Here is a 72,089-nt window from a genome sequence, read left to right on the forward strand (position 1 = left end):
GCCGAGAAGTATCGCTCAGAGAATACCTCCTTGAAAAGGCTCCACGTCATCTCTGATGGCCTGATCCTCTACTCCTCCGGTAGACTCATAACCATCCACCGTCTCTTAGCTTCACCTACTAGTTGAAATGTAGCATAGAGAACCCTCAGTTCGTATGTGCAGTGCAGAACTTTCAATATCTTCTCCATCTTCTACACCCAATTCTCAGCCATTATTGGGTTAGATCCTCCAGTGAAAGTCAGAGGATGCATGCGGGTAAATTTCTTGATAGTGCAACTCACAGCAGTAGGTGAATGTTCCCATTCCCTAACACTCCGCCCAATCTCCCGCAATACCTGCTCAGTCAAGCCTTGAGGCATGATAGGAGACCCATCACTCAAAGTCCCATCCGAGCTACCATCCAAGTTGTTATCCTTGGGCTCTATTATGAAAACATGATAAGAATTGTAGTGATCCAAAATGATAATAAAATAAATAAATAAATAAATCAATCAATCAATAAAAAATAAAATAAAATTTAAAATTTAATTAAATTGAATTAAATAATTAATTAAATTAAGTAATGTTAATCATTAATTAAATTATATAACATAACATATTAATATATATTAATATAATATAATACATTATTATAATATATAATATATATAAAAAAAAAAGTAACCCTCTTGAAGCTTCTAAGTTTCTAGAGATGAAATTGATTTTAAAGACAGAGAGACTCACGCACCCCTCCCCCTAAAATTCCTTCTGCGCGCCCCAGCTCACGTCCGTCTCTGCCTCTCTCTCTCTCTCTCTCTCTCTCTCAATTTCTCGATGGATTTGCTGTAGATCGGGAAATGGAAGGTGTCGTTGGATTCCTGGTTCCGCTGCTGACATTTCTACTAGAGCAGATTTGTCGTGGGAGTGGCGTAGGCACCATTCCTAAGGTAAGACAATTTTTTCCTAATTTCTCAATTTCTCTTTAAATATGTTGTTAAATCGACTATCGGGTACCACCACGTGGTCCTAGTCGCGATTGTCGTCATTTTGACATGGGTAAATTTTCAATTGGGGTTTTCTAAGCCCCACTCTAAAGCGAGAGTGAGATTTGGAAAATTTGGTGAATTGGTTATATTTGCAGGTATAACTATTAATTTGGAAATTATGGTCTTAGGAAATATTTAAATAGTATTTTATTTAGGAATAATTTAAAGGAACTAGGATTTTTGAATCAGGGTCCAGGTGAGCGCCGCGGGCATCTGTGTGGGATTTCTATCGGTGTAGTTCGAGAATTCAGGTAAGGGAAAAATTTATGTATTAAATCGGGTTTTCATGAATTAAAATGGATTATATATTATTTATGTATATATGTTTTTAAATAAGTATAAAATGCTAACCATGTAAAAACATGATTTCTAAGCCTATGATTGTTTGTATAGTTATGTATATGTGAAAGTAAATGGATGAAAGTGAAAAGTGGTTTCTGAGGAATTATGTAAGAAATGAAATGTATTTTCAGCATATAAATGTTAAATGTGGGTTGACCTATTTTACAGGAATATGTACGAATTTTATTGTTAAATTGTATGGCATGAGATTCTGTGCAAATATATATATTGTAACAACCCGAAGAATAATGGTACATAAATAATAAAAAGAAAGGGAAATGAAAACTAGAAATAAAAGGAGGCAGTCGACGACATTGCATTTTGGAAAGAATAAATTCCGAGGAATTTCTCAGCTCTTCGTCGATAAATACAGGGGACTCGTCGACGAGGGTATAACAAGAGCTCGTCAACGAGGGTTGGAGTTCATCGACGAATTTTCTACAGGACTCGTCGATGAGGTGACGTGGCTCGTCAATGAGAATATACCAAGGGGATGATTTTGGGGTTTTTGAATTTCATCGACAAAGGGGAGAGTTCGTCAACGAATTTTGTATTGACCTCGTCGACAAGGTGACATGGCTCGTCGAAAAAGGTCACAGTTTAAATAGGCCTAAAGTTCATTTTTGGACGAAATTTTTAGCGCAGAGCTTCTCTCTCTCCTACCCTTCGGTCCCTCCCCCTTCTCTCTTCGATTCCGGGCCGGATCTTCGCAGGATCGACGATCTGAAGCCACCGCGACGCTCTTGGGAAAGTTCACTGCAAGTCTGCTGGAACAGATTGTTGGTGGGGCTGAGGTGGAAACCATCCCAAATCCAGGGTAAGACTTTCTACTCAATATTTGGATTTTTGATAGTTGAGGAAAGTGTTATACATGTAGAAATACTGAACTTTAGTACTGAGAGTTTTAATTTTCAGGGTGTTGAGTTGGGAACCCTGCGGGTGCGGGACAGATTTTCTAAGGGGTTTTTCAAGAATCAGGTAAGGGGATAAACTAAACTAGTATTTTATGAAAAATATGTATATTGTTATAGCATTTGATTTCAGGAAAATAAATATATTTATATATGATTTATATTTGGTAAATACTGTTGAAAATAATGGTATGTTGAATATGTGAAAAACCTATTAGTGTGGCATGAGTAGAAATTAATATGAAATACTGTTTTCTGGGAATGTGAATGATACGAATTTTTATAATGAAAAACCGGCGTATGAGCCGAGATTTTGATATATTTGCCGGCATACAGGCTGAGCTATATGTATGATCTACCAGCGTACGGGTTGTGCTATGATTTCCCTGCGTACGGGCCGAGCTATGTGTATGATTTGCCAGCGTACGGGCTAAGCTATGGATATGTTTACCGGCGTTTGGGCCGAGCTATGGAAATGATTTGCCAGCGTACGAACTGTGCTATGATTTGCCGGCGTACGGGCCGAGCTATGGTAAAATGTGTAATACCGGCATACGGGCCGATGATTTTCATGATATACATATATATGCAAAATGATATGATTAATCTAATAATTAATGAAATGAGATATCCATGTATCACAGTTTCAGTATATGTTATATGATATCAGAACCTGGTTGGCTTGGTCTAGGCTAGCACTTGCACGGTACCGTTGCTATGTGTCCATGGTCTTCGTGATCATGATATTTGTGTTAACGCCACTGTACGGAGTGGTGTGAGATTTGATGGTCGATGTGGTTTTAAAGAAGTGTGTGAGCGCCCCTGGTGTACAGACCAGGTCTAGTAGACCCATCAGACTTACAGACTGTACTTTTGACTTGGCAGTGGTCAACCAACCATTGTTAGGTCCCGCCTTCGGGCCATACAACCTAGTCATGTGGGGGTAATACATGACAACATCCAGCTAACCTACCGGGAATGTTTTTGTATTATTATTATATGAGATGATATATGTTTATGAAAATGCAGTATGTTCTGTCATGTTTTGATAATCTATATGTTTTCCCAGATCTGACAAAATAGTTACTGAATATGTTTTGTATGGTATATGTATAACACGGAATACTCATGTTATCACACACTAGTATTAGTTTATTTCCCTTACTGAGAGGTGTCTCACCCCAAAATTTTATAAACTTTTTAGGAGCCCCTGATAGGAGAGCAAATAAAGCCCCACTGATCTAGTACGGTAGATCTGCTCTTCCAGAAGGGTAAGTATTTTGATAGGGTTGGTTGTATTATGTCGAAATGGCCCTAAGACATCTTTTTGGGTTGAGTGTTGTATATATATATACAGTGATTGTAGTAACTCTGGTATTGTGATGTATGGTATAATGAGATATATATGATTGTATGTTTCCTGTTGCTTAGACTTCTGCTATATGTTCTGATATATCCCTGGTACCCACAGGTCCACGTGGATTGTGATATGTTGAGACTTGTGATATTGTATATATATATAAATAGTGGAAATTAAGCAAGTCGTCACATATATTAAATGTATAAGATGCAGGCTAAGCAAGTGAAGTATTGAGAATAAAATATGATATGGACAATGTTGCCTGTATATGTTAAATGCAACCATGTAAATGTAAGATAGCTGAAAGACAACCATGTTAGCATATTCTAGCGCATTTCTATGTAGACTAACTGTTAGCAGATTTTAGCGCATTTCTATGTGGACTAACTGATGATGGCTAAAGACCAAATGTAGTACAAATGAATGAAATGAAAATGTTATGCAATGAAATGACAATGTAATGACTATGGAATGAAATGACAAATGTGAACGATGTAAATGGGAAAGAGTCACTTAAAGTGAAATGACATGTAATTTTTAAGCTATGAACATGGACAGATGTGTATGAATGGATAATGACAGAAAGGAATAAAATATTATGATAATAGAAGTATTTATGTATGTAGAACATGTTTCAATTGGGCGAGGCATACTCTTCGCCTGAGGGCTTGCTGAGAAAGGCGAGTGCACTAGTAGCTTTAGATGTGGCAATAGCCGCATAATGTACTAGGGCAGAGGGAAACTACTTGTATGGGCGGGTAGATTTCCCTATCCTTAGGGCCTTTGCCGATAAACTATTGTTGAATTATGTGAGTACGAGATCAATTTAATACTCGAGGGCTTACTGAGCAAGGTGAGTGCTGTGGTATGCTTTAATTGTGACCTTCGGGTTACCAAGTATCAAAGTAGAGGGGTGCTACTTGTATGGGCGGGTAATCACCCCTATCCTTGGGTAATCTCGTGGGCTAAATCTCTGCATGTGTTTGATTAAGTTTAGAAAATGATTTCAAAGTTATGTTAATGATTTGAAAAATGTTATTAAAATGATATCTTTATTGAGATGTGTCTCACGCTATTTTAATATATATGTTTCTTCCCTTACCAAGATGTTTCTCACCCGAATATGAACTAATCTTTTTTAGGACCTCCACGAGATCGAGCTTAGAGAGCTTGTGTTGTGATAGCAATTTTGAGGATAAGGGTATAATTTTGATAATATTTTGGGATGTAGATATTTTATGTTTTATGTCTTTATGTTTTAAGTCTGCTGAGAAAGGAATGATTGTGAATACTGAAATGTTTTGGAGATATGTGTATATATGGAAATGCAGGTGATGGATGATTTATTATGGATTATAGTTAGAATTAGTAAACTCTGGTATTATATTATATGGAGATTATGGTTATGTTTTTCGCTGCGTATATTATGGATTATGGATTATCAGGATTTTATCAGGTATAACGCATCGGACCCGGGTTTAAGGGTTCAGGGTGTTACAAGAATAGATTAGTATTCCTATGTCATAGCACAATTAACACAATCCTTGTAAAATAATAATGTGAGCATCTACATTCTTGGGTCCAAGTCTGCCTTACCGCACTGACAAGAAACCATTTATGGTTTGCCATGGTTTTACTGAAATTGTCATTCCAAGAAAAAAACATAACACTGTCAATGAATCCCTATCTACCTGCAAGACAACCCTCGACCTACTATACCCATATCTCAATCTACTCATTCCTTACATTCCTATACTCTGGTATGTTCACCTAATCAAGTCTACAAGACCTAACAACCTAGTTAGCATTGATACCAAGTTGTCACGCCTCGAACCTCGAAAGTGGGCCCCAAGGTGTGATCTGAGAACCTAACCTGTATCTGTATCATATAAAAATCCATGATATCAATAAATATGAGGGTCCAACCCAATAGGTCTTGCGGATACCCTACTCACAACCACTATTCACATGAATAATGCAATGGAACATATTTCAACCTATTACATTCATTCATACCAGAGTACTAAGTTTGTCATAATACAAAACATCAACCCAAGGTATCCAACATAATCCAAAATGACATCCGGGCTTCAGTTCAGTACTCACAACAGTACTTACAAAAACTAACAGAATACTACGCTCCAGAACCCTCTAAAACGCTAGGTCCGCTATCTGAAGGACTTGAAACATATTTGAATGATTGGGGTGAGACAGTTCTCAGTAAGGGAGAATTAGGTTATATCAGTGTGTGGGCACATGAGTGTTATTCCAATAAGAAACAAAGCATTTTGCATTTCTAGTATATTTCAAAATTACCGGTATAATCCGGTAAACCGGCATGTCATTATTGACTCACGACATTGAACCGACATTCCACAACCCTCAATATTCTCCCGCAAATCGACATGTCATTATTGAACCCACGATATTGAACCGGCGTTTTAGTAACCATAATTCGGCAAATCGACATGTCATTATTGACCCACGATATTGAACCAGCATTCCACGACCCTTGATATTATCCAGCAAACCGACATGTCATTATTGACTCCACGGTATTGAACCAGAATTTTAGTAACCATAATCCGGCAAACTGGCATGTCATTATTGACCCCATGATATTGAACCAGCACAAATCTAGTGTTTTCACACTTTTTGGCATAAACCGGCAATTTACAACCATTGGTATTAACCTGGCATGTCTTACGACCCCACGGTATTAATTCGGAATGTTTCCACCCCATGGAATCAAACCAGCATGTCATTATTGACCCCATGGTAATGAAACCAACATGTCAGTAACCACCATTCCTGAAAACAATTTGGGACTCCAGTTCCTATATTTTCATTTCAAACACATCACAACTCAATCATCACAAAATATCCTCTCCTGCCACACCTATTTGGATAATTAAACAATCATATGATAATTGATTCGAAAATACAATTTAACATAGAATAAAGGTACGATCATCTATATACTTTATTTTATTCAAATGAATGATTTTCCAAAAGAAACGAAGACGATACCTGAAACCCTAATTTTCCTGAAAACTGCACACTCGAAAAATCGGCAATCTCACCTGGTGAAATTTTCCAAACAAGTAACCAAAACATCCATATAAATATAACCTACAGTTCTACTGTATTAGATTTTAAAAATAACTGATATAAACAAATCCCCTTACCTATTCCCGAATACCGAAACATGACTCGAAACAGCCACATGGATTCCCAAATCCTAAAACCGAAAGACCATACGTCAGTATCACCCTATTTAGTACAAATTTACGAGTCACTATGTTTGTTTCGACCTTTACCTCAACTTTGGGGTAAAAATCCTCAAATCAAGATTCTACTACGTATAACTTGTAGAGATTCACCCACTGATCCACGTAGTAATGTTGGATTGTTAATTTGGGCAACGAGCCGCCCAAGATCTTAGAGAGAGAGAGAGAGAGTTATATAATAAACATAACTTAGCCCTTAAGTAATTTAAAAATATCTCCTCCAAGATATTTATATATAAATATCTAAAAATATCTCCTCCAATATATATATTTTTTCAGGTTACTACATGAGCACTAGAGGCCAGTAGGATAGTTGCAACCACTCCCCATCCCTGAGTGGAAGTGGGATCACATATCCACGGATTTCGTCACTGGGTTACCGTCGGCACTACACGGTCAGAATGCTGTCTGGGTGATTGTTGAACGATTGACAAAAACAACCCACTTTTTACCTATTAAAGTTAGCTACCCTATGTACAGACTGACAGAGATCTACATTCAGGAGATAGTTTCACCCCATGAAGTGCCAGTATCCATCGTTTCAGACCGTGACCCATGTTTTACATCACGAATTTGGAGGAACTTGCAGGAGGCTTTGGGGTCTCAGTTATAGTTCAGCATGACATGTCATCCTCAGACTAATGGGCATACAGAGAGAACGACCAAGATACTTAAGGATATGCTACGAGCATGCGTGCTAGATTTTATGGGTAGTTGGATCCAGTATGTGCCACTGATTGAGTTTGCCTATAACAACAGCTATTAAGCCAGCATCGACATGACACCTTATGAGGCATTGTATGGTAGGAGGTGTCGCTCACCTTTGTATTGGGATGAAATGGGTAAGAGGCGAGTTCTGAGACCAGAGTTGGTGCAACAAGCGTACGATAAAGTACGACTAATTAAAGATAGAATCAGTGCAGCTCAAAGTCGGTAGAAAAGTTACGTTGATATGCGCCACAGGGAATTGGAGTTTGATGTTAAAGATCAGGTATTTTTGAAAGTAGCACCATTAAAGGGAGCTGTGAGATTTGGGAGGAAGGGTAAGCTGAGCCCTAGGTTTATTGGCCCATTCGAGATATTAGAGAGAGTGGATCCAATAGCCTACAGGCTAGCTTTACCACCAGGATTATCCAGAATACATGACGTATTTCATGTTTCCATGTTAAGGAAATACATCCCAGACCCTTCCCATGTAATCGGTTATGTAGAGATAGAGCTCAGAGATTCATTGACATATGAAGAGACACCAGTGCAGATCCTAGATAGGAAAGAACAAGTATTACGCGCTAAGATAATTCCATTAGTAAAAGTTTTGTGGAGAAATCACGCATTAGAGGAGGAGATACGACAGAGGTACCCACAGCTGTTTGGTGGGAATCAATAGTAATCAGGGGTGATAGTTTAGAGAAAATCAGTATTATTTATTTCAATGTCGAATAGTTAAGGTATGAATTGAATATTAGATTATAGGATAGGTAGTGTTTCTGGTTTTGGAGGAATTTTTTTCTTCTTTTATATATATGTATGTAATCTCCTAGAAACCTAATTGTAACCACGCTATTCATCTGCCATGAGTGCGAGTAAGTAATAAAATAGGTAGCCAATTTGTCCTTAGAGGATGGTGCGTAGTACAAATAGCAAATTTTGAGAACGAAATTTTATAAGAATGGGAGGATGTAGAGACCTGAAGAATTATTACAATTAAATAATAAAAGGAAGGAGAAAAAAGAAAATTTCAAAGGGGGGACTCAGCAGGGTCTCGTCGACAAGCGTAGAGTGTTTGTTAATAAGCAGTCTTCTTGGGTACGTCAACGGGGACACGTGTCTCGTCAATGAGAACTTCCCGAGAGGGCTGATTTCAGGGTCTGAGATTCGTCGAAGAGGATTATGTGTTCATCGATGAACGTCCTTCTTGGTCTCGTTGACAAGGTGATGTAGCTCATCGACGAGGTCACGTGGCCAGCCATTTATATATAGCCAAAAATTCACTTTTCAGCCAAAATTTTTTCTTCTTCCCCTTTCTCTCACTAGAATTTAGTGCTCTCTCCTTCTCTATAGATTTCTAGCTCCATTTCTCCCGGGTTTGATGATTAAAAGCTACCACAATGATCTTGGGAGATTCTCTACAACCTAACTGGAGCAAAATATTGATTTGAGAAGTTTTAGCACCATCCCAATTTCAGGGTAAGTACATTACTTTGGTATTTCTAGTATTACCAGGTTTATTTGAACCCATATTTTGTGTTGTGTGAGAATATACTAGTATTTTGTGGAGTAAAATTAAGGTATTATGATTTTAGGGTTAGGGTGTTTTTGGGACCCTGCAGGCATGGGTTGAGGACCTCAACTGTAACAACCTAAAGAATAATGGTATTTAAATAATAAAGAGGGAGGAAAATGGAAATAGAAATGGAAGGAGGCAGCAGGTTTCGTCGACGAACACGCACTTTGAATATAATAACTCGGAAGATTTTTACACCGGGCTTCGTCGACGAATACAGGGAGTTCGTCGACGAGCGTATAAGTAGGCCTCGTGGACGAAGCCACGCCTCATCGACGAGAAGATACCGAGAGGGGTTTTTGGGCAGTCTGAATTTCATCGACGAGGAGGTAGGGTTCGTCAACGAAATTACTTAAGAACTCGTCGACAAGGTGACGTGTCTCGTCGACGAATTTGACTCTATAAATAGTGAAAACTTGGATTTTTGGATGAATTTTCAGCGCAAACTCTCCTTTTTTCTCTTTAAAATGCACCTCACTCCTTCTCTCTTCGATCCTGACTTCGTTTCTCATCAGATTGAAGATCTGAGACTACCATGACGCTCCTAGAAAAGTTTTCTGCAAGTCTATTGGAGTTGATCGTTGGGGAAGTTGGTTTGAAATTCATCCCAATATCAAGGTAAGGTGTTTTATTCAGAATATGCTTTCCCTGCAATTATAAGAAATGTTGTATGCAAAAAAATATTGATCTTTTGTTATGGGGGATGTCATTTTCAGGGTGTTGAGTGGAGAACCCTAAGGGTGTAGGACAAGAGTTCAGTGAGGGCTTTTCAGAAACCAGGTAGGGAAATATGCTATACTAGGAGATTCATTTATGTTATCAGAAATTTTATACATTTATATATATATGCATCTATACCAGTTATATTACAGAATATGAATTTTTAAAGTATGTGTGGTCGGAGTAGATATTACCTGATATGAAGTTTTGTACAGTTTTCAGTATAGCAAGCTATACAGATATAGTTAGATATTTTACAAATTTTTATATAGATATAATATGTATACATATACAATTTTACTCATATGATTACACAGACAGATATTTAACAGTATACAGATAAAACAATATATATGATGTATATAGAAAACTATGTTTTCCTAAATGTCATAACACTCAGAGAATGCAGACAGATTATATAAATAGAAAGTACAGACAGATTATACAAATAGAAAGTACAGACAGAGTATACAGTTATAGCATCAAGATACTACAGATATTACAGAATTTACAGTAAAGAGTTATGGTGTTATGGTTATTTTGGAAACATAATGAAAACATTATAAAGAGTATAGTTTGTATATATATGATATCAGATCCCCGTGAAAAGATTACAGACAGATACAGTATAGATACAGAATACAGAGCACGGTACCGTTGCTATATACAGATAGAGTGCAACCACATATCTTAGATAGTGTGTGGGTACTGTCAACCGTGCTCAGAGAGTATGCAGCTCCCCAGTTCGCTGGGTTAAGGGGGCCGGTTTGACGAGGTAGCATCCAGTCTCGCGCCTTGGAGAGTATGCAGTTTGGCCAGGCTGAGGTAGTGTAGAGTATAGTGACTTAACTAGAGGGCCGACTAGGTTAAGTCCCGCCTAAGGGCCGCACAATCCTGTCATGAGGGGTCAAATTATGACATACAGAGTTCCATGGATAAAGCACAGTTATGTATATGTATACAGTTTTACAACTTTTGTTGTACATAGTATAATATTAGTAGTATGAATGATAGAAAGTTCAGATGATACATAAATTTTAAGCTACTATACATGTGATAGATGTGTTTTACAGATTTTTCAGATCATGCAGTTTTAAATACTACGGATCAGGCTCGCAGATAGAGTGATTTCTTGATAGCCCTAGTATTAGGGCGAGTTTGTGACTGAATTTTGTATTTTTGAGATAGGTGATACTGGATGGAGTTGTTTTTTTTTTTATATGACTATGGTCTGAATGTATTGAACTCTAGTATTGTATAGTATGTATAGATGTATGGTTTATGTTTCCGCTACGTAAGTATGAATATTATACACAAGATTACCCCGGTGCCTGCTAAGGCCCGAGTTTCATAGCAGAGGGTATCAGAACAATTAATATATATATAATATGAAGAAAAAAAATGATATAAATTTTGAGGTTGTTACATCAACAATTATTTTTCTAGGAACCTAGGTAAATAATAATTTAGGAAATTACGAATAGGCAGATTCAGGAAATGTGAGTATGATGATTTTCTAGGAAATTCGGTATTTTACTGGGAAATTTGTATATATGTAATTACATGATTTTGAGGTTGGTACGTCGAGGGCGTGAGGGTTGAATTGGAGGCAAGCCTCCTAGTCAGATAGGTAAGAGAAATATGCTATACTATGAATTTTGAAATGTTTATCAGTAAATTATATATTTTTCTAGATTATTATCTAATATGCAAATTATTTGTATATTAGAAGATACAATTTTCAGAATATGGAATATTTATTTATTTAGTTGTGTGGCATAAGACATTATCAGATCAGTACAGAAATCCTATAGTTTTCAGATTACTATGATTTACAGTATTTATGCAGAAATATGTTTTATCAGATTTTACAGAATTATAAATTACAGTGTATATACAGAAAAATATTTTATAGCATTTATAGATTACCATGATTCCCAAAATTTTAAAGCCATAATACTATGGTATTACAGTTTATACAGTTCAGATATTACAGATCAGTTATTACAGCTATTACAGTTCAGATATTACTATATTTTCATAACATTTTACCGTGTTATGGTTATTTTGGAATCATGATGAAACAGTAAGATGTATATATAGAAAATAGTATTACGCAGTATCAGACCCTGATAAATCAGTTCAGATATTAGCAGAGCACGGTGCCGTTGCTATTACAGATCAGAGTGCAACCACACATCTCAGATAATGTGTGGAGGATTTCGTCAACCGTGCCTGTAGAGATTGCAAGCTCCCCAGAAGACTGGGTTGAAGTGGCCGGTTTGACGAGGTAAATACTAGTACCATACCTTGGAGGGATTGCTGATGGTCGGGTTGAGGATTGATAGAGTTACAGTTGATTTATCCTAGTAGGCCAACCAGAGTTAAGTCCCGCCTACGAGCCGCACAACCCTATCATGAGGGGTTAAATCATGACGTACAATTTTTTAGGGTAAATATCATAGTTATGTATATGTATGCAGATTTACTGAATATCAGCATATATATTGTGATACTAGAAGTATAAAAAAGTAGAAAACTCATATATTACATTTGTATTTTAAACTATAATAGATGCAAGTTATACTGTATATTGTTCTACCAACTTTTACAGTTTCAGATATTTATCAATATAGTATTTGTGGAACTCAATCGCCACACGCTAGTAATACCATATTTCCTCTTATTGAGCGTTTTCTCATTCCAGTGATTTAACATTTTTTAGGTGATCCAGTTAGACGAATAGATCAGATTCCCCGATAAAGGGATTGTTGCACTGCCTTGGTTGTGGGGTAAGTGTTTTCAGGGAGATGTATTTTTAGGTAGTTTTCAAGGGGTTTTGGTGGATGTTACTGGGAGATGTGTTTTTGTGTATTTATATTTTGGAGAATTATTGAATTATGGTATTGTAAATATGGATGTACAATTTTATGTTTTCTGCTGCATAGGTATGCAAAATGAACAGGGTTTCCTCAGTTCTCATTTGGGGCCTGAGATGTTATAGTAGATAATCCAAAGGTATTAGGGTAAATTAAGTTTCAATATATAGTAAAATTTAATTGAAGAAAAAAAATGGTATAGATTTTCGGGTCGTTACAATAAAAGTACAACTTTTAACTTTCATATATCAAAAATTTAGTTCAAATGGTTAATATTCTAATTTTAGCTATGAATGCATTATTCCTTGAAATTTTGGTCTCTCTTATAAATCTTAATTCATTTGTCCATGAATTGCTGATCAATTAATCGAAAGGCCCGATAAATTAACAAAAGTATGCCATTTTTCTTCTTAGCATGTTAAATTGTTAAATATCAACCCAAAGGAGAAAAAAAGTTAATAGACTCAAAAGAATGAAATTAAAAAGTTTTGCACCTCTCTTAGTCCACTTTTTTTTTTTATTACATAGGAACTCTAGCCACCAATGAGCCCTTTTATAACGACCCGAATTTAGAATGGTATTTAAATAATAAAGAGAGGGAAATGGAGATCGAAAACAGAAGGAGATCGTCGATGACATTGAACTTTGGGAGGAAAAACAGAAAAAGGGGATCAGTAGGACTTCGTCGACAAATATAGGGGATTCGTCGACGAAGGATTAAGAGAATTCGTCGAAGAACATAGGAGGCTCGTCGACGAGAAAATATCGAGAGGGGTTCTGAGGCAGCTTGAATTTCATTGACAAATATAAGGTCTCGTCAACGAAAATTGTGAAGGACTCGTCGACAAATGACGTGGCTCATCGACGAAATCCCCCGTTCTATAAATATGGAAATCCGAATTTAAGCTTCTCTAAGAAGCTAACTTTCTCCCTCTCTCTCCTCTTCGGTTTTCTCTCTCACTCTCTTTCTCTCTCTCTCTTCAATTTTGGGCTCGTTTCTCGTCGGATTGAAGATTTGAAGCTACCACGACGCTCCTAGTGAAGTTCTCTACAGGTTTGTCAGTGCGGATGGTTGGGAAAACGAAGTTGGGAATCATCCCAGAGTTGAGGTAAGGCTTTTTAAGTCAAATTTGACTTCGTGGTAGTTATAGAAAATGTTGTACGTACAAAAATACTGAACTTTAATACTGAGGGTTTTCATTTTCAGGGTGTTGAGTCGGGAACCCTATGGGTGTGGGAAAGATTTTCTTAGGGGCTTTTCAGGAATCAGGTAAGGGCATAAACTAAGCTAGTTTGCTTTGAGAAAATGTATGTATATATATACTTAGCATCTTATTTGCGGAAAATGTATATATATTTATATATATATATTTTATATTTGCAAAATACTGTGAAAATGATCGTATGATTGAATATGTGAAAATCCGTTTGTGTGGCATGAGTATAAATGTTGTGAAATACTGTTTTCTAAGAATGTGGATGATATGAGTTTTTATGATGGGAAAACCGGCGTACGGGCCGAGATATTTTTATATATGTATGTGATTTGCCGGCGTATGGGCCGTGCTATATGGATATGATTGCCGGCGTACGGGCCGTGCTATGTGGATGAGATTTGTCAGTGTATGGGCTGAGCTATGTGATTTGCCGGCGTACGGGCCGAGCTATGTGATTTGCCGGCGTACGGGCCGAACTATGTGATTTGCCAGCGTACAAACTGTGTTATGTGATTTACCGGCGTACGGGTTGAGCTATGTGATTTGCCAGCGTACCGGCTGTACTATGTGATTTGCCGGTGTGCGGATCGAGCTGTGATAAAATGTGTAATACCGGAGTATGGGCCGATGATTTTCATGATACACGTATATATATATATATATATATATATATATATATATATATATATATATATGCAAATGATATGATTGATGTGAAAATGAATGATATGAGATATCTATGTATCACGGTTTTAGTATATGTATATGATATCAGAACCTGGTTGGCTTGGTCTAGGCTAGCACTTGTACGGTACTGTTGCTATGTGTCCATGGTACTCGTGATCATGATATTCGTGTTAACGCCACTGTATGAAGTGGTGTGAGATTGGATGGTCGATGTGGTTATTTCAAGAAGTGTGCTGTTATCGCCCCTAGTGTACGGACCAGTCTGGGTAGACCCATCGGACCTACAGACTAGACTATTAACTTGACAGTGGTAGGCCAACCATCGTCAGGTTCCGCTTTCGGGCCACACAACCCAGTTATGTGGGGGTAATACATGACAACATCCAGTTAACCTACCAGGATTATTTTATGTTATTATTATTATGATATGAGATGAGATATGCTTATGAAATGCAGTATGTTTTGTCATGTTTTGATATACATATGTTTTCCTAAATTTGATAAACAATTATTGAATATGTTATGTATGATATATGTAAAACATGGAATACTTATGTTGCCACACACTGGTATTATTTTATTTCCCTTACTGAGAGGTGTCTCACCCCTAAACTTTATAAATTTTTTAGGAGCCCCAGATAGGAGAGTGGGAAAAGCCCCACTGACATAGTGTGGTTCATTTGCCCTTTTTGAAGGGTAAATTTTGGTAGGGATAGCATGGTTTTGTTGGAATTGTCCCTAGATTTCATTTTTGGGATGTATGCATGGAAGTACAGTGATTGTAGTAACTCTGGTACATTGTGATGTATAGTATGATGGTATGAATATGATTGTACATTTTCTGTTGCGTAGGCTTCTGCTGTATGTTCTGATGTATCCCTGGTACCCACGGGTTCAGATGAATTGTGACCTGCTGAGCGGGAATATGAGATGTGTAGTATTGATTTTATGAAGATATTATTATTAAAAAAAAATGTGAAAAAATGAGCAGGTCGTGACACCTTTGGATCCCCTAGTGCAGTACCAAACCTATGTATAATTATTTTGTCATTGGCAAAAAATATGTAAAAAAATAAAAATATATATAAGAATTTCTATCTATAAATTTTTAAATTTACTAATCTACTGATTAATTTATATAAAAAATTATGAATTTATGAGAAAATAATTTCTTAGATTAACAAAATGAGATTAAAAAAAAAAAACCTCAAATTTTACAAGAAAACCCTTTTTTTAAAAGAGTGCACAAAAAAGTACTCTTCTTGTAACTATACATTTTTGAATTTTTTTAAATGATAAAAAATCACCAATCCTCCGCATCAAGTTGGACCATGTCCACGAATTTAGTTAAAATAATATTTTGCGTCCTTCAAAGTTAAAGTGTATCCACTATTCACACAAAAAGATTTATTTTCTATAATAATAACATAATTAATAATACTCGAGCTTAACATGTGAACCCAAAAAAGCACAACACTAAAATTGGGCCCAAGTTTGTAAAGTTGATTGAATGCTGATAACATCATTAATAAAATATGTTTCTATCACATTAACAACTAATAGAGTTTATCTTAGAATACAAAAGTAAAATGACCTATTTAAAATATTTTTAAATAAGATATGCAATTAATCTTAATATTTATCCATACATTTAATGACTATGTGTGTGTCTATCTTTTTTCTTTAATAAAAAAAGAGAGGTGTTATTGACATTCCCAAAAAGCATAGGCAAAATAAGAGAGATGGAGAGAGAGATAGAAAGGGTACAAATTGATTTTTTCATTTGAAAATTAAGGGTAGGATTATCATTATATATAAGGTGGAGTGCCAATTGGTTTTTTTAAACCATCACTAGTCTTTTGCCATGCAACTTTTCACTTTGTAAGTGAAAAAAGAAAGAAAAAAAGAGAGGATAAATTGGTCATTTTATTCTCATACAATGATCACTTGAGTCTGCAATACCCAAAATAACTTCATGTCAAATTTGGGATGCACATTTGTAAAATTGTTAGAATGCTAGCAACGCCATTATTAAAATATGTTGTTATTGTATTTCATATTTAATGAATGCATGTGTATGTGTATTTTAATTTTTTTAATATTTTTTAAAGAGATTTTATTTTTTTTATTACATAGGAATTTTAGCCACCAACGAGTCATTCGGACCCCCTGGTACGGCACCAAACCTACGGATCAGCGTCCTTCGCCCCCATGTCTCGCTGATCAGGGTAAAGTTCGGATGCAGACACGATTTTTGTGCATCAGTTGGACGTTCAGCCAACCCGACTCTTGGGACATATCTCCATTATCATCCACGGTCTCCACTTGTTCACAGAAAACTCTCACCATCCATGGTCCCCGTTGGCGCTCATAGAGCGAACTCTCACCATTCATGGTTCTCGTTGGCTCACAGAGTAAACTCTCATTATCCAAAGGTACCGTTGCCTCCGTGAGTGTATTTTCCTAAAATTGAATCCCCGATACTTCTTTTTACTTGCTGATGTCTTTCCACACTCTAAAAAATATCACTAACAAAGTATAAAAGGAGATGACAAAATGGTCATTTTATTTATTTTTTAAAGTCTTAATTCATTCGTCCTATGAAGTGTTGATTAATTCACCTTATACTCCAATAAATCAATAAAAGTACATCATTTTCTTCTTAACAATTTAATCGTTAAATATCAACCTAAAGAAGGAGAAAAAAGTTAAATAGATACGAGACGAAAATTTAAGAAGGCTTGCACTTCTCTTAGTCAACTTCACTTGATTCCATGTTAGCATGTATTTCACTGATAAATTTATATAATTAATTATTTCAAGATATTAATATTTTTTAAAATATATTAATGCACCAAATATTTCGTAGTTTTTAATGGTCATAGATAGTTATTTCGAGGCAAAAAAATGTAAAAAGAGTAAAAAATATATACGAATAACTATCTATAACTTTGTTAATTTAGTAATATACCGATTGAATTTTTTTAAAAAATTACGAATTTATGAGAAAATGATTTCCTAGATGAGCAAAAATAGAAAGAAAAGTTCAAATTTTATGAGAAAAACCCTTTTGAAAGAGTGCAAAAAAAAAAACCCTCCACAATTATCCAAAATTTATTAATTTACCAAGTCATCTATTATTTTTTTCAAAAAATAACTATAATTTTTTGAATTTTCAAAAATAATAAAAAATCACCAATCCTCTCTATCAAGTTGGAATATGTTTATAATTTAGTTAAAATAATATTTTGCGTCGTTCAAAATTAAAGTGTATGCACTATTCACACAAAAAAAGCTTTATTTAATAATAATAATAATAATAATGTAATTAATAAATTATAAAAAAGCACATTTTTTAAATACGAAAAATGGGAACAAAAAAAGGCCACCGTACAAACTAATAATAGATTCCGTAGAAAAATTTTCACCACTCTTCTCCTTCCCTTTCCTCCCGAGTGGTGTTTGGAGGACGGCGTCGCTTTCTGGTCTCGGAGTTTTTACCTCTCTCTCTCAAGCATGAGCAGCGCCATGAGAGCAGCAGCTTTGATCAACTCTCAACAAAACTGTATACGTTTGAGAGCTGCCTTTTTCCATTCAACCCCCGTTTTGGATCGTCGAAGACGCACCCATTGGGATTCTGTAAGTCTCTGCCCCGTTTTTAATTCATCATGTTATGGCCGCCAATGATCTTGGTTTTTTGCATTTGGCAAAATTTTTCTAACGGCGTAGGCGTAGAATGCTTCATATTAGTTGCTTTTTAGGTTAATTAGACGAAATGAGAGAGGGCAAAAGCACGCAAGCGTGCTCACACTTATCCGTCATTGTTCACGGTCTTTTAGATTAACCTGTTTTCTGGGGAAGATTTAAACTTGCAGCAATGAAAATAGAGCAAACCCGATTTAAACTTGCAGCAATGAAAATAGAGCAAACCTTTGGATGATTCTCAGGCTGCATTTTGGAGTTGAATTTGAGATTTGGACTTGGATTTGGATTTGCATGATATTCAAACCAAACTTAGTACAATGACTCTAGAAGAAGTAAGCTTCACCATAGCTAAGGGGATTATGAAATTTATTATGTTTTGGTGTTTGTATTCTTCATGCAAGAGGAACTAAGGGTTTTTAGTTTTTATAGACATTTAATCCATGGGAAAAAAAACTTCTTATTGCTCAACTTCTTGTTTATGCATATCATACTTGGAATATCAACATTTTTTTTAATGTTAACTACACAACAAACATTTTTTGTGATAATCTAATGCATAAGGAAGGACTATGCTACCACCAACAACAAAGCCTTTATCCCAATTATTTTTGGTCCGCTCCCATATATCTATTCAACTTGATTTAGGATTATTCAATGGTGCATCTTAGAAGGACCATGATTTAGCTGTTTGATGCAAAACATAATTGTAGGGTTCAAGGTATTGACAACAAGGCAGTTAATCTTGTCCTAGATCAAATCCTGAATTTCTTGCAAGCAGGGATAAAGTTTGGCCGTACAAGGTTACTTATAGTCCTCAAAACCCTAAAATTAAGGATAAAATTACACCTTAATTAAGCCTTCTCAGTTGACACTTGCAATTTCCTGACAATGTCCCTGGACTCAATATTCTTGTTGCTTCTGCTTTGACAATGATATCATAGATATTCTGCTTGATTTTACATTTGAGTCCAAAAAAATGTTGTGGCATTTTGGTCCTCAGTCTCCTCAAAGTTTGGGCTTCACCAATGTCAATCTCCTAACCACGTAAGAGTAAGATTTTCCTTCCTCAGTTTGCACATCTTTCAGATTGATATACAATTTTGACTGTTCAACTTCACAATCAGGATCATCCTTTAGGTCGGGTTGTTTATGTTCCTTGACATTGACCTACCTATGATCTATTCCCCTATCTCTTTTTGGGAACTTATCATACCAATGCTCGAGTAGTACTCTTTCTAATGGAAGCACTTATTGAGGTCTGGCTTGGCACAAGGCTTTCTAGATGCTTCTTTCCATTTGGTTGGGGCCCTAGACCTGTTATTTCTCCCTCTCTTCAATATTGAGTGGTTTAAGTTGGGCTTCTCCCTTCTGCAACTTGCTTTTCTCTACTGGCAGCATTTGCTACACCATGGGTTGACTCAAGAATTGATGAACTGAATTTATTAGTGTTTTAAAAAGGCTTAATCGAGGCTCGCCTTAAGGCTCACCTCAAGGCACCTCATGCCTAAAATGCCTCGAGGCTCAATCTAAAATACCAAATTCCATAAAGGCTAACGCATTATATGCTGAGGCTAACACATTTTTAGAAAATACATACCTTTTGAGCCTTTCTAGTTGAGGTTTACGCATTTTGGGTGTGTGATTCTCAAGTAAAAAATTGGTTAAAAAATTTTAACTACATGTTTGTATAAAAGGAATATCATAATATGAGTTGATTTCTATAACTCTTGAACCTCAATCTTTCCAATATAACAGAGAGTTGTATCTTAGATCATGAAAATAATTTGAACTTTGTAATAGTATAATAGCTATCTCTTGTCACAATTAATGCCATGTATTCAAGTTAGCAATTTTTGAATGGCTGCCATGTAGTTTGCAAAGTATATATAATTTTTCTTTCTTACATTATATTTGTGATTTTCTTAATTTTTTTTTTTTTTAAATATATAAAATTTATTTACATTTTTTTAATCTTAAAAATAAATTCTTAAAAGGCTTGTGCCCCAACGCCTTGCCTTACGCCTTTGCCTTTAAAACATTGGAATTTGTGATGCAACCCTCTCTAATTGTATCTTTACTTGCAAAGCCAAGACTCATCTAATTTCTAAAGGGTATATAAGGAAGCTTGATCTTCCACTAGAAGGAGACCATCCTTGCAATTTGTTAAGCCCCATTTTCTGCTAAGTTTTTCAGAGATGTTAAATTGCTAAACTGGTCCATATATTGCTAAATGGAATTGAAAATCCTGATAGCAATTCTACAGTTTTTAAAATAGATAGATATTGTTCATAGTATGGCAGTAGGAATATGGCAGAGAGCAACCACCTCATCCGTTGCTATGATGCCACAAGATGCATCTCATGTTGCCTTTGGTTGAATAGCATTTGATCCTACCATGCCGAAACTCGTTTGAGTTGTTACTCCATGTCCTTATCTTCTGGAATGCTTGCATAGTTAAAAAATGTCTTAGCTTTATAGATCAATCCAGGCATTCTTTTATTTCCAAAGTCCTGTTGATGCTAGGTAGATTTAGTTTGATCCCTTAGTCAGTATTTGTATCTTGCTGGTTGTCGATTGGATCAGCTATGGGATTATTGTTTTTGAGTCCTTGTCAACCACACCCTTTTCTCGTGGAGATTGATGTTGGGGAAGGGAGGATAGAGGTGATGGCTAAAATAATTGCCCGTGATAAACCTTCCCCTAGTCCAAAGACTCCAAATCAACACTAAGCAGAATAATCAATGACCAAAAATCAGAAGTAGTTAGCAATCAACAACACAAATAAGCCAGACAAATACAAAGTGAGCACCAAAATTTACATGGAAAACCCTTTAGTGAAGAGAAATACCGTAGGACCTAAGTCCACTTCCTATCTTCCACTATATCAAAATGACAATGGGTCTTCCCTTGTTGAGATAGAGGCATGCATCAACTACAATCATCAAGAATAGCAAATTCTTGCAGCCAAAGTAAAATGAATAGTCACCAGCAGGATGGAAACAAATTAGAATGAGATATGGAGAGGACCCACCCAAAAACAGAGGCTGCTGTCCTAGACATGAAATGAGGTCTACATAGCTCCAAATGACAATCAAACCATCCATAATGAAGAAGGACGAGTAACAAGCTGTCAAATTTTCAGAACAATTTAACAATAAATCTCCATCTGACTGTCAAGATGAAGCTGATTGCGCATGCACTTCTAACCCTGAATTTCAGCAAAATTTTCTTCTCTCCACTCTCTTCTTGGCAGTCCCCAAGAATGCATGAAGCTCACCTACGCTTCCTTCTGTGTTAGTTCTAGGCTTTCCTAGAGTTAAAATTTATTAATCAAGTAGTCTTGATGGCCAGCGGTCTTCTGACCCTAAAAGTAAGCATCAAATTATAGAAACGAAGCCTAGAAAATTATGACTAAAGCCTAAAATTAAGAGGTTCGTTTGTCTACAGAATGGCTGCTTTCTCCTACAGTGCTCGCCACTAGTCAGGGTAAGTCTGCTCTGACACAAAAGGAAGCATTTGGTTTAGGTATTAATGCTGGAGCAGTTAATCGGGCCCTATATCAGTTCTAGGGTTTCCAAGTGATAGAATGAAAACTAAATTTTATTAATCAAGTAGTCTTGATGATCAGTGGTCTTATAACCCTTGAATTAAGCATAAAATTACAGAAAAAAAATTAAGCCTTGGCTTAAGTGTAAAATTAAGCCTTGTAAACAACTCATGAAATACAAAAATCAAGCCTTCTGGACAACTCATAAAATATTAAAAAAATTAACAAATAAAAATAGAGCCTAAAATTACGAATAAAGTTCAGCCTCTGAAAAATATCAATCCTATTCTACATCACTTTTCAATGATTTTGAGGAGTCCAAAATTTTGTTGCTATCAGAGCAAGACTTTAGTAGGAAAATGGAGGCAGCTTAGCTGAAAAGCTGGAGAAATTGGCTATGGAAGTGAAATTCCCTTCTTTGATGTAATCAGCGATCGTATTTGGGGGTCTAGTGTGAGAATGGATGGAAGAAGAGAGCAGCTTTTGTTCAAAATAATGCATAAAGCCTTCTCTTGGTATGCAGGTATCAGGAATTGGGCATATTGTTCTGCAGAATTCCAGCTTGGAAGCATGAAGTGAGCTTCTATTGCTCTGGTTTCTGAGGTGGGTTTATAATTCTTTTCTTTTTAGTATAGAATTATTTGTAGCTTGTTTGTCTGGATAGTTTGATGTTGTGTTGCTTTAGCATGGGGTTTGAATGATCTCGATTGGAGAAATGCTTTGTGGGACTTGGGGAGTTGTTGGCATTTCTTGCACGTTGGGGTGGGTGTGGGTGTGGGGAGGATTAGGAACTTTATGTAGACTTGTGGGATGTGCCCTGGATCTTAAAGATATTTTCATGTGACCGTATTCATATCTATGGATGAGAATTCAAGAAGAAACCGTATCCTGATTGGCACAAAGGGTTTCAGATGGAGTTGCATAAGTTGACTGATATTTCTACTTAGGCTGAAGTCTTTTTTGGTAGGATTTGTTTGGATTGGTTCTTTTGAAGTCCTATAGGAGCAAGAGAAATTTTTGGAAAATCATTTGTCCAAAGAGTGAAGGGGAGCTTCGGCGCAATGGTAAGGTTGTTGCCGTGTGACCTGGAGGTCATGGGTTCGAGGCGTGGAAACAGCCTCTTGCAAAAAAATGTAAGGTAAGACTGCGTACTATAGACCCATTGTGGTCTGCCCCTTCCTCGGACCCTGCATACGCGGGAGCTTTGTGCACTGGGCTGCCCTTTTTTTTTGTATTTTAATTTGTCCAAAGAGGAAATGTTGATGGCTCTTTCAAAGCTTGTTGGGGTCAGTCTTAACTCTTAAGTAATAAGTACTGGCTTGTTGTGCCAGAAAGTAATTGCTGATTTTCTGACTCAAATCAGAATAAATAAATGCAATTGTCAGAAAAGGCAGCATATATGTATAAATAATTATATATAGATAAATAGATTATCTATTTGTCTTGTTTGTATAATATTATTACTAAAGTTTTAGCTAATAGGTTGAGTGCGGTGCTTGATGATACCATCTCTAGTGCCCAAAGGGCGTTCATTGGGGGAGGCAGATTGTGGATGTGCGATTGGGTTTAGGGTTTTCCACTCACAGCGTATTTTGTAGCTAGCGCCGGCGAAAATGGTGAATTAACGCCAAGGAGAGCGAGTCAGGCTCTACGTGAGGGGAACGATTCTCGGCTACTAGAGGTCGAAGTCGAACCAGTATCTGAACACTTCATTGATTCAGATCAAAGGCGTGAACACAAAGGAGGATGTCGCGAGGTACTGCGGCAAGTGCATGGCGTACATCTACAAGGCGAAGGTGAAGAAGAACGGATCGCACTATTGTTGCATTTGGGGGAAGGTCACGAGGCCTCATGGTAACAGTGGTATTGTTCGAGCCAAGTTCAAATCCAATCTGCCTCCCAAGTCTATGGGAGATAGGGTTAGGGTTTTTATGTACCCAAGCAATATATGAGCTTGTTAGATGGGTGCAGATGCTAGACCCCGGAGCTCATCAGGATATGAAATGATACGCCTTCTAAGTCATTAATGAACTGTGTTATTATATTGTGTTTTGTAGCTAGACTAGCCTTTTTTAGTGGCGTCATTTTTTGTTTTGTTTAATTATTTTAGTGTTAAGCAGTTATTTTGTGATGATATTTTACCCATTTACTCTCCTCTTTTGAGGACATATGCTTTTTGAATTGGAAGTTGGCTTGAATGAGATAATATTATTATGGACAAAAAAAAAAAAAGAAGGGCAGATTGTGGATGCTATTTTAGTTGCCAATGAAGTGGTGGAGGATATTCATAGGAATAGGAAGAGGGGGTTTGTCTTTAAACTAGATTTTGAAAAAGCCTATGATAGAGTGAGCTGGAGTTTTTTGGATAGAGTTCTTATGAGAAAGGGTTTTGGAGTGCGTTGGCATCGTTGGATTAGGGGTCGTTTGTCTAATGTGTGGTTTTCAGTCATTGTGAATGGTGAGCCTAAATCTTGGTTTGGTGCTTTGAGGGGTTTTAGACAAGGAGACCCTTTATCCCTTTTTTTGTTTGTTCTTGTAGTAGATGTTTTGAGTAGGATGGTGGATAAGGTGGTGGGAAGGATTTGGTTATAGGGCTGGTAGTGGGGAGGGAGGGGATAGTGGTTTCACACTCCTGTTCGCTGATGACAACATTTTCTTTGTAGATGATCATAGTCTCTCTTTTAGGTGTATTTTGGGTATTCTTCATATCATCGAGAGGGTGTCCGGGCTTAAAATCAATATAGGGGGGAGAGGGGTTTAGCGGCTATGAATGCGCCAATCGAGCATGTTAGGGAGTGGGTGAACAAAGTGGGGTGTGGTATTTTGGATTGGCCTTTGACACACTTAGGTGTCTCTTTGGGGTAACCCTGCTGTTACCCTGGAGCTGCAAATTTTTGGAATTTGGTAGTGGAAGGGGTGACGGAGAGATTGGATGGTTGGAAGGGAGTCCTTTTTCTCTTGGGGGTAGAATTACTTTGATTTAGGTTTGTCTTACTAGCACCTCGTTATATTTCTTGTCTGCCTTCAAGATTCTGGCGGGGATTGCAAATTGCTAGCAAGCTCAAGAGGATCGTGAAAAAGTTTTTGTGGTCCTGCAGGGGGAGTCATAGTGACCATTTAGTGAGTTGGAATGAGGTTTGTAGATCTATAAAGGAGGTGGTTTGGGTATTGGCTAGTAGGTGTCTAAAATCCCACTCTTCTAGCTAAATGGCTATGGCATTTCCCTCTAGAAGAATCGTCCCTCTGGCATAAAGTAATAAGAAGTAAGTTTGGGTTGGATGAGAATTGGTGGGATACTAATGCTAATTTAAGATGCTTTTTGGGGAGTCCGTGGAGATCCATTTCTTAGATTTGTCCTTCTTTCATCCTTCACACTAAACTTGAGGTGGGGAGGGAGGGATGTCATAATTATAATTGGGGTTTTGAGTAAGACGACCTTTTCATTTTTTTTTTCTTTTTTATATTGAAAAAAGGTTCTCATATTCGTTTTTGGAAAGACCCTTGGGTGCGAAATGCACTATTTTCTACTTCTTTCCCTTATCTATTTCATCTTAGTTCTGAACAAAATAAAGCCATTTCTTTCTTTGTTGGCAAATTGGGTAGTCCTTTGGTGTTTTGGAATCTTCATTTTTGGACACCTCTAAACGATAGGAAGATTGTGGAATTCTCATATTTGTTATCTTTGTTGAGTGGGAGTAATCTGTCTTTGGGGAGGGACACTCGTTCTTGGTCTGGACTAGTTAGGTGTGTTTTCTCGAAAATCTTTTTTTTGGATTTTTGGTTCGTTCCAACTCTTCTTTCTTGTTATACTCCACTATTTGGAAGGCTAAGGTTCTCCATAAAATAAAGGCTTTTCTTGGTTGCTTGTGCTTAATACGATAAATACCAATAACTTGTTGCAAATTAGGAGACCTATGAAGGCTTTCTCTCCTGATTTATGAGTGCTTTGTTACAAGAACTCTTAAGACAACTTCTCACCTTCTTTTGCAATGTGAATTTTCTTGGAGTATTTGGAATATGCTTTTTGGCATTTTGGGATAAAGCTGGGTTTGTCCTCCCTTGGTGGAACACCTTTTAGAAATATCCTTTGTAGGTTTTGGCAGAAGAAAGGACATAGCAACTTTATGGAAGTGTGGCTTATTCTCAGTACTATGGGATTCATCGATGGAACTCTGATATTTTATGGGAAAAAATTAAATCAGATGTTGGTTTAGGAAAAAATAAAATATATGGCCTCTTTGTGGTGTGTTAGGTATGGCCTTTTTAAAGTGGCAAGCTTTGAAGAGCTGCAAAGAAATTGGAGGAATATGTTGATTTGATGATTTTTTGTTGGGCATTTTTTATGTTTTTGTTTAGTCTTGGAGAGTCTTAGTTTGTTGTGGGGGATTTCTTATTCTCCCTCTTGTAAATTCTCTTTCTATTAATGATGCCTTCTTTTGATATCAAAACAAAAAAAATGTAGATAAATGGATATATGTATAGCATATATAATTATATATAGACAAAGAGATATTAGTAAACAATGAAGGAGATAGAATGACCCCCAACAAACTATTCTCCCCATGCATAAATATCATATATAGTCAGAGAAATAATAACCAAAAAAAATTTTGGTTATTGTTTTTGTTGGTGTTGTGTGTGTGCATGTGTGTGTTTCCTAATCTCCAATGTGTGTGTGTGTTTTTTTTTTTCCCCCTTTTTTGGACGACCCAAAACTTCAACTTGGGCAAGCCTTTTAGACCCACTTAGGCGGCACCAAAACTGGGGGGATGAAAACATTGCCACCCACCCATGACGCATTCCTAGTAATTCACTAGGCAAACCTCAAGTGGGGAATCGAACCTCGGACCTTGGGGTCACCAAAGCCTTATTTCGCCCTTACCACTTGAGCAAATCTAGCTGAGCCCCAATCTTCAATGTTTTCATCAAAACATCAAAAAAATATTCCATTCCAAGACCATCGAAAGGAAAATTTTATAGAACAACTATATGACTAGCTATGTTATGGATCATAATTTTGAAAGATAAAAAATGTAGAAATTGTTGAAATAGGAATGCTTAGGTGTATGAGTGGTATACTGTTTTAAGAGATAAATTAAAGAATGAACATATTCATTGTAACTTAGCATAGCACCCGTAGAAGGTAAGATAAAGGGAGGAGCGACTCAGATGGTTTGGACATTTGTAGTTTGACCAAATAGTGCACCAATGAGGAGTGAGCTAGTAAATATTAGTAATAATAGAAAGGGAGGGCTGGAGGGTAGACCTAAAAAACTTAGAATGAGATAGTAAGGTTTTAATAGCCTTGAAGTTGTATTAGGAAATTGCCTATGATCATGCAAATTGGTGGAGAAGGATTCATGTATTTGACCCCACCTTTTGAGACTTAAGGTTTTGTTTTTTGTTGTTCTTGTTGTAGCTAATGGCTATAAAATCATTAGAAAAAATTGCAAAGCCATTGATTTCTCCATGATGATGCAAATAAAAAAAAAATCCAAGAGGGAAGATAGAGATTGGAAGTTCGTGGAAGTTGTAAATGAGCCTAAAAACTGTTTATTTAGCCACAAGATTTCTTTTTGCCTTCAAGGAGAAGTTTCTACACCAAAGATCGGTTCATCATCTGGAATCCCAGTAGTTGACTTTCAAACCATTGGCCTCCTCAACATCTGTGGGCTGTTTGCCTGGCCAGAGAAATTCCTCTTGTGGTCACTGAACTTTTAATTGTTGCAATTAAGTTACTAAACTTCACCGAGTGTTGCAATGTCCCTTATGCTGTTCAAGGGAAACGCCTTCCCATTAAAAATTGCTTATGTGGCAGCTCTGATACCCATGCATGCTTCCCCCTCCACCTTTTTTTTTTATAAATTTTATCTATAATAATAATAATAACAATATTTTGAAAACACAAGGGGTTCATCTCCTTACATGGGTTCTTGCAATGGCTACGATGGCAGGTGCTTTGCGGCTGCCTCCAAGACAATCTTTATAATAATAATAATAATTTGAAAACACAAGGGGTTCATCTCCTTAAATGGGTTCTCGCAACGGCAGCGGTGGCGGTTGCTTTGCAGCTGCCTCCAGGACAATCTTCATGATGTGGCAACCCCTGCAACAGCAATTGGAGCCACCACTAAAGTGCCCTCGATATGATTCTACCAACCCAAAATTCTATTACTACAACAATTATAACAAGTCACAGCCTCGCTGCTTCTGCAAATCTGCAAGAGGCATTGTACTAAAGGCAGAACTCTCTGCAATGTCCCCATCAGCGGTAGCCGCAAGAATAAGTAGTTCCAAACATCAATAACCAGTACTTCGGCCGCCGTCGCAGCGCCACAAATAGTGGGATTGGTGGGACTACCACCCCCATGGCATATCATAGAAGACTTGGTGATCCGGAAATCGATATTTCTGAAATTGTCCCTCTGTCCTTGATTTCTTGTTCAGCATCGTCTCTACAACCCGATCATTTCTTCAATTGCAACAGCAAAAATGTTGGTAATGATGGCATCTTCGATGGGTCAATTCCATCTCTGCGTCAAAATCATCAGAACCTGTGCAATATTCCCTTTCCAGGCCTCATAGGCTCTTTCAGGATCACCCATATTCAATTTCACCTTAATTTGAATTCTTTGAATATTTATAGCTGTGCACTGGAGAACCTGAAACCATGGACTCAACAATCACTATCGCGAGTATGGCCACTGTGAGGTACTGCAGAGCAGCCACTGATCAGCCATGGTAGGTGCCTAGTTTAAGCATCACAGCCTGTGGCTTACTCTTGGGGTATAGTTAGATATGATGAGAAAGATATGGTAGAAGAGTACCCATACAGAGATGGGCTTGCTGCCGTTGGTGCCTCTGCGCTCTGAGGGACCCCTGCATCTTCCTCCATTTTTTCTGGCGGGAAGCTCTTCCACCTGACACGCCACCTGCTGCGCTCTCTGGATCATTGCTTGGCCCAACTTCGCTGCCGCCAGGAATGCTCCTTGCCATGGTTGTGGGTATTTGAAGGAGGAGATGATCCCCTCACTGTTTTCAAATTATTATTGTCATTGTTAGATTAAAATTCATTAAAAAAAAAAGAAGCATGCGTGGGTCTTGGAGCTGCCACGTAAGCAATTTTAACAAAGGGGCTTTTTCCTTGAATGGAATAATGGACATTGCAACACTCTGTGAAGTTCAGTGACCTAACTGCAACAAATTGGTGACCTCAATGAATTAAGTCACCACTCGAGGTACTTACTTCCACCTGGTCCTCTGATTCATAGTTTGAGAAGAATTAAGTATTTTGTTTGAAGTGATGAGAAGTCTTTCCTAAGTAGCTGATTCATAAATTCACAATGCATGCGCTGGTTGTTGCTGGAGTATAGAATGGCAAGCTCAACAGAGAGAAGAGATAAGAGACGACTCTGATCAGCAGCCATGGAAGTTCGAATGACTGTTTGGGCTCCTTCCCTTATTTCTCTTTTTAAATATCATGTAGCAAAAGTGACCACTTATGAGTGGGTGCTGTTTTCCTCTTAAAAGTTCCAAAAGCAATTCGATGCTACTTACACAAAAAATGTTTCTTAAATAAGAATTTTGAAGAAATTTTTTACAAGTACTTAATTATATAATTGCTTAAGGCTTCATCCAAACACTATTTTATTTTATTTTTATATAAAAAGAAATTCATTAAGTGAAAGGAGAGAAAATTACAGTGAGTGGAGGATAAGTAATCCTCTTTAAAACAAAAAACAGAAAAAGAGAAACTGAAACAATTAAATGAGAGCCCCTTTCCAATCATGCTGGATGTTTAATGACAAGACTCCTTGAAAAAACCCCGAAGAGTGAGCCTAAAAAGAAGCAAAAAAAAAAAAACTCTATTGCATAGAACAGGAAGGGGCATGTTTTGTCTTTAAAAATCCTTGAGTTCCTTTCAATCCATACAGTCCAAAACAGAGCAAAAACTGCACATCTCCAAAATTCAATTCCTTTCTTACTCCTAACAAAGTCCATATATCTTACCAACAAAAAGCCTTCAACAGTGGGCAGCACCACCAAATTTTCCTCAAAAACTGGAAATAGGTAAAATGGTTTAGGGGAAAATAAGAAGGATTTGGATTTTTCAACTGGGAAAGAAAGGGTTTTGTGAAGAAAGAAGCAGAAGAATCCTCAAATCAAATCCTCGAGTTGCTCCCATTCAAGGCACAAAGGATTCAAACACTCCCAACAAAACAGTTAAATCATAACCAAACACTATTTTTAACACACAAGTACCCACTAGTGATATGGTAACTGCAACATGTGCATTTTCATAAGTGGTATGACACTGCATGATTTGTATTGATAAAATCTTTGAAAGTATGAACAGGGAGTTTTGTTTGTATTTGGTGGGTAAGATGGTTGAGATTGATTGGAGGCTTTGCATTTGTTGGTGCACCTGTTTCTGTTTATCGTTGAGTTCATTGCCTTTCTTGTGTGGTTGTCTGGTTGTTACAGCTTCAAGCAAATTGATTGTTACAATCTAAAGTTGTAGGTTGGTGACTTTTTTCCTTTTAATTTAGCACCCTTGTAGGTTGTTAACTGGTTTTACTAGGAATTCTTGTTATCAATATTGATGGGAAGTAAATTTTTTAGGCCTGTTATTCTATGATTTCTGATGAGACTTTGATGTTATTGGAAGGCCAAAATGCTGTGTGTATGTGAAAGTAGAGAGACCTTTTGGCTTTCTGGCACAGAGCAACCAACATGCAATAAAAATTCTGTAAATCAGATTCTGTAAAGGGTTTTAGTGGTTTTTTAAGGCTGGGAAACAGGATTGCTGTTGAAAAAAACACTTGATAGCCAGAGGCTCAGGTTTTGATGTGTGAATTTTGGGGTAGAATTTGGAGCACAAGGAAGTTGCTGGTATGCTGAAAATTAAGGCTGTGAATGAAATGGGTAACATTAATAAGGGCTTAGTTTGTAGGATTTTGAGGCTGTGGATATGGATGTGAGAGATATGGTTTCAAACCCTTTTATAGACTCCATGCTTGCTGTTGTACTGGGACTCAATTTGCTTGGAGCGTAAGGAACTTCTAGACCAACCTGTAATTTATCTTTCAAGGTTATAATTTGAGAATTAAACTCATTAAAGACTCTTCAAATTACCCTATGTACAAAATAACTCGGTCTCTAAAATGAAAAATCTATGACCATGGCCTCAAGATCTATGGCTCTAGTTACAGTAAACTGCAACTAACTTTTTAATGCTCTAATAAATGGCTTAAGGGATGCTATACCATCCAAAAGATCTGTCAATATTCTGATTGCACGAAGCATTGATTTTAATCTTTTAAGCATGCCATTCTATGTACTTTAGCTTCGGCTTTTTAAAATTTTATCCTTATGCTAACCCAAAACACAACTAATCAAGTTTTCATTTTCAACATAAAATTTTATTTTTCTTTTTTTCTTTAAGTTTGGTTTGTCTTGCATTTCCTGCTTTCCTGATGTTGATTTGCAACCTTTTGTGTCTGAATTGACTTCTGTGCAGAGATCTAGCCATTATTCCAGGAGGTCCAGAAAGCTGCAATCAAAACAAACATTATTACGTAATGTCAGTGCTTATGCTGACTATCTATTCCAGGTTTCAATTCATGATGCTGTTAGCTTACTATTAATGTGATAATTGTTAAGTTGTCATAATTTTCAAATGTTTAATTGCTTCCTGCAGTTCGAAGAACGATTCCTTTTTTTTTTTTTTCACATTATCATTGTCATCATCTTCTTCTTTGTCTACTTCTTTCTCCTGTTGGGGTGGAATTAGGAGGGACTGGAAATTTTGGGGTAGTAGCTCCATTGTTTTAACTTTAAGGAGAAAAATTCGAAAATAGTATTAGTAGTTGTAATGATAAGAATTTTTTGTTGTCTCATTCTTGATTTGGTAATTATTGTTGTACTGCTGGCTATTGAACAAGAGAATAAAAAGAAGAGAAATAGCAGTCATAAAGAATGGAAGCAAAAGATTACCTTGCAGTTATGCGGAATGATCACCAATTGATCACCAATGAGTGATCGATATATCACTTACTGGTTACCTAGCTTCATCTTCAACATCTGATAATCAAAACACTACTTTTATGGAAAAGTTATTAATTTCCTTTGTAATTTTTTTTAATTTTAAAAATTAAATTTACCTTTTATTTAAACTAGCAGATGTGTCACATGTTGCACGTGATTACAAGTGGATAATATTGAGTAAATAAGTTTAAAATATTTAATTTTAGATCATTAATTTTTAAAAGATATATATTTATTTATCAAATGGTAGGACTAAGTGTCATATTTAAGTAATTTCATTTATATTCTTTATAATGTTAAAATAGAATGACGGTACATTGTTCTATTTAAGCTTATTAAAGTACAATACTCAACATTATTTTGTTATATAATGTATCTTGCCTCATATATTTTTTGATAGAAAAAGAAGAAAAATTTATTAATCCTGAGAAATGAAGTACATGATTGGAGGACAAGGAGTCCACTCAATTAACTAGAACAGCTGCAAAAACCAAAAGACAGCTGAAAATACCAAAGAAAGAGAAAAAAAAAAATACAATAAAAAACTCCATTACAAGAGGGCCGCCTTCCAATATTTTGTGAGGTCGGATGGTGGAAGACCCTTAAAGAATCTCAAAGAGCACACCCACCAGTAGGCAAGGAAAATTGCCTTATCCCACAAAGGTTGTGAGCATGTAGATCGACTTATGAAAATCCTAGGTTCCTTTCAATCCACATGGTCCAAAGGATAGAAAAAACAGCTGCACACCAAAGAGCACGGCGATAAAAATCTTCATATTATATTTCTTACAATAAACAAAAAAATATTCTTATTAGAATATAATGCTAATATATTCCATTTTTAAATTAAAAATTTAAAATAAGTTTTAACATGTGTGCCTAATTCTAGAAAGAAAAAAAATAATAAATTCCATTATACAATTATTGAATTATCTGTTATGAAAAATATGAATAGGACCTCATCTTCCACCCCAATAAATGCTTAGCTATCCTTATTGCTCTATAAAAGGGCACCCTCCCCTTTGTATTTGAAGACACACATTGCATGCTTGAAGATACATTGCATGCTTGAAGGAAGTAAATATATAGTAAGGATAAGAGTAGAGGAGAGATAAAAGAAAAGAGATATTTTGTACAAGGGATAAGAGAAGAGAGATATTTTGTACAAGGCCGGTTCCAAATCATCTTGTAATTCTTCTCGATATAGTGAAGTTTTTGATCTCATCTGCCCGTGGAGTAGGTATAGCCGAACCATGTAAAATTTCTGTCTCTTCTCTTTTATTTTCTGCATATTTGATAACACGTTATCAGCACGAGACTCTAACTATCTGAGATATTTCTTTAAATCCTATTTAATTTATTTCTTGTAACTTTTACTTCACAAAAGTATAATATTCTCCTTAAGAGAATATGTCTTTTAAAGTTTAAAGAATACCAATCTCCAGAAGAGATGGTAAATCGTCCTCCTGAAGAGGCTATATATTTAAATATCTTGTCTATATATTTAATCTCCCGAAGAGATAAACTTCCTGAAGAGGCTATGTATCTAATCTCCACAAGAGATGGTAAATATTTACCTCCTGAAGATGGTATATTTTTAACCTCTTGAAGAGGTGAAACGTTTATTCTAAAAATGAGGTAGTATATTTAACCTCCGGAAAAGGTAATAAATTATTACCCAATTTAATATTTTAAATTGGAATCAGACTCCTGAAGAGTACAAATTGAGGAAAATAATATAATGTTCCTGAAGAAACATATTTAAGTGCACCGGAAAGGTGGAAATAATATTTTATTATTATCTCAATTTTATTTCAGTTTTTACATTTTGTTTTCTAAATGTCTTATTATTGTTAATTTATTCAGATGTCGAACTTAAGCAAAATTGAATTTGTTCCCCTTGATATCAAAGACAACAATTATTTATCATGGATTCTTGATGTTGATATCTATCTAAATGCATACTTGGACATCACTATTATATGGAATTCATCCTGTAGGATCGCGCAAAAACTATGATCTTCCTCCATCATCATTTAGATGAAGAATTAAAGACTGAATACCTGACTGTTAAAGACCCACTTATTCTATGGAAAAATGTAAATGATAGATTTGACCACCAAAAAACTGTGATTTTACCAAAAATTCGATATGAATGGTTGCACCTGAGGTTGTAAGACTTTAAAACAGTTAGCGAATATAACTCAGCTCTGCATAAGATTAGCTCGAAATGAAAATTATGTGGTGATAATATTACTGATGAAGAAATGCTAGAAAAAACTTTTACTACTTTCCATCCCACTAATGTGCTATTGCAGCAACAATATAGGGAGGTGAAATTTACTAAATTTTCTGAACTTATATCATGTATTCTTGTCGCTGAGCAAAATAATGAGCTTTTGATGAAAAATCATCAAACTCGTCTAACTAGTTTAACCCCATTCCCTGAAGTGAATATGAGTACATCTTGTGGTCGAGGACGAGGCCATACGCATGGTCGTGGGTATGATCATGGCCGTGGTTGAAATAATCACTGGCATCGACGTGAGGTTACAATCCCTCAGAAGAGGGATGACCCCCAGAAGCGGGTAAATGATCAAAATCTGCGACTCAGGCATCATGAAATTGAATGTTACAGATGCGGAGGAAAAAATCATTGGTCGCGAACTTGTCGTACGCTCAAGCACTTGGTAGATCTATACCAAGCCTCTATAAAAGAAAAGGAAAAGAGTAAAGAAGTTGAAACAAATTTTGCTAATAATGTTGTTGATTTCCTTGTAATACTAGGCCATCCAACTCTGTTTATCTTGATGTTGTTGATTTCCTTGTAAATCAAGATGAAAATAATGATGTAATATTTTAAGATATAAAGTAAGTAATATTGTATTTTGATTTTAATAAATAAATTGTCGTGAAGGGGAGCTTAGGTACAACGGTAAGGTTGTCGCCATATGACCTGGAGGTCACGGGTTCGAGGCGTGGAAACAGCCTCTTGCAAAAATGTAAGGTAAGACTGCGTACTATAAACCCATTGTGGTCCGCCCTTTCCCCGGACCTCGCATACACGGGAGTTTTGTGCACTGGGCTGCCCCCCCCCTTTTTATAAATAAATTATCTTATTTATTGTTGTTATGATCAATTATAATAATGAATTTTTAAAATATGTATTGTAGTGTGAATTGTCTTAAAGTTTTGATCGATTCTAAGATGTCTTTGGAAGAAGTTTGTTTAGTTGACAGTGCTACAACACACAATTCTTCGAGATAGGAAATATTTCCATTACTTGAATATAATCTTCAACAAACGTTATACAATATCTGGTTCTACAAATTTGATTGAAGGTTTCTGAAGAGCCAATATAAAGTTACCTAGTGGTACTTTATTACATATTGATGAAGCTTTATATTCCAGGTGATCCAAAAGAAATCTGTTAAGTTTTAAAGATTTAAGATTCGATGGATATTATATTGAAACTACAAATGAAGGTAGTAAATAATTCCTTTATATTACTTCTATTATTTCTGGGAAGAAACAAATTTTAAAAAAACTACCAACTTTATCTTCTAGATTGTATTATACAAAGATTAAAGCAATTGAATCATATAATGTCTTGTACCAAAAGTGCAATGACCCATAGTTATTTACACTTTGGCATGATCGTCTTGGACATCCTGGAGATGTAATGATGCGAAGAATCATTGAGAATTCACATGGTCATTCACTAAAGAACTAGAAGATTCTTTTATTAAATGATTTCATGTGGTTCTCAAGGGAAATTAATTGTCAAACCGTATGTTTCAAAAGTAAGTCTTGAATCTCCCAATTTCTTATAGAGAATTCAAGGTGATATATGCGGACCAAAACATCCACCATCTGGGCCATCTAGATATTTTATAGATATTTTATGGTTTTAATTAATGCATTTACTGGATGGTCACATGTTTCTCTACTTTCTACTCGTAATATTGCATTTGCTAGACTTCTTTCTCAACTGATTAGATTACGAGCTCATTTTTCCGATTATTAAATTAAATCAATTTGTTTGGATAATGCTTGTAAATTTACATTCCAAACTTTTGATAACTATTGCATGTCACTTGGAATAGATGTTGAACATCCCATTGCTCATACCTATACATAAAATGGTTTATCTGAATCTTTTATTACGAGACTTCAACTCATTGCTAGACTTATGATTATGAGAACCAAATTGCCTTTATCTATTTGGGGACCTCCTATTCTTCATGCTGCATATTTAGTTCGTATAAGATCAACTGCTTACAATAATCTTTCACCCATGCAATTAGTTTTTGGGCAACAACCCGATGTTTCTTATTTAAGAGCTTTTGGTTGTGTAGTATATGTTCCTATTGCCCCTCCTAAAAGAACTAAAATGGGTCCTCAACGTAGTTTGGTATCTATGTTGGTTTTGATTCCCCTTCTATTATTAGATATCTTGAACCTTTAACAAGTGATTTGTTTAAAGCACGATTTCAAGATTGTCATTTTGATGAAGCATTATTCCCTACATTATGGGGTGCAAAATCAGTGCATTAAGCACAACAGAAATCACATAGAATGTCATGAGTTTATCTTATTTAGATTCTCGTACAAATCAAAGTGAACTTGAAGTTTAGAAGATTATACATTTGCAAGGGGTTGCAAATCAATTACTAGATTCTTTTGCAGATACCAATGCCATATTAAAATCTCGTATACTTGCTGCAAATATTCTAGCACGTATTGATGTCCCTGAAGAACAACAACCGACTAATGAACCTAAACCTCAAGTTAAGCATGGAAGGCTTGTTGGTGCAAAAGATCGAACTCCCAGAAGGAGAAAATTGAAATCTGTAAACACTCAAGAAGAGATTACAGAGGTGGATAATCCATTCGACATTCACAAACCTGTTTCTCCTGAAAATGAAATCCCTATTATGAAACCTCCTGAAGAGGAATCTCCTGAAGAGAAAACTTTTGAAGAGACATCCCTTGAAAAGGGACAGGTACTTGGAGATAATAATGAGATCTCAATTCATTACACAGGAGAAATGTAAGATAGAAATAAAGTTGTTGTCAACAACACATTCGCATATGCAGTAGCTACTGACATTACCCGAAGTAATGAGGATCCTGAACCTAAATCTGTTAATGAATCTCGATATAGAAGTGATTGACCAAAATGGAAAGAGGCTATCACATCAGAATTAAACTCTCTGTCAAAAAGAGAAGTTTTTAGACCTATAGTCTAGACACCAGAAGATGTCCAACTCGTTGGATACAAATGGGCAATTGTGCGCAAGTGAAATGAAAATAATGAAATTACTCAATATAAAGCAAAGTTTGTGGCACAAGATTTCTCGCAGAAATCCGGAATTGATTACGAGGAGACATGTTCTTCCGTAATTGATGGAATCACTTTCAGATTCTTAATTGGGTTAGCAATCGCTGAACGACTGAGCATGCGCCTTATGAATATAGTAATAACATACCTATATGGATCGTTGGATAATGAAATTAATATGAAAATCCCTGAAGGATTTAAATTGTCTGAAGCAAAACCCAGAAATTTATATTCAATTAAACTCCAACGTTCTTTATATGGGTTAAAGCAATCTGGACGCATGTGATACAATCGATTAAGTGAGTACCTTGTGAAAGAAGGATTCATAAATGATCCAATTTGTCCATGCGTTTTTATTAAAAATCAGAATCCAGATTTGCTATAATTTCTATTTATGTTAATGATTTGAATTTAGTTTGGACTCCTGAAGAGTTTACTAAAGCTGCTAATTATTTAATGGCAGAATTTGAGATGAAATATTTAGGAAAGACAAAATATTGTCTTGGCCTATAGATTGAACATATAAATGATGGAATTCTCGTTCATCAATTTAAATATACCGAAAAGGTATTAAGACAATTCTATATGGACAAAGTTCATCCTTTGTGATCGCTAATGATGGTGCGATCACTTGATGTTAAGAAGGATTCATTTCGACCTCATGATGAGGGGGAGGAATTACTTGGTCTTGAAGTGAGGAACTACTATCGGCTCTCTAATGTATTTGACCAATTGCACAAGACCCGACATTGCATTTGCTGTTATTTTACTAGTAAGATGTAACTCTGCTCCTACTCGGCGTTACTGGAATGAAATTAAGCACATTCTATGCTATTTGAGAGGTACATCTGATTTTGATCTATTCTACTCATTTGATTCCAAATTTCAACTAGTAGGATATGCAGATTTCGAATATCTATCTGATTCTCACAATACTAAATCTCAAACTGGATATGTATTTCTTTACGAAAAAACTGCTATAGCTTGGAAATCCGTAAAGCAGATAATTACAGCAACTTCCTCCAATCATTCTGAAATACTAGCTATCCATGAAATTAGTAGAGAATATGTGTGGTTTAGATAAATGATTTCTCATATCTAAGCAAATTGTGGTCTTCAATCAATCAAAGATATTTCAACATTTTTATATGAAGACAATGCTGCATGTATAGTTCAACTAAGAGAAGGATACATAAATGGTGATAGAACAAAACATATCTCTCCAAAATTCTTCTATACACATGAACTCCAGAAGAATGGTGACATAGATGTTTGGCAAATCTGATCAAGTGATAATCTAGCAAATTTGTTCACCAAAGCTTTGCCTACTACAACATTCAAGAAATTGGTTCATCTCATCGGAATGAGACATCTTAAAGATCTTAGCAGAAGGAGTTGATATATGGGTGACATTCAAGGGGAAATGTTATGAAAAATATGAATGTCACCTCATCTTCCACCCCTTTGTTTTTCACCCCAATAAATGCTTAGTTATCCTTATTGCCCTATAAAGGGGCATTCTCCCCTTCTCATTTGAAGACACACATTGCATGCTTGAAGGAAGTAGATATATAGTAATGATAAAAGTAAAGGAGAGATAAAAGAAGAGAGATATTTTGACAAGGGATAAGAGAAGAGAGATATTTTGTATAAGGCCGGTTCCAAATCATCTTGTAATTCCTCCTGAAATAGTGAAGTTTTTGATCTCATCTACCCGTGGAGTAGGCATAGCTGAATGTCACGAGCTAAGCTTGTTCAGGCCATTATGCTTGCCTGTGACCGCTTATCTCGTGTGTTTGGGATGGGTTTCCATCATGTAAATACTAGTGTAGGGTTATTTTTCAGTATTTACTTCATTGTAAGCCAAATAAGGCAGTATGACTCCTCGGTCACATTGATGTTTCCTAGTGCCAGAGTGAGAATGGCCCAGAAAGCTCTTTAGGGGAGGGTGAGTGTTCATCAATCATTGTAAAACTCACTTGCAATTGTCAACGTGCTTAGCCTACTTGCCTCCCTCGCTAAGTACAACATGTCAACGGAGGATTTGTTAATGAATTACGTTTGCTTCAATATTTACTACTTGGTTGCCACGGCTTTCATGAATTGATTATTATTTCCGCTGCTATCTGATTGAATGTTAATGAAAGTGTTCCGTGGATGAATGTTGGTAAACAAAAGGCTGGCTAGTTAAGCAAGAGTGCTTTAGCTAGCGCCGCACGGCCCTTCACAACGGTGTGAAAAAGGCGGACCGTGACATTTGGTATCAGAGCCCAAGTCGGTGACACTTGGTGAGAGCCCAAGGTTGAGTTGCTACGTGAATTCGATTGCCTTCGTTATTGGATTTGGGAAGCTTTGGTAGTTGACCATGGCACCAAACACTGCTGAGAGACTTGGTGCACTGGAAGCACAGGTTGAAGAGACAACCAACAATATGGCCAACGAGATGGCCCAACTGAGGGGACTTGTTGATGAGGTGATGGGATCACAGCAACATCAAGCAAGTTTGACAAGTGAAATGTCAGAGGACTTTCACCACACTGTGGAAACTTTGCAGGCCCGGATGGCTGATCTGGATGCAAAGGTGAATCTGATGGTTCTTGCTATGGGGAACTCCAACACTCCGGGAGTCAGCAAGACCAAGGTGCCAGAACCGAGGACGTATGGGGGTGCCCGTGATGCTAAGGAGTTAGAGAACTTCTTGTTTGATATGGAACAGTATTTTCGCGCTGTGAGGATGCCCTCGGAACAGGTGAAAGTGGATACTGCAACCATGTACTTGGTGGGTGACGCCAAACTGTGGTGGCGTGCTAAGTACTATGACATTGAAAATGGAAACTGTGTAATCGATAGTTGGGCAGACTTGAAGAGAGAGCTCAAGGCCCAATTTTTTCCTGAAAATGTTGAGTATAATGCAAGGAGAAAACTGAGAGATCTCAAGCATACGGGGTCGATCAGCGAATATGTGAAACAATTCTCGGCTTTAATGTTGGATATTCGAGATATGTCGGAGAAGGACAAGTTGTTCTATTTTCTTGAGGGGATGAAACCGTGGGCAAGGACCGAACTTCATAGACAAAGAGTTCAAGACTTGCCTACCGCACAAGCTGCTGCCGAACGCTTGACTGACTATGCTGGGGAGAAAACCACTTCGTCCAAAGGATTTGGCGGAGAGGGAAACAATGGAAAGTCTTTCAAGAAAGGCAAACCCAAGAATGGGGGAGCCGACTATAAAGCATCAACCTCAAAGGAAGCTTCGTCGTCTCGAGGGTTCAACACACCCAAGGGAAAGGGTAAACTTGAGTGTTTCTTGTGTCGTGGTCCTCATAGAGTCTTTGAGTGCCCTCACAAGGCATCACTTAATGCTTTACAGGCTTCCATTGCCGAACAGGTAGGGGAAGACGATGGGGAAGAAGATGAGACCCCGAGGATGGGTGCAATGCGGCAGGTGAGCGCATTGGAAAAGCAGGCGAAAGTACCAAAGGTTACACGAGCCAGAGGGCTAATGTTTGTGGACTTGAGAATCAATGGGAAGAGCACCCGCGCTATGGTGGATACCGGGGCTACCCATAACTTTGTTTCGCAACCAGAAGCTTGGAGACTCAACTTATCCTTAGAGAAGGATACAGGACGCATGAAAGCAGTTAATTCTGTAGCCCAGCCTACTCTGGGAGTAGCCAAGCAAGTTACTGTGAAGCTTGGGCAGTGGGAAGGTCATGTGAATTTTACAGCAGTGCCATTGGATGACTTTCCAGTCATTTTGGGAATGGAGTTCCTAAGGGGAACGAAGGCAGTGATGATGCCTTCGGCTGGTTCCCTATGCCTGATGGGAGATCACCCGTGCATGGTGCAAGCTATTGCAACGAAAGGAGATGATGGGAAGTTCCTTTCAGCCATGCAACTCAAGAAAGGTCTGAGGAAGGGAGAGCAGACATATCTAGCCACGATGGTGGTAGATAACGAAGTAGGCAAAGAGCTGGTGCCTACAACTATCCAAGCGGTGTTGGATGAGTACAAGGAGGTGATGCCAGATAAGTTACCTCACGAACTACCTCCACTACGGGGTGTGGAGCATGAGATCGAGTTGTTTCCAGGGGTGAAACCACCTGCAAAAGGGCCATATCGGATGGCGCCTCCAGAGTTGGCAGAATTGAGGAAGCAACTTGATGAATTATTGGAAGCGGGATATGTTCGCCCTTCCAAAGCACCATTTGGAGCACCGGTGCTATTTCAGAAGAAACACGATGGGAGCCTGCGGATGTGTGTAGACTACCGCGCGCTCAACAAGGTGACAGTGCGCAACAAGTATCCTATTCCGTTGATTGCTGATTTATTGGATCAGTTGAGTCATGCCAAGTACTTCACTAAACTTGACTTGAGGTCAGGTTACTATCAGGTGAGAATTGCTGATGGGGATGAGCCGAAGACTACTTGTGTGACACGGTATGGGGCATATGAATTTTTGGTGATGCCGTTTGGGTTAACGAATGCACCTGCAACATTCTGCACCTTGATGAACCAGGTTTTCCGTGAATACCTTGACAAGTTTGTCGTGGTGTACCTGGATGATATCGTTGTCTACAGTTCCACTCTGGAGGAACATAAAGAGCATCTGCGGAAGGTGTTCGATAGGCTGAAGGGAAACAGTCTATATGTGAAGAAGGAGAAGTGCTCTTTCGCTCAGAAAAGCATAAAATTCCTTGGTTATGTGATTGACCAAGGTCATATCAGAATGGATATGGAGAAGGTAAGGGCAATTCAAGAATGGAAGATCCCAACAACAGTGAAAGAGTTGCGTTCCTTTCTTGGCCTTGCCAACTACTACAGGAAGTTCGTAGAGGGGTATTCACGAAGAACGGCCCCTATGACAGAACTACTAAAGAAGGGTCATGGGTGGAACTGGACAGAGGAGTGCCAGGGAGCCTTTGATGACTTGAAGGATGCCATGATGAGAGATCCGGTTCTGGCTCTTCTGGATGTCATGAAACCCTTCGAGGTACAGACAGATGCATCAGACTTCGCCCTTGGAGGAGTCTTGGTACAGGAGGGACACCCTGTTGCGTATGAAAGCCGTAAGCTTAATGAAGCGGAGCGGAAGTACACAGCTCAAAAGAAGGAGATGTTAGCGGTGATACATTGTCTCCGTGTGTGGAGGCATTACTTACTTGGGGCAAGGTTTGTGGTGAAAACTGATAATTCAGGTGTTAGCCATTTCTTCACACAGCCAAAGTTGACACCCAAGCAAGGCCGATGGCAAGAATTCTTGGCAGAATTTGATTTCTCATTTGAGCACAAGGCGGGGCGATTGAACCAAGTCGCGGATGCACTGAGTAGGAAGGCCGAACTGGCGGCCTTACAAATGGTAACGCATCTGACTTCAAGCACTGTTACCACAACGATGCGGGAGCGCATCAAAGAGAACTTAGCCAAAGATCCAGTTGCGCAGAACTTAATGAAACTTACCGAAGAAGGGAAGGCACGACAGTTTTGGATGGAAGATGGATTGCTGATAACCCATGGTAACCGGCTCTTTGTGCCACGAGCAGGTGATCTGAGAAAGACATTGCTGAAGGAATGTCATGATACCATGTGGGCCGGACATCCAGGATGGCAGCGCACTTTGGCCTTACTAAAGCGGGGGTACTATTGGCCGCACATGCTTGATGATGTGGTTGATTATACCCGAACTTGTCTCACTTGCCAATAAGACAAGGTTGAGCGGAGGAAAACGGCTGGGCTGTTGGAGCCCTTACCAGTACCATCCAAACCGTGGGAAAGTGTCTCATTGGACTTCATCACCAACCTGTCCAGAGTGGGAGACGCAGGGTCTATACTTGTTATTATAGACAGGTTTTCGAAGTATGGTACATTCATAGCCGCACCGAAGTACTGTTCGGCCGAGGAGACAGCACAGTTATTTTTTAAGAACATTGTGAAATATTGGGGTGTTCCCCCCGACATTGTTAGTGACCGAGACTCAAGATTCACTGGCAACTTCTGGACAGAACTTTTCAGAATCCTCGGTTCACAACTAGAAATCTCTTCGAGTTATCACCCACAGACAGATGGGCAGACGGAGAGATTCAATGGGCTACTTGAAGAGTACTTGCGCCACTTTGTCAACGCCAACCAGAAGAACTGGGTGCAGCTACTCGATGTGGCTCAGTTCTGTTTCAATGCCCAAAAGTGCTCCACAACCAACAAGAGTCCTTTTGAGCTTGTTACAGGCCAACAGCCACTGTTACCTCACACAGTGGATGAGCCGTACAGAGGAAAGAGTCCCAGGGCGTACGTCTTTACCAAAGAATGGAGACGAAATGCTGAGATTGCCCGAGCCTACCTCGAGAAAGCTACTAAGCGGATGAAGAAGTGGGCAGATCAGGGGAGAAGACCGCAGCACTTCAACGTAGGTGACTTGGTGCTTGTTAAGCTCAATCCTGAACAAGTCAGGTCACTACGAGGACGAGATAGGAGACTACTTCGCAAATATGAAGGACCAGTCCCCATCTTGGCCAAAGTCGGGAAGGTCTCCTACAAAATCAACCCTCCGACTTGGATGAAAGTGCATCCTGTGTTTCACGTCAGCTGCCTCAAGCCGTACAATGCCGACACTGACGATCTAAGCAGAAATCAGTCAGCCAGAGCAGAAATCAGTACAGGGCAACCTGACAGACGTGAAGTTGAAGAAATCCTTGCAGACAGAGAGTTCAAATCCTCAAGGAAGAAGCGGCAGGAATTCTTAGTAAAGTGGAAAGGCCTTGGTGACGAAGAAATTAGCTGGGTTTCGGCGGAAGACATGCACCGTTCGTAGATGAAGTTGAAGTGTACCTAGCGTCAAAGTCTACGGGGACGTCGACCGCATAAGTGGGGGAGAATGTCACGAGCTAAGCTTGTTCAGGGCATTTATGCTTGCCTGTGACCGCTTATCTTGTGTGTTTGGGATGGGTTTCCATCATGTAAATACTAGTGTAGGGTTATTTTCCAGTATTTACTTCATTGTAAGCCAAATAAGGCAGTATGACTCCTCGGTCACATTGATGTTTCCTAGTGCCAGAGTGAGAATGGCCCAGAAAGCTCTTTAGGGGAGGGTGAGTGTTCATCAATCATTGTAAAACTCACTAGCAATTGTCAACGTGCTTAGCCTACTTGCCTCCCTCGCTAAGTACAACATGTCAACGGAGGATTTGTTAATGAATTACGTTTGCTTCAATATTTACTGCTTGGTTGCCACGGCTTTCATGAATTGATTATTATTTCCGCTGCTATATGATTGAATGTTAATGAAAGTGTTCCGTGGATGAATGTTGGTAAACAAAAGGCTGGCTAGTTAAGCAAGAGTGCTTTAGCTAGCGCCGCACGGCCCTTCACAACGGTGTGAAAAAGGCGGACCGTGACACTGAACCATGTAAATTTTTGTCGCATCTTTATTTTATTTTCTGCATATTTTATAACATTATCTTATTTTTATTAAATGTTGTACTATATTGATCTATTATAGTAATACCTTGCTGCCATTAGACTTATTTTGAATTTTAATATTTATAATATACTCGTCATTTTTGTTATGTCTGTTGTATGTGATTAGTTGTGGTTTGTAAAATTATTAAAACTTTTAAAATAATGATCCACATCAAAGCTCTGGAAATACTAGATAGAAGTGGTTAGAAGACATTATTTGGTGAAAAGTGATTGATGCTAGTGATAAATATATTTAAGTTTGCTGTATGACATTGCCCATTTTGTTTTTTATTGTATATTATACTTGAAAATAATTGTAATTTTTGAAGTCCTTTCTGAATAAAACTTATACGATGGTTTTGTTCATTAAAATTATTTTATTTTATACATTACTTTAGGGGGTTGCGTTGATTTTTGAAAAATTTGATCTTTGTTATCTAAAGAGTGCTTTTAGGCGTATGATTTTATTACTAATATTTATCTATCCAAACTCATCTTTATTACTCATCTAAATGATATTAGAAACTTGGTTAGAGTTCTAGTCCTAGAAGATGTCAGATGGATTTACCTATTCTGAATTTTTTTCAGAATATTTATTCTCTAGTTATCATTTATGATATTTGTTCTTTCATTTTAACTTTCAACCAAAAATATAAACCAGTGAGTCATATAAGATAGTCCTTAGCAATATAAAAATTGTCAAGTGAAGTTAAGATTAGGATGTTATGTGATAGACACATTTAGACATTGTAGAGATTGATGATAAGTCCATATATACACTATTTTGAAAAGCATGTGCAGATATTTGGTTGTTCTGTTAGACATGTAATTATGGATACCTTGTAAAAGTCAAGGGTATTATTGTCTAACATGATGCTTTAAACTAACAAAATATTTTGGCACATCCATATGTTATAGAACATTTTCAATTATTTAATTTTATGTGGTACACATTCATTAAACATAAATATTCCACTATAAGTGAACATTAAATGGTGAATGAGCAAGGTGAGTTTAAGCGGAATTCATATTTAATCTAGGAAAATGTGAAAACCTTAAAAATTATCACTAGATTTGGTAAAAGATAATAAGAGTTTATTTATTATTAAAAATTGTATTATTTTATATGTTGATTTAGATATTGTTGAAGGCTTTATGAAGGGTTAGACCTAAAATAACTTAGGCTGATATAAAGTGTAAAGATTTCACAACATCCCAACTTTCTAAGGACATTGTTCTAAATTTTGTGGAGTGATAGAAAGGGATTCATATAGCTGACTTGACGTAGTGGGACTTAAGGTTTGGTTGTTGTTGTATTTTATAAGTTGGATACAATTTTTTTTGGTAATTAAAATGAAACTCAAACTATTTGTTATAGAATTTTTAAATTTCTTACAGGAATTATGTAAAATCCTTTGGATTGACATTTCTTTTTGCTGAGAAAAAGAGATTCTTGCAAGTCATTTGATCAAAATTTTATGAGTGAAAAATGAGAATTTTCAATTTGCAAGTGTGAAATGGTGGTTTTGTATTGTAGAAATTTTGGGCAATAGAATGTTTAGCAAACATTTTTAGTATAATTTATCCTCAAATTACATGATCAAAATTTTACGAGTGAAATTGGGCCTTTTTATTGTGACAGCCCCTTGTTTTTGGAAGATTTGCTTACATAATGCAAATTAATTTAATTGAATCGAAGCATATAATAATATTATAATAATAGCACCATGGCCTAGTGTAGGCCCGGATTTAGAGTATTTATATGTTAACAAATTTAAGAAGTAGGATATTTTTGTCAAATTGTATGCCAAGGTACTTTCGTATTGACCAAATAAAGAAGTAAGGGTATTTTTGTCAAATAAAATATTGTACTCAAGGTAGGCCCATATAAGAATATTTTTGTATAAACAAAAATTTAAATAGGTCTATTTTTTTTATCAATCACAATGTTTTACCCACTTAAAGCTCATTTGTCCCTATAGCTGCAGATAAACAAATTGGCCATTTGGAGACTACAATTAAAGTAGAAATTAGAATAAACAATAAAATACAGATCAGAAGGATGTTCGGCTTGAGCACATTGAACTCTTAATACACTTCATATCTTATATGTATATGGATGAGTTGTTGGAGATGGAAGTGATATGCATAAAAGGCTGTGTTTGGGACTTTGGATCGTAGGCAATGGAAGGGGAAAGGAAGTAATGGCAGAGTGGTTATCCTGCCCTTGTTTGGATGTTTTATATGGTTTGACAGGGGAAAGATGGAGTGATTACAACACAAGATGCAAAACCATAAAACCGAGGATCTTTTACTCCCCAATTTAGGTGGTCAGCATTTCAAGGGGATTCAGGGGAAGGGAGCGAATAATATGCTCACTCCCTCCTTTCCACTCTCCACTGCCCTCCTTACTGGAACCACAACCAGCACCCACGGCCCCCCCCCCCCCCCCCCCCCCTCCCCCAACATGGTCAGCATTTCAAGGGGATTCAGGGGAAGGGAGCGAATAATATGCCCACTCCCTCCTTTCCACTCTCCACTGCCCTCCTTACTGGAACCACAACCGGCACCCCCCTCCCCCCCCCCCACGCCTGCGCCATTCTGCAAAGCAATTTAAATTTCTCAAGGGCAGGCATGGCCTAGAATCCATACTGCTTTTGGGGTTAATACAGTTTTTAAAGCATGGTTTGTTGATTGGTTGGCGCAACATGACTGTACATCTGCCTCACTGGACAGTGGACACTGATGTGGGAAAAGATTCAGTAGATGACTTCTTGGTGGTGTGTCGGGTTTGCTGTTTTAAGGGGCGTTAGTTTTCCAGATTTAGAAAGGGATTGGAGGAACTTGCTGGTTTGATGCTTCTCTCTTTTTGTTGTTCTTCCTTCTTTTTCCTGGTTTGTACCTGATTTTTTTCAGCAGATGCTTCATTCTCCCTCCTTGTAATTCTTTTCATATTAATGAATGTTTTGCTATTAAAAAAAAAACATCTTCTGCGCATCCAGCTATTGCCTGGAGGAATGCTTCTCATTTTGGTTTCATATTAGTGGCTTCAAAATAAAAATGTGGCTCCAATGTGAATCAAGTTAAAAATTTATTGGATCATTTAGACCAGTGATATCTCCTGTTAACTCAGTAAGTGAACAAAATCTTTGTACTCTTTGCATGGCATAACATTGCTTGATAATATGCCCTTTAATGTAAGACATTCATGTAGTTTGGGAAAATCTTGGATTAATATATTGCTATCAGTACATGATTTTGCAGGTCACTTTGCTGGGGTTAATTCTATTAGTGACTTGATTGTCCTTCTGCACCTCTTCAACTGTTTAGCATACTGTAGGTGTTCAATTGTTATTGTGCATGATTAAACTGACTTTTATCTACCTACTCCTCTTCTCTATTTGATCATCTATGATAAGTTTGTGTTATTCATTAGGTATTAATGCATTACTGAATATTTGCCACTTTATTTTTACTCTGTTGCATTCAGGACTGGCAGTCTGATCATGATCAAAATGATCCATCTTCAAGTAATGGCACCTCATGGTTTAGAAGACAACACTGGGGTAAGGGGTCGAAGAGGTCCCAGACGGGCAAGCAAGGACCTCGGTGTAAGAGTAGAAGTAAGAGCCCTTCAACTTCTTAACTACTGAAAGCTGCAGCATGTCTCCCTTCTTTAAGTAGATATATTTATGGCTCTTTTTCTTATATAAAAAAATTCATGGGAATGTTCTCCATCTCAGAGATCTTCTGAACGAAAACTTATTAGGACAATTTGTTGTTGGGAGTCTTCTTGCTCTGGAGAAGATCATTGCTTCAGGTGTGGTTCTGCTTCCTGTGGCAGGATGACATTTCAAACTTAGTTCTTCCTCCCACCAATTGCTCGGTGATGCCTTCTTCATGGACTAGTAGATTTTGTATATGATGTACAGCACTCTTTATTGTGAAGGCATAAACCCATTGCATGAGGATTCTTGTTCTCTAGGGCATTCCTCCCCCGCTTTCCCCCCGCTTCCTTATCCTCCCCCCCCCACCCCCCCCCACCCAAAACCCCAAAATAGAAAAAAGAAATAGAAAAAGAAACACACGCACACTATTTTCCTAGAGTTGTGCTGCATATCTGCCTTTTTAATTATTCTTCAGGAGGTTTCGAGTTCTGTGAAGATGATGTTGGCATTGAGACGATATTTCGATCTGCATTTGGTGGAAATGGATACTTCTATTGGTCCTTTGTTAATGAAGAGAATCCTCAATGGAGGAGCTCATCGGGCTACTCCAATAATTATAGGACCTCTTGGAATTGGAGAGATCGGATAGACGAGGAATATGACTCCTCAACAGAGTCTGACAGCTCAGAGTTGGATATGGCTTCAGATCGGATGGCTCTTGGGTTGAGTGCTTCTGGTCCCTTAAAACTTGACGAAGTTAAAAAAGCGTGAGTTCTGTGGAGATCCCATTTTTTCTTATTTCTGCTTTACATTGTGAATCTAGTTGTTACATAGCCTTGGAAGTTTTTTGGTTGCGCTAATGGAAATATGTCATTCCTGTATTATGTGACCTCTGGTTGACAGAAATTTTTTTCAGATATCGGGCTTGTGCTTTGAAATGGCACCCAGATCGTCATCATGGTTCTTCCAAGGTACGAACATTCCATTGGTATGGTTTTCTTATTGTTATTATTGGTTGCTACTTGCGAATGAGGCGTGCATGTGTGTGTGTGTGTGTGTTGAGAGAGAGAGAGAGAGAGAGAGAGAGAGAGAGAGATCCAAGTGCCGACTTGTGGCAAAAGGTATGTACTTTGACAAAAGCCAACCTCTCACTGATGACTCTCTGTATGCTTGTGCATGTTTGTGCAAGGGAAGGAGTGGGGGGCTTCCTTTGTTTCCGAGCATCTCAGGAGCTCTATATATATATATATACCATTGAAATTTCGTTCTTCATGATAGTTGACCATCAGCGTGCAACCTTCCCTTCTTTAGTCTATATGTGTGACCATTGTTTCTTGTTTCAACCGTATCTTGGCTTCTAGCCTGCGACACTAATTGGCCAACCTCTTCTACGTGGACAGGCTGTTGCTGAGGAAAAGTTCAAGCTTTGCAGTGCAGCATATCAGTCTCTATGTGACAAGCTAGCTCTGGATTAAGAATTTTTTAAAGTGTAGAGTTTACATTCTTCCATCTTGTTCCCGATTCAGATTGTTTCAGTTATTGTATCATGCAGGGATATGTATCTCATCCCTAAGATTTTGATGGAATCAAGTAATAGACTTGATTCAGTCCACAAATTAGATCTTGGGAATTTTGTTCGAATCCCACATGTTGAGTATACCAATAAGCATTTTAGGGTATAACATGCTATTTTGCATTTCACGATCTGAAATGATCCAAAAAGTATATATACATGAATTGAGTAAGATAATTAAATAAATAATTAAATTAATATATATATATATATAAGAATGGATGCTGCAGCAGCATTTCAATTCCAATTGATTTTTCTTCTTCTGCGCTCATAAGCTTCCTTCTCTTGCACCTCTTTCTTTTTCAATCCCACGTCTCTCCTACCTTATCTTTGCAAAATTACAAGTGACCCCCTAGTAGGAGAATCTTCAATTTATTCTTTCATAGAAAATTTCAAAGAAGAATTAAAGGAAAAATGAGAGAAAAATTTTGTTGGAGAAGGAGAATTTTTATCTACTTAAAATTCTCACTCTTCTATTCTTTTCAATTTCATTTTTTAAAAGTAGAAATTCATCTTTAACCGTTTAGAGGAGACGATTAGGGTAAGTAAGTTTGATCATGTAGTTTTTTTGTTTATAAAATATTATTGAGTTCAATTGAATTTGATTATATCTACGTGTTTTTATCTAATATACCTGATTTAAATTAAAATACAGAGATTGGATTATATCGGTTTTTATTTAATACACTTGATTTAAATTAAAGTATGAGATTGTATTATATTAGATTTTGTTAAGCATACTTGATTTAAATTAAAGTACGAAAATTGGATTATATCAACTTTTATTTAATATACCTAATTTAAATTAAAGTACGGGGATTGAAATATATCAGTTTTTATTTAATATACCTGATTTAAATTAAAGTACGAGAATTTGATTATATCAACTTTTATGCAATATACCTGATTTAAATTAAAGTACGGAGATTGGATTATATTAGTTTTTATTTAGTATACCTGATTTAAATCAAAGTACGGAGATTGGATTATATCAACTTTTATTAAGTATACCTGATTTAAATTAAAGTACGAGGATTGAATTATATAAGCTTTTATTTAATATACCTGATTTAAATTAAAACACGAGGATTAGATTTTATTTGTTTTTATTAAATATACCTTAGTTAAATTAAAGTATGTGGATTTAATTATATCATGTGTTTTTATTAAATATAAATGAATTTATTGTTTTAAAGAAAATATTTTAATCCACTCAAGTAATTTACAGCATTATAATATTCTATTAACAATAAATATTTTTAGCATGCAAATCGTGTGGCAGGATCTTATTTTTATTTAAGTACATTATATGTTTTACGATACAAATGAGATTTTTATGTTATTTTTATTGCATAAATTATAATAATATGTTTTAAAAACTCTTATGGCTCAGAGATTATAAGGTTACAGATGCTCGATACCATAACTTACAATTTACAGTTTATAGAGTGCACGCACATTGTTTACAGAGTAGTTTTCTTAGAAAAATCTCACTTACAGTTATAGTTTGATTTAGTTGGTCGACCAACCAGTTAAGTCCAGTCTTTGGACTGTACAATCCAGTCATGGAGGTAAATATGACTTACAGTTAACAAACCTAAGAGATGTTTTTAAAATTAATTTTGTTGGTATCATAGCAAAGGGACAACTAATATCTCCCTATCCTTGGGAACTTTCGCTTATATGAATGATTGTGGCAAAGTAGGACTCTCTGCCCGGGGGCTTGCTGGTTTGGGGCAACTAATGTCTCCCGCTCGCAGCGAGTGCTTTGATAAGTGCCCATTGTTGCCACGACCAATAAGCCCAAAGGGAAAGTTATAATTGTGGTATCAGAGCAAATTCAAAGAAAATTTTTTACAAAATAAGTATAAGAGAAAATATTTATATATATAATGAGAATAGGGCCTATAGGTAAAAGACCTAAGAGATATTTTTTACAAGATAAGTGAGAAATTTATATATGTTTTATAGTCATTCAAATACAATTTTAAAGTTATAGTATTAAACGTTTACTTATACGAAATTATGATGCATTAAAACTCATTTTAATCACACACTAATATAATCTTACTTACTTACTGAGCGTCAGCTCACCCAATTATTTCCCACCTTACAGATAACTATGAAGAATGTACTATGAATCAGACAAAACAAGCACGTCGACGGGATTAGAGAGAGCAGTTTAAAATAAATATTAATGTAATACCATTTAATTTGGATATGTTATTATATTTTGGAATTTTAAAAAAATGTTAATTTTGTTATTAGAGCTATTTTTGGACCATAATTAACTATTATTCTGGTATAAAAGTATTTGAAGTTTTATTTACTTTCGTTATTTATATTTATTACATATTTATAAAAAGTCGCACCCTAAACCCCCATCGAATTCGGACGTATAGTATCACTTCCTTTGTTTCTGTTGCAGGATAAAAATGACGATGACCAGCGAAGCTACTCTCCGACTTCCGATGACCTAAAAAGGCTGAAAACAAAACAGGCTTGGAGGACACTGGATGTACTCTGGGGGATCACTTTGATGCTTAAGTAAAGGGAGTGCTTCACAGAGGCTGAATGTAACAGTAAGAGTGGGTTAAGAATGACTTACCTTGACCTTTTGCCTGAGTCCCTACTTATAGTGACTGAAGTCGACCCGAGGGTGTATGGCCATTTATTGGTCAGTTATGGTGCGGGCGTGAATCGCTCTGACCTTTAAGGAGTCGATGATAGCTATCGGTGGCGCGGGCGTGGATCACTCTCGCCTGCATGGGGTTGACCCCTTCAGAACAGCTATCCTCAAGCGATAATGGCCCCGATTGTAGCTGCTCCTTAATGTTCCATTATGGAAGATGGACTGTTTTGACCCTAATATATTTAGGGTATATCAGTTGTCCCCCCTTAGTTTCGAATTTTCGGAACTTGTTCTTGAAAGTTCGATCTCTTTTTTTTTTATCGAGTCGAAGTGAAGGGAATGGCTGATCCGAGTCGATGCCGAGCTAAGTTTAGCTGATCCGAGAAGATACTAAGTTGATGCCGAGCCGAATTGAAGGGAAACGACTGAACCAAGCCGATGTTAGGCTATATTCAGCTGATCCGAGCCAATATTAAAATGCACCCAACTTTGATGAGCCGGATTGGATGAAAATGGCTTATCCGAGTCGATGTTGGGATGTTCATCTTCGCCGAACCGGTCACGTGAGAATTTACCCTAAGCAGCTTTTCTTGAAAGTTTTGCCGAGTAGCTTCCTGGGGGAACTTTGTCCCGACTAGCTTTTGCTGAGCTGCTTCCTAGGGGAACCTTGTCCCGACTAGCTTTTGCCGAGCAATTTCCTGGGGGAACCTTGTTCCGACCAGCTTTTGCCGAGTAGCTTCTTGCGGAACTTTGTTTCGACTAGCTTTTGCCGGGCAACTTCCTGGGGGAACTTTGTTCCAACCAGCTTTTGCCGAGCAGCTTCCTTGGGGACTTTGTTCCAATCAGCTTTTTCCGAGCAGCTTCTTGGGGGAACTTTGTTCCAACCAGTTTTTGCCAAGCAGCTTCTTACGGAACTTTGTTTCGACTAGCTTTTTATGGAGCAGCTTCTTAGGGGAACTTTTTTCCGACCAGTTTTTGCCAAGCAACTTCTTGGAGAACGTTATTCCGACCAGCTTTTGCCAAGCAGCTTCCTATGGGAACTTTGTTCCGACTAGCTTTTGCCGTGTAGCTACTTGGAGAACTTTGTTTCAACCAAGTTTTGCCGAGCAGCTTCTTGGGGAAATTTGTTCCAACCAGCTTTTTTCTAGCAGCTTATTGTGGAACGTTGTTCCGACCAGCTTCCGTCGATCAGCTTGTTAGGGAACCTTGTTCCGACCAGCTTTTGCCGAGCAGCTTCTTAGGGAACTTTGTTCCGACTAGGTTTTGCCGAGCATCTTTATGTGGAACATTGTTCCGACCAGCTTCTGCCAATCAGCTTCTTAGGAAACTTTATTCCGACCAACTTTTGCCGAGTAGCTTCTTGGGGAACTTTGTTCCGAACAACTTTTACCAAGCAGCTTCTTGGGGAACTTTGTTCCGACCAGCTTTCACTGAGCAGCTTCCTAGGGGAACTTTTTTGGGCCTCATGCGCATTGCTCATCAGTTGGGCCGATCTTCTTTGCCTAATGAGCTGTACTCACTTTTTGGGCATATTTTGTGGCCTCATGAGCCTTAGCTTATCAGTTGGGCCGTTCTTCTTAGCCTAATGAGCGGTGCTCATTTTTTGGGCATCTTCTTTAGGCCTCATGAGCTTTGCTCATCAGATGGGCCGGTTTCAAGAGGCTCCATAATTTCACTTTCACCTACAGGTTTCAAGATTTTTCGTTAAGTGAGTCGTACCTTTGGGGTATCGCGATTTTCCTCGGGATTACACGTCCCTTAGGCATCCCATCTGATTGGGAGGCGTGTGTGTAAGGAGTTTTGTCAGTACGCGGGTATTGAATGATATCTTCTTCGGGCTCCGTGTTCGTACGGGGACCTGTAGCCTTTTCCTTGAGACGTGGGATAATCGATGATCCTGCCTCTCTGGATTCGCGCTCTTATGGAGATTCTAGCCAACTTTTCTCCATAAAAAGCGCTTGTTGGCCCATTTGCTATTCGTCTCGGCGGACAGAGGTTCCCTTGCTGCTAGGTACGCTCTTGCTCCAACCGTTTCCTTGCGTTTTTTCCTTCATTTTCTTGGCTTTGTGTGTTGATTTTTTCTGCTATGTTCTTCATATGTTCTTTATGTTCTTCATATCTTATTTGAATGTTCTTCACGTTCTTCACTTTCCTCATATGTGTTCTTGGTAAAACTGTTGGGCATATGCACCGTTGATCCAAATCTTTGTATAGTGTAAGTTGTTTGCCCTTTTAGCACTTTGAAGATTTGACTCCATGAACTCTTCTGAGGTTCAACCTAGATCTCCCCTAACCATTAGGAACACTTGGTTTGACCTCACCTTATCAGAGCTGTAGATTATATGTTGTTTATTTGTTATCCTTGACACTATAAATATCAGACTGCCCACTAGTGTCGAGTCAGCTCAGTAGCCTGGTCCTCATGAGATTTGTTTGTATAGTGATTACCTTGACCTAGGTCTTAGGCTTCCCTTCTTGCCTTTCTTTTCCATCGTGCTTTGTTTCTACAACGTCGTCCCTTCATAGTTGTCCCCCAATTCTTATTTGACGTTGATGTGTTTCACCATCCTCCTCCTCAAATGAGTCCACCAGCCCACCGTGCCTCTGTTTCGGAACTGCTATCAAATGAGAAAGCATACTGTAGAGAAGGATCTGTACTATTTCAATGCCCTTCCTAAGTACAAGCTGTTTTCCCCTGGTAGCTCTTCCATTCATGATTGGAAGTTTTGGTTCTTTTCGCGTCTAGGGGGCTAGATTATCATGGGCCCCGTGTGTGGTCCACTCCTCTGGATGGTGATGTTCTTCCTTTCATGTTTTATTTATTCTGTAGATGTCAAGACCTGAACCCGTAAAAAAGGAAAAAGGGTAAAAAGGTAATTTTAGCAGGCTTCAACGATGAAGCCAAGGTTCTCGTCGACGAAAGCCCTTCTGCGGTTCATTGCCGAAATTCGGAACCTCAACGACGAAGAGATCCCGACTGACAGGAAAAATATTGGACAAGGGTTCTTCGACGAAAGAAGAGGTTCGTCGACGAAGAGCCTTTTGTGCTCGTCGACGAAGGCACCATTCGTTGACGAGTTTGACCGGGTTAAGGGGTCTATAAATATCATTTTTGGTTGCTTAAGGGTTAAGAAACTCCAAACTCTAAATGAAAGGGGATTTGTTTACATCAATCTTTTCATAAAACCAAACTGCTAAAAAGTTAGCTTATGTTTATATACACGTATTGACTGCTTATTTGCAAAGTTTCACCAGGTAAAAATGCCAATTTTACAATTTTACAATTTTGGTAAAAAGTGAGGGTTTTGACGTATGATCTCCAAACTTTTCAAAACTTCTTTATTTGTATTAATCTTAACGTATGAGATGCTTGAATCCCTTATTTTCCATTTAAATGATATTTTTCGAGTTATGTGCTATATAGCGGATTTTTGACAAGACGAGTGTAACATATGATATGAAATGGAATATGTGAATCTGTTTAAATATTTATATGAACTATGGGAACTGGAGTTCCATTTTACTATCTAAAAATGTGTGAAACAGGTGTTGGTTATATACCGAGCTTTGTATGTAAAAAGAGTTAAACCGAGAATGTGTGTGATGGTTTATACCGCAATATGAATGAATGAGTTTGTGAAAATACTGGAACTGTATAAGTGATTTGTGAATTTGAAACAAGTTAATTCGTTTTATCATAATTTGTATATATGATATTTGAAACCACAACTTATTACTAACAGAGCCTTAAAAAAGCTCACCGTTATATCAGAACCTTAAAAAACTCACCGTTATATAAGAGCCCTAAAAGGCTTGCCGTTATAAGAGAGCCTTAAAAAGCTCAATGTTATATAAAGCCTTAAAAAGCTTAAGCGCGGTTCCGTTGCTTTATACTGGATACAGTGCAACCACACATTTGATTTTTAATGTGGGTATCGAGATAGTTGGTTGGATTTGAAGTGTGCTACTGGTGGATTAATGGACCAGGTGGTTCTAGTCAGATTATAGTAAATCGCACAACCCAAGCCAAGGGGTAGTGTTGGCCTTTGTTATTATTGTTTCTAAGCTAGACAGTGTTCTAAATATGCATATTAATGATTTGAAAACTAAAATGGGCAAAGTCACAGGTTTGAGTACTAGGCAGAGGGATCGTAAAATGTATGGGCCTGTATCCTACCCTAACCTCAGGAACTATCATTTGCAACGATGCTTGATTATCTGTCGCAGGAATTATATCTATATATCTCTTATATTACAGTATTGAGAATATGCTATATATGTAACTTCTTTCTACTAGTTTGAATACGTATTGTCACACACTAATGTAATATTTTCCACCTTATTGAGAAGTGTCTCAACCCAACTTACAACCTTTGTTACAGATCCTACAGGACGTCGGTCCTAGTTTCTAGAGGGACTTGGAGGGTCATTTTGTTTTTAGCTTACGTAAGTGTTTTGTATATGTAATAGACTCAGTTCACAACGTTTTTTTTTTTTAGGATTATAAGAACATGTGATGTTTTAAGTACGATCGTATGTATTTGAGGATACAGTTAGAAACTTTGGTTTTTTTCTATTAGATTCCATATGAATGTTTATGTTTTCCGCTGTGCATAAGATTAGATATCAGTATGAAACACTCATGTGTCCCTACTAAGGGCACGTGGTATATGTACATTTATCATAGATAGGTGTACTATACAGCTATGGTGGCACTATGGGGCCGTATAACGGGCTGGTGCGTTACAGTTGGTATTAGAGCCTTAGCCAGCTGGAAGTGTGATGTGATTCACACCGCCTAGTTATGGAAATGCTAGAATTTAGGTTGCTAGGTTCTATAGACTAGACTATACAAGAGTTTAGGATTAGAATAAGACATTTGTGTTTTGCTTTGCATACTTGGAGACAGAAATCCTTTGATAGACTTCTGTGTTTTTCTGGATTAATCGAAAGGTTCAGAAAATCATGGCAATCCATAGACGGTTTTGTTTCAGAGTGGAAGGGTGGAACTTGAGTTAGAATGAGAATGTTGAGTTATCTAGGTATGTCAGCAGTAGGAATGTGGTTTAGGGAACCAAGTCTATAGTAATGTAGTATTAGCTAATACTTGGGTTATTAAGCTTCTAATCGAAGCTCGCAATTGCTTTTCAAGATGGAATCCAGGGACAATACTGCCAACGTGGGAGGCAGTAGTAGTGAGGGTGCCGGCCATGAGGCTGGCAGTGACTCCACGAGTGTATTGCGGGATTTCACACAGCATCTTATGGGTGAGGTGGTGCGAACGAATAGAGGGCAGGATTGTCCCACAGCTGAGATGGGATGCTCCATTGACCAGTTCACTGGACTAAAGCCTTCGATTTTCATAGTAAGTGCAGATCCGATTCGAACTGAGAATTGGATCTAGGAGATCGAGAAGATCCTAGATGTTCTGAACTGCACAAAGAAGCACGGGGTAACCTTTGCAACGTTCAAGTTGTCAGGGGAGTTAGAGAGATGGTGGGTGTTAGTAAAGAAAATGGAGGAGCACCGACTGATACTAGTCATGATGACGTGGGCCCATTTCAGAGAATTATCCTTTGAACGGTACTTTCCAGCCACAGTCAGAAATGCAAATATGGAGGAATTCATGAACATAACGCAGGAGTTGCTGACAGTGCAACAGTACGCTACCAGATTCTAGGAGCAATCCCGATTTGCTCCATTCATGATACTAGATGAGGCAATGAAGGCCTGGAAGTTTCAAAGGGGTCTGAAGAAGGAGATCTGGAGGCAGACAGTGATTTTGCAGTTGTAGGACTTTGCTACATTGGTAGACAAAGCCACGGTAGCAAAAGAGAGTTTGCTGGAGGACGCAGAGGTCTAGGTTCTGAAGAAAAGACCAATGCCTTCTAGTTCTTCTACTAGTGCAAGGCAGTGCAACTGGAAGAAGAACAGTAGTGGTACATCCCAGAGCACCACATCCTATCGTGGTTGCCCTACGTATGGTAAGGGGCACTCTGGGTAGTGTTGGAGGACTACAGAGGCTTGTTTACAGTGTGGTAAGTAAGGACATCTAGCGAAAGATTGTCGCATGCAGGGGAACAGCGAAGCCCTACAACAACCATACAAAGGAGGCACGTAGTCACAGTGTGGTGGTCAACAAAGGGGTACAGCCTAGGCTAAGGGTGTATTCCCTGACTCCAGACGACGCAAAGAATGCTGGTGATATAGTCATAGGTATCATTTACATGCTTTCTCATAAAGCTGTTGTATTATTCGATTCAGGGGCAACGGATTCCTTTATCTCTCCGGGATTCTTTAAACTATGTGGATTAGAGGTTCCACAACTAGATTATGAACTGGTAGTGGCTATGCCATTTGGGTCTGTAGTCGTATGTAGTAAAGTAGTCCGTGATTTTCCAGTAGAAATTCAAGAGAGGGTACTGCCAGTCAGTCTTATTGTTTTTGACATGCATGACTTCGATATCATACTAGGGATGGGCTAGTTATCTGCCAGTTATGCCAATATCGATTGCCACTGGAGAGATGTGGTGTTTAGACCGCCAGGGGAGCAGGAGTTCAAGTTCTTAGGATTATGTGTGCATTCTACACCATGAATCCTTTCAGCTATGCAGGCTAGGAGATTACTCCTGGAAGGATGCCAAGGGTACTTGGCGTTTGTGAAGGACACACCGGAAGAAGAACGTAAACTGGAGAGGATTCCTGTAGTGTGTGAGTTCCCAGACATATTTCTAGAGGACTTGCCAGGATTACCTTCAGATTGAGAGGTGGAGTTTGTTATAGAGTTGGTTTTAGGTACGGCGCCAATATCGAAAGCTCCATACCGTATGGCTCCAGCAGAATTGAGACAGTTGAAGGAGCAGTTACAAGAGCTACTAGACAAGGGGTATATTCGACGGAGTGTTGCACCCTAGGGAGCACCATTATTATTTGTAAAGAAGAAGGATGGGTCGATGAGGATGTGCATCAACTATAGAGAGCTTAACAAAGTGAAGATAAAGAACAAATACTCGCTACACAGGATTGATGATATGTTTGACCACCTACAGGGCACACCAATTTTCTCTAAGATCGATCTACGATTTGGGTATCACCAACTAAAGGTGAAAGTAGAGGATGTTCCGAAGACAGCTTTCTAAAACTAGTATGGCCATTATGAATTTATGGTTATGCCTTTCAGCATTTATGGATCTGATGAACAGGGTCTTTCACGAATACTTAGATCGGTTCATCGTGATATTTATAGATGATATCCTGGTGTATTTTAGGAGTGATGTAGAACATAAAATTCATCTTAGATTGGTACTGCAAATGCTCAGGGAAAAAAGGTTATATGTTAAACTGAAGAAATGCGAGTTCTGACTAGAACATATTGCTTTTCTAGTGCATGTAGTGTTCAAAGAAAGGGTATCAACGGATTCGATTAAAATAGAAGCGGTAGTGGACTGGGCGAGGCTGAAGAATGTTTAGGAGGTCAGAAGTTTTCTGGGTCTTGTAGGATACAACCGACGATTCGTAAAAGGATTCTCCAGTTTAGCAGGTCCGTTAATGCGACTCACGAGGAAGAACGTGAAGTATGATTGGACTGATGAATGCGAGCTGAGTTTCCAAAAGCTGAAATAGCAACTAGTTACTACTCCCGTATTAACCATTCCATCTAGGGATGGCGGATTTGTTATCTTCAGTGGCGCCTCTAAGAAAGGTCTCAGGTGTGTTATAATGCAATAGGGAAGGGTGATTGCTTATGCTTCTCGTAAACTCAAAGAGTTTGAGAAGAACTACCCAACACATGATATGGAACTAGCAATGGTAGTGTTTGCATTGAAAATCTGGAGGCACTACCTGTATGGTGAAAGGGGCGAGATTTTTACTGACCATAAAAGTATTAAGTACATTTTCACCCAAAAAAAGCTGAATATGAGGTAGTATAGATGGCTTGAGTTGATAAAAGACTACGATTGAACCATTAGCTATCACCCCGGAAAAGAAAATGTGGAAGTTGATGCTTTGAGTCGAAATTCTTTTGATGCATAAGTCTCAGCAGTGGGAGTTCAACATCAAATCTGTATGGACCTGGAAAGGTTGGGCTTGGAAGTAATGGAAGGAAATCACTAAGTTGTTCTTGCTAGCTTGGTGGTACAGCCGACCTTACAGGAGAGGATCTGAATATCTCAAAAGGAAGATGAAGAGTTGGTAGAGGTTATGGAAGGGGTACAGAGTGGTTTAAAGCCGGACTTCAATATCTTAGGTGATGGGATGTTGAGATTCCATAGTAGGGTTTGTGTACCGAATGACGTCGAGATTAAACGAGTCATTCTCTAGGAGGCACACCGTTCGCTCTACACCGTACATCCAGGAAGTACGAAGATGTACCAAAACCTGAGGGAATCTTTCTGGTGGTCGAACATGAAAAGAGAGATTGCCTGTTTTGTAGAGCAGTGCCTGACATGTCAACAGGTCAAGGCAAAGCACCAGAGGCTAGCAGAACCCCTTCAGCCACTTGACATTCCCAAGTGGAAATGGGAGCATATATTGATGGATTTCATATCGGGGTTACCTACGGCGGTGCATGGGTAGAATGCTATATGAGTTGTAGTTGATCGGCTGACGAAGACAACACATTTCTTTCCAATTAGAGTCAACTATTCTTTGAATAAGCTGATAGAGCTATATGTACAGGAGATTGTACGACTCCATGGTATCTCAGCTTCTATCGTTTCAGATCGAGACCCACGTTTTACTTCTCAATTCTGTAAGAGTCTACATGATGCCTTGAGATCGCAGCTTACATTCAATACGTCATTTCACCTGCGGACAGATGGACAGTCTAAGAGGACTATTCGGACGTTAGAGGATAAGTTGCGGGCATGCGTACTAGATTTTGGGGATAGTTGGATATGGTATCTACCTCTTGTGGAATTTGCATATAATAACAGCTACCAGGCCAGTATAGAGATGGCACCATATAAGGCATTGTATGGTCATCGGTGTCGATCTCCATTATACTGGGATCAAGTAGGCAAGCGGTAGATACTAGAATCATAATTGATTCTACAGGCCTCTTCAAAGGTCGAGCTGATTAGAGAGAGAATCAGGGCAGCTCAGAGTCGGCAGAAGAGTTATGCTGATACTCACCAACGAGAGCTAAAGTTTGAGGCAGGAGATATGGTATTCCTAAAGATTGCTCCAATGAAGGGAGTAATGAGGTTTGGGAAGAAAGGGAAACTAAGTCCTCAGTACATTTGAGATCCTGAAAAGGATAGGTCTGGTTGCTTATTGAGTGGCATTATCCCCAACACTATCCAGAGTTCACGACGTGTTTTACATGTCAGTGCTAAGGAAGTACGTGTCAGATCCTTCGCACGTGCTGAGTTACAAGCCTCTAGAGACCAGTGATGCATTAGCATACGAAGAGGTTCCGGTATAGATATTAGATCAGAAGGTGCAGTAGTTACAGACTAAGGAGATACTGTTTGTCAAGGTACTGTGGCATAACCATGCAGTGGAGGAAGCTTCATGGGAATTAGAATCAAAGATACGCCAGAAGTACCCTCAGTTATTCAGAGTTAGTTATAGGTATAAAGGTAAGTAGAATAGATGGTTCAGATTATTTTAGATATGGTCTTTGGGAGAGTTTTGTATGTATTATAATCTCCCGAAGCATCACATTGTAACCATGGTATTCCTCCATCACATGTGAGGTTATGTAATAAACTTGGGCCGGAGCAGCTATGTTGATGTCTGCCGACTCTTCTGTAGAATTGAGTTATAAGGAGAGGCTATACTTAGAAACAGTTAATAAATTTCGAGGACGAATTTTTTATAAGGAGGGAGATTGCAGAGACCCGAACTTGTAAGATAGGAAAAAAGGATAAAAAGGTAATTTTAGTAGGCTTCGTTGATAAAGCCAAGATTCTCGTCGATGAAGGCCCTTCTGCTGTTCGTCACTGAAGTTCAAAGCCTCAGCGACGAAGAGATCCCAACTGACAAGAAAAATATCGAACAAGGAATTGTCGACGAAGGAAGACGTTCATCAAAGAAGAGACTTATGTGGCTCGTCGACGAAGGCACCATTCGTCGACGAGTTTGATCAGGTCAAGGGGTTTATAAATATCAGTTTTGGTTGCTTAACAGTTAAGAAACTCCAAACTCTCTCTCTCTCTAGAACCGGCAAACTCTCTCTCTCTCTTCAATTCCTTCACTGTTCATCACTCGAATCGACGATCCGATGTTATCACATAGATCAGGGAGAAAACCTCTACGATTATAGTGGATTGGATCTTCGTTTTGAGGACTTTCAGGTTTCATCCTAAAATTGAGGTAAGGGTCTAAGTTCGTTTTTGGTTCGGTAGATTTGTAGTAAATAGGATTGTATTAAAGTATTGTTCTTTGGTTTTAAGAACTCGGTTTGTTGTTTTGGAGTCGGGTAGCTCGTGTTTCGAAATTCAAAAAAAGTATAAGGGGTTTTGTTTACTTCAGTCTTTTTATAAAACTAAACCGCTGAAAAGTTAGCTTATGTTTATATGCACGTATTGACTGCTTATTTGCAAAGTTTCATCGGGTAAAAATGCTGGTTTTATGATTTTATGGTTTTGGTAAAAAATGAGGGTTTTGGCGTATGATCTCCAAACTTTTCAAAACTTCTTTATTTGTATTAATCTTAACATAGGAGATGCTTGAATCCCTTATTTTCCATTTAAATGATATTTTTCGAGTTATGTGCTATATAGCGGATTTTTGACAAGACGAGTGTGACATATGATATGAAATGGAATATGTGAATCTGTTTAAATACGTGTATGAACTATGGGAACTAAAGTTCCATTTTCCTATATAAAAATGTGGAAAACAGGTGTCGGTTATATACCGAGCTTTGTATGTAAAAAGGGTTAAACTGAGAATGTGTGTGTCGGTTTATACCGCAGTATGAATGAATGAGTTTGTAAAAATACTAGAACTGTACAGGTTATTTGTGAATTTGAAACAAGTTAATTCCTTTTATCATAAATTGTATATATGATATTTGACACCGCAACTTGTTACTATCAGAGCCTTAAAAAAGCTCACCGTTATATCAGAACCTTAAAAAGCTCACTGTTATATGAGAGCCCTAAAAAGCTCACCGCTGTAAGAGAGCCTTAAACAGCTTAAGCGTGGTTCCATTGATTTATACTGGATACAGTGCAACCACACATCTAATTTTCAATGTAGGTATCGAGATAATTAGATGGATTTGGAGTGTGCCACTGGTGGATTAATGGACCAGGTGGTTCCAGTCGGACTATAGTAAATTACACAACTCGAGCCAAGGGGTAGTCTTGGCATTTGTTATTATTGTTTCTAAGTTGGACAGTGTTCTAAATATGCATATTTATGATTTGAAAACTAAAATGGGCAAAGTCACAGGTTTGAGTACCGGGCGAAGGGATTGTACAGTGTATGGGCCTGTACCCTACCCTAACCTCGGGAACTCTCACTTGCAACGATGCTTGATTATCTATCGCAGGAATTATATCTATATATCTCCTGTATTATAGTATTGAGAATATGCTATATATGTAACTGCTTTCTACTGGTTTGATTACGTATTGTCACACACTGATGTAATATTTTCCACCTTACTGAGAAGTGTCTCACCCCAACATACAACCTTTGTTTCAGGTCCTACAGGATGTCGGTCCTAGTTTCTAGAGGGATTTGGAGGGTCGTTTTGTTTTTTTCTTACGTAAGTGTTTTGTATATGTGATAGACTCAGTTCAGAACGTTTTTTTTTTCGGAGATTGTAAGAACATGTGATGTTTTAGGTACAATCGTATGTATTTGAGGATACAGTTAGAAACTCTTGTTTTTGTCTATTAGATTCCAAATGAATGTTTATGTTTTCCGCTGTGCATGAGATTAAATATTAGTATTAAACACTCGTGTGTCCCTATTAAGGGCGGGTGGTATATGTATGTTTATCAAAGATAGGTATATTATACAAGTGTAGTGGCACTCTAGGGCCGTATAACGGGCCGGGGCGTTACAGTAGATGCCTGAGTTATATACATACATTATTGTGTAACCGTACCCTTTGTTTCAGCTCGATTATGACACTTGGCTCCAACCTTGTCCCAGTTAGAGGAAGCTATCCTTTTAGAGCTATGAGTCAGTGCTAAGTAAGGGCTTATCCTCCACGAGTAGCTGCTCAAGGAACGAGTCCTTGTGCAGTGGGGGCTAAGTCACGTCTCTCCCGATTTCTACTTTTCTTGAGCTTTGTGCATATTATATGCGTACCTTGTTCAACTTAACTTCTCCTTACTTCTTCTTCTTTTCTTTTTGTAGACATGGACTTTAATCAGTATAAGGCAATGATGGCCAAGGCGAAGAAACAGAGGTCGAGTAAGAATAAGAAGAAGAAGAAGAGGGACTTGAAGGCGGCTCTTCTTAGATGCAGGAAGCCCCTACAGTGGAGAGGGAGCACTCACCCCTTGTGGAGCCAATTGCGTCCACTCCCCCATATGACCCCATTTTTTATGAGTCGACACTTACTAGACGTGCCCTATGTCGTACGCTACGTGTGGAGGACCTTGTGGAGGCAAGGATGACTCTTCCTAATCGTTTATCTATGGCAATGCGACATGCTTCCTACTAGGTAACTTTTTTAGTCTTGCCCATGACCTTGTTTTCTGTACTCTTAACTCCTGCTGTTCTTGTTTACAGATGGTGACCATGGCTCTGGCTTAGGAGGAGAAGGTTACTAAGATGTATCGGCAGACGCTAGACGCGAGGGAGAAATATGTGGCTTCCCAGAACAAGTTGCATGAAGCCCGAGCTGAGGCTGAATGCCGTGAAAGGGCTCATCAAGAAGAGATAGCAAGGATTCGTCGTGAGGAAGTCCCTGCTGTTGTCTCAGAGTATCGCAACTCGAAGAAATTTATCCTCGATACTGCCAAGACTTACCGCGTAGGCTTTCAGAGGTGCCGAGAGCAGGTTAGAACGATGCACCTTGACCTTTCTCTGGTTGGTGTGTGCTCGCATGTTTACGGCTGTGAAAGCCCAGCGTCAGGGGATGAAATGGATAAGGAGGATGAGCTTGAGGAGGAGGAGGAGGTTGTAGAAGGAAGTAAAGCTGACAGATGATTGAATAGTCCATCTTGTGGCTTTATTAAAAATTGATAATGTACTTTTGAATTTCTTGTGGTACAACCTTATGAATGTTGGGATTTCAATTTTGTTGTACAACATTTTGAGCAATGAAATTTAGAGAGTAGTATTTTTTTCAACATGTCAGAGTTCCATGTGTTTTTTATCTCCCTTCTCTCTACGTCCTCCAATGTGTATGTTCCCAGCTTTATTTATGTTGCGGCTCGGTATGGTCCCTCCCAGTTCGCCTTCAATTTGTTCGCTCCAGGCTCTGCTGGGTTTGTTCGCATCTTCTTGAGGACCAGCTCTCCTAAGTGGAATGTTCGCAGTCTAACACAAGTGTTGTAGTATCTCGCCACCTTTTGTTGGTATACGACGACTCTCATATGCGCTTGCTCCTATCTCTCCTCCAAGAGGTCTATTTTCGCTTTTAGTTCTTCACTGTTATCTTTTTCATCAAAATGTTGTCGTCACAAGGAAGGGATTCCAACCTTAGTAGGGATGATCGCCTTTGCTCCAAAAGCAAGCATGAATGGGGTTTCACCTATTGCTACTCTTTGGGTTGTGTGATAGGCCGAGATAATGGACAAGAGCTCATCCACCCATATGCCCTGTGCAGTTTCGAGCCTCGTTCTCAAACTATGTAGTATGGTACGGTTTATGTTTTCCACCTGACCATTGCTCTGGGGATGCGCAACTGATGTGAACAGAAGCTTTATGGATAGGTTAGCATAAAATTTCTTGAAGCGCTCATTATTAAACTGTCTCCCATGGTCCGTGACTATGGCTCATGGGATTCTAACCCTGCAGATGACCGAAGCCCACACGAATCGGGTTATATTGCGTTCTGCTATGTGAGTCAGAGCTTTTACCTCTACTCACTTGATGAAGTAATCAATCACCACTAACAAAAACTTCCTTTGTATCGTCGCTTGAGGCAGAGGTCCCGAGATATCTAGTCCCCATTGGGCAAAGGGACAAGGACTAGTTAGAGGGGAAAGAAAGCTTGCTAGCATGTGTGGTATTCCTACACACCGCTGACACCTGTCACACCATTTGACCTTTTCAATCACTTCCTTCCTTATTGTTGGCCAATAGAACACTTGTCGTAGGGCCTTGTGGGCTAAGGCTTTGCTGGCCAGGTGATTTTGGTATATTCCTTCGTGAATTTTCCTTAGAACGTATTCTCCCTCTTCAGTACTTTGGCACCGCAGGTATGACAGTGTCAAGGATCACCTGTACAACTCTTTGTCAATGAGGGCGTATGTAGTGACCCGAAGAATAATGGTATTTAAATAATAAAGAAGGAGGAAAATGGAAACAAAAACAGAAGGGAGCAGCAGGCTTCGTTGACGAATACAGAGGATTCGTCGATGAGGATAACATAGGGTCTCGTCAACGAGGGCATGTTTCGTCAATGAGAAGATACCGAGAGGCTGTTTTCTAAATTCTGAAATTTTTCGACGAGGAGATAGTGTTTGTCAACGAACCTTCTTCGTGACCTCGTGGACGAGATGATGTGGCTCATCGACGAAGGCGATAGTATAAATAGTATAAAACTCGTTTTTTTACACAGAAATAACAGAAATTCACTCTCTCTCGCTCTCTCTCTCTCTCTCTCCAACAGCTCCACCTCCCTCTCTCCTCGATTTCGGCCCCGTCGACCACCAGATCAACGATCTGAGGCCACTATGACGCTCCTGGGGAAGTTCTCCCTAAGTTTGCCAGAGCGGATCGTTGGTGGGACGAAGTTGGATTTCATCCCATATTCAGGGTAAGGCCTTTTTGTTGAAATTTGGCTTTCCAGTAGTTGTAGGAAATGCTGTAGAAGTAGAAATAGTTGTGACGTCCTCAAATTCCTCAATATAAAATGTAATATAATAAATGGAAAAGTCAACCCGAACCCGTGAGTAACGGGGACACCTGTCAATCACAGCGAAAACCTAAGCAGCAGTAAAATAAAATCTCAATCATCCAACCATAAAACATAATACCAGAGTTTACTACATTATCAAAATACAGTATTTATATACAACCTTCAAAACATCAAAATAGACCTAGGATCTTACAACAAAATAATCCCGATCTTAGTACAAAATCTTACCCTCTTAGTGGGGTAACTCAATAAGATCAACGGCGGCACAATCCACCGGTGTCTTAGGGTTTCCTGAAAAATTAATTAATGTTGGGGGTGAGACACATCTCAGTAAGGGAAAATAAACTAAATACAGCTGTGTGGCAACATGAACATTTAATACAATTATACATATACAGTACATTTCATATATCTGAAAACATTCATCATATCGTACAGAATAATCATATAATTTCATATTTGCTGGTAAATCATATCGTACATAAACATCTGTTAGAACTGATTATACTGGAAACATACCCAGGATAAATAGTTAGCTAATGTCATGTATTACCCCCCATGAAGGGTTGTGCAGCCCGAAGGGGAGCTCGACAATGGCTGGCCGACCACTGCCGAGTCAAAAATGTCTATAAGTATGATGGGCCCACCACACCCTGGTCCAGACTACCAGGTGGACATCCACACTCTCGGAAAGCCACATCAACTATCAATTTCCCACCCCCTCGTGGGGTGGTTAGCACTAATCTGATCATAAACATATGATCTATAAGCTACGGTACCATGCTCCTGAACTGAACTAAACTAACATCCAGGTTCTGATAACATATAGTACATGATAATATAGTAGCCTCATGCCGAACGTTTCATAATTACGGCCTCGTGCCAAACATTTCATAATTACGGCTTTGTGCAGAACATTTCATAAATACGGCCTTGTGCCGAAATCATACATATATACCAAGCCAACCAGGTTCTGTACTATATGTTAAAACTGTGATATAGGGATATCTCATATCGTTAATTAACAGATTAATCATATCATTTTGCATATATACATATATTATGAAAATCATCGGCCCGTATGCCGGTATTACACATTTTATCAAAGCACAGCCCGTACGCCGGCAATCACATCATAGCACAGCTCGTACGCTGGAAAATCACAACATAGCACGACTTGTATACCGGAAAACCACATCATAGCACAGCTTGTACGCTGGCAAATCACAACATAGCATGGCCCATACGCCGGCAAACCACATATGTAAAAATCTCTGCCCGTACTTCGGTTTTCCCATTGTAAAACCCATGTCATAATCCCATTCCAGAAAAAAGTATTTCACAACATTTTATACTCATGTCACACTGAACAAGTTTTCTATATTCAATCTACGATCATATTCAACAATATTTCCTAAATATAAATCATATATATATATATATATATTTATTTTCCAAGAATCAAATGCTATATATATATATATATACATATATTTTTTTTTTCTCAAAAAGAACTAGCTTAGTTTATCCCCTTACCTGACTACTACAAAGCTCCTAAGAAAATCTTCCATGCACCCGCAAGGTTCTTAACTCAACACCCTGAAAATGAAAATCCCCAGTATTAAACTTCAATATTTCTACGTGCATAACATTTCTTATAACTACCGTTAAGTCAAATTCGGCTTAAAAAGCCTTACCTCAACTTAAGGATGATTCCCAACGTTCCCAATCAACACCCCTAGAAATGAAAACTCTCAGTATTAAATTTCAGTATTTTTACGCATATATCACTTTCTTCAACTGTCAAAAATCCAAATATTGAGTATAAAACCTTACCCTGGATTTGGGAAGAAATCCAATTTCATGTCCTTGATGATCCGCTCCGGCAGACTTGTAGAGAACTTCGCTAGGAGCGTCGTGGTGGCTTCGGTTTGTCCATCCGGCGTAAAATTGGCCTGGAATCGAAGAGAGAGAGAGAGAGAGAGAGAGTCGTAGGAGAGAGAGAACAATGGGGCTTCCTTGTACAAATATATATATATATATATATATTAATATCATAATAACTACTAATTAAAGCAAAGCTTCTTGGAGAAGCTTGTACAACTTTATATATTTATATACCTTTAACTTATATATATTACATATATATCATAATAACTTATTTATATATATATATATATATATATATATATACACATGTACATATATATATGTTTCAATATATATATATATATATATATTTTCTTTATCATACTATTCATTTTACTTTTTAATTTAATTATTTTAGTATTTTATTATTATTCTTTTTTTTTATTTTTAATTTTTCCCGGTTACTACATTCCTCCCCCCTTAAAAGAATTTCATCCTCAAAATTTACTGTTCCCGTAACTCGCCATCCTTTAACCAGGAGAAAGAGTCTACTCATTTTATTACCTACTCTCACTTATGGCGGAGGAATACCGTGGTTACATTTCAAGTTTTGGAAGATTACATATACAACTGAAACTATTCTCCCAAAACTAAAATACTACACTAATTAAACCATTACACGTACCTGCAAAAGAAACTACCTAACTACTTGCATTTTATCCCATCAACTTTCTTGGAATAGATGCGGATATCTCTGTCTCATCTGCTCCTCGGATTCCCAAGAAGCCTCTTCTACCGCATAATTCCTCCACAAAACCTTTACCTGAGGAATTTTCTTATTACGTAGCTCCTGTACTTTCCTATCCAGAATTTGTACTGATACCTCCTCATATCCCAGTGAATCACTAAGCTCCAACTCATCATAACTGATGATATGAGAACGATCTGGAACGTATTTTCTCAATATAGCCACATGGAATACATCGTGGATCTTGGACAACACCAGAGGAAAAGCTAGCCTATAAGCTACCGGTCCCACTTTATTTATAATTTCAAATGGACCGACAAACCTAGGACTAAGTTTACCCTTCTTCCCAAAGCGCATAACCCCTTTCATTGGAGCTATCTTCAACAATACGTGATCACCCACATCAAACTCTAAATTCCTGCGGCAATGGTCAACGTAACTTTTCTGTCGGCTCTGAGCTACACTAATCCCATCTCTAATAAACCAAATCTTATCACGCGCTTGCTGCACAAGTTTTGGCCTCACTACTCGCCGCTCACCCACTTCATCCCAAAACAAAGGAGAACGACATCTCCTACTGTACAGAGCCTCAAATGGTGCCATGCCAATGCTAGACTGATAACTGTTATTATACGCGAACTCTACCAGCGGCATAAACTGATTCCAACTACCCCCAAAGTCTAGTACACACGCTCTGAGCATGTCCTCTAATATCTGTATCGTCCTCTCAGTCTTCTTGTCTGACTGAGGATGGAATGCTGTACTAAACGATAACTGAGACTCTAGAGCCTCCTACAAACTCTTCCAAAATCGTGATGTAAATTGCAGGTCTCTATCCGACACAATCGATACTGGCACCCCATGAGAACGTACTATCTCTTGAATGTAAATCTCAGCTAAACGACTGAGGGAGTAGCTGATCTTGATAGGTATAAAGTGGGCGGTCTTAGTCAAACGGTCAACAATCACCCAGATGACATTCTGGCCATGTAATGTCGTTGGCAGTCCTGACACAAAGTCCATCAATATATGATCCCACCTCCACTTTGGGATGAATAATAGCTGCAACTGCCCTGCCGACCTCTAGTGCTCAGCCTTTACCTGCTGGCATGTCAAACACTGGGCTACATACTCGGCGATTTCTCTCTTCATGCCACTCCACCAGAATGTTTCACGCAAGTCTCTATACATTTTCGTACTACTAGGATGAACGGTATGCAAAGATCTGTGAGCTTCTTCTAAAATAGTCTTCCTGATCTCAGTATCAGCAGGAACGCATAATCTGGAACGGAACCGCAAAGCTCCGTCATCTGCAATACTGAAATCCTCCCCCTGACCCATCTGCACTCTGCATATCACCTCTGCTGATACTGGATCTTCTTTTTTAGCAACTTTAATTCTTTCTTATAGAGTAGGCTGTACCACTAGGCTGGCAATACATACTGGGAGATCACTCGCTACTAACTCTATGTCGAGTCTCTCTAGATCCATCATGATCGGATGCTGGATCCCCATGGCCGCCAACACTGGCTCCTTGGATTTCCTACTCAATGCATCAGCTACCACGTTCGCTTTCCCCGGGTGATAACTGATGGTACAATCAAAATCCTTAATCAACTCCAACCACCTTCTCTGCCTCATATTCAATTCCTTTTGCGTGAAGAAATACTTTAAGCTCTTGTGGTCAGAGAAAATCTCACACTGCTCGCCATATAGGTAATGCCTCCAAATTTTCAACGCGTGTACTACTGCAGCCAATTCAAGATCATGTGTAGGGTAGTTCTT

At 38.2% G+C, this 72,089-nt stretch overlaps 1 protein-coding gene and 1 pseudogene across 4 annotated transcripts; both read left to right on the top strand.

Moving 5' to 3' along the window:
• The first annotated feature begins 18,126 nt into the window (after nucleotides 1-18,126).
• On the top strand, nucleotides 18,127-50,254 carry LOC131168545 (uncharacterized). Of its 4 annotated transcripts, none has more exons than XM_058128054.1 (6): nucleotides 18,127-18,354; nucleotides 31,488-31,580; nucleotides 48,304-48,436; nucleotides 48,957-49,248; nucleotides 49,398-49,452; nucleotides 49,882-50,254. In XM_058128054.1, exons 1-6 carry the CDS (start codon nucleotides 18,232-18,234, stop codon nucleotides 49,954-49,956), a joined length of 771 nt encoding a protein of 256 aa, XP_057984037.1. In that variant the 5' UTR covers nucleotides 18,127-18,231; the 3' UTR covers nucleotides 49,957-50,254. The 4 variants fall into 4 exon arrangements, with proteins under 4 accessions (XP_057984037.1, XP_057984038.1, XP_057984039.1 ...); XM_058128055.1 differs by having other exon boundaries at nucleotides 18,151-18,354; nucleotides 31,488-31,550; XM_058128056.1 differs by having other exon boundaries at nucleotides 18,175-18,354; nucleotides 49,385-49,452.
• On the top strand, nucleotides 23,581-24,101 carry LOC131168546 (large ribosomal subunit protein eL33w-like; annotated as a pseudogene).
• Nucleotides 50,255-72,089: the final 21,835 nt, after the last annotated feature.

The sequence above is a fragment of the Malania oleifera genome, chromosome 11 (assembly GCF_029873635.1).
Source record: "Malania oleifera isolate guangnan ecotype guangnan chromosome 11, ASM2987363v1, whole genome shotgun sequence".
In the NCBI taxonomy this organism is placed as follows: domain Eukaryota; kingdom Viridiplantae; phylum Streptophyta; class Magnoliopsida; order Santalales; family Ximeniaceae; genus Malania; species Malania oleifera.

Excerpts from the sequence above, each read along its gene's own strand:
- LOC131168545 (XM_058128054.1), top strand. The coding sequence starts at position 18,232 with ATGAGCAGCGCCATGAGAGCAGCAGCTTTGATCAACTCTCAACAAAAC. Across the intron at positions 31,581-48,303 it reads ATGCTGACTATCTATTCCAG|GACTGGCAGTCTGATCATGA; the intron begins GTTTCAATTCAT and ends TGTTGCATTCAG. Across the intron at positions 49,249-49,397 it reads CTTGACGAAGTTAAAAAAGC|ATATCGGGCTTGTGCTTTGA; the intron begins GTGAGTTCTGTG and ends AATTTTTTTCAG.